This window comes from Cnephaeus nilssonii (genome assembly GCF_951640355.1).
Source record: "Cnephaeus nilssonii genome assembly, chromosome: X".
Taxonomy (NCBI): Eukaryota; Metazoa; Chordata; class Mammalia; order Chiroptera; family Vespertilionidae; genus Cnephaeus; species Cnephaeus nilssonii.
The window spans coordinates 69,051,193-69,122,497 of NC_137071.1; the positions used below are offsets into that span (position 1 = coordinate 69,051,193).

Here is a 71,305-nt window from a genome sequence, read left to right on the forward strand (position 1 = left end):
GCATTCCTAAAAGCCAATTGTGTATTCTAGTAAATAAAAAGAAGATGGGTGTGGAGATTCAGCGGATCTTAGTCACTTGAACTAAGTTCACATCTAGCTTCCCCGATAATTTCCAAATTTATATTTCTTGTCTTGTGTATTAATTTTCATGTCAGCTCTTTCTCCGGGCCTTTGAACCCAGGCCATGCGGGCTGTGGCTTCACACTAACCCAGCCTCCATACAGTTTGGGACTCTAACCCAGCTTCTAGAGCATAATCAGATTTTTCAAAAATATTTTTTTACTTATTTCAGAGAGGAAGGGAGAGGGAGAGAGAGATAGAAACATCAATGATGAGAGAGAATAATTGATTGGCTGCCTTCTGCATACCCAACACTGGGGATTGAGCATGTAACCTGGGCATGTGCCCTGACCAGGAATCAAACCATGACCTCCTGGTTCATAGGTCGACGCTCAACCACTGAGCCACTCCAGCTGGGCCATAATCAGATTCTTAAGAATCAAAATCTGTCTCTACTGTGCTTTAATGAATTATACACACCTAATGTGTTTTTTGGAGCACTGGATCAGGAGTAAGACTCACCAATGAATCCTCAGTCAGTCATTCAGGAGTAAAGACAAGGGCTTCAAAGTTGTGTATCTATGTTACTGGTGAGAGGTCTGGTGCCACTTTTAAAGAAGACTTGATTCAAGACAATTGCAACAGAGAGAGGCTACTGCAGTAGGGGAGAGAGAGACTGAACTCAACTCTGAGTTTAGCAAATACAGCTGGGGGTTTATAGCCAACATACAGAGTAAGAGAGGTCAGTAGATGAAAAATTACTAAGAGACATTGAAGGTAGTGATATTCTTGTTAAACTGTCTTAACAGGATTCTTTGCTGAAGGCAGGTCAAGGTGGAGGCCTAGTCAAGAATAGAGCTCAAAGAGGCCTAACTAAAGTTTAGTTAAGGAGGGAGTCTTTGTCAAATGCTATTTTAAGGTTTTTTTTAAAAAAATATGCCTTTATGATTTTATTTTATTATTTTTTATTTATTTATTTATTTATTTATTTAAATTTCTTTATTGATTAAGGTGTCACATATTTGTCCTCACCCCCCCATTCCCATCCCACACCCCTCCCCATGGATGCCCCAACCCCCTGTTGAACTTAACCATTGGTTAGGCTCATATGCATGCACACAAGACCTTTGGTTGATCTCTCCCCCCTACCCCCACCCTCCCCTATCCTCCCTCTGAGGCCCGATAGTCCGATCGATGCCTCCTTGTTTCTGGTTCTGTTCTTGTTCATCAGTCTATGTTGTTCATCATTTCCCCTAGATGAGCGAAATCATGTGTCACTAGAGATATACTTATAAGAATTGAATGTGCGATGAGCAATAATAGTTATGCTGACAGGCAAATGAATCAGTCTGTAGTGAGTTTCTTTCTGGACCAACAGTTCTTTTGAGACCCAATATCAATGTCCACCAGTTCCCTATGAGTACATGTCGGCACTGACCCCTCAGCTCTGGATGGTGGACAAATGGTGGTAATGCAGGTCTGACTCCCTCTGGTTTGGTCTCGGCCGGACCCAGGGGCACGGCTTCACCCGGATCCAGGGGCCCACGGCCTCACCCGGACCCGGAACCCAGCCTCACCCGGATCCAGGGGCACACGGCCTCGCCCAGACCCAGGATTCAGCTTCACCCGGACCCAGGGGCGCATGGCCTCACCCGGACCCAGGGGCGCGTGGCCTCTCCCGGGCCCGGGATACAGCCTCACCCGGATCCAGGGGCACACAGCCTCGCCCGGACCCCGGATCTAGCTTCCCCCGGACCCAGGGGCACGTGGCCTCACCCGGACCCAGGGGCGCATGGCCTCTCCCAGACCCAGGGTCGCGTGGCCTCACCCGGATCCAGGGGCCCACGGCCTCACCCGGACCCAGGACCCAGGCTCACCCGGATCCAGGGGCCCACGGCCTCACCCAGACCCGGGACCCAGGCTCACCCGGACCCGGGGCCAGGCTCACCCGGGTCCAGGGGCCCACGGCCTCACCCGGACCCGGAACCCAGCCTCACCCGGATCCAGGGGCACACGGCCTCGCCCAGACCCAGGATTCAGCTTCACCTGGACCCAGGGGCGCATGGCCTCACCCGGACCCAGGGGCGCGTGGCCTCTCCCGGGCCTGGGACCCAGCCTCAACCGGATCCAGGGGCACACGGCCTCGCCCGGACCCGGGATCTAGCTTCCCCCGGACCCAGGGACCTTTATGATTTTAGAGAGAGAGAAAGGGAGAGGGAGAGAGAAACCCTGATGAGAGAAACATCGATTGGCTGCCTGCTGCTGGGGATCAAACCTGAAACCTGGGCATGTGCCCTGACTGGGAATCGAACCAGTAACTTCTTGGTGCATGGGATGAAGTTCAAACCACTGAGCAACACTGGCCAGGCAAAAAGCTATTTGAATTTTAACCTACATGTGAGTTTAGCATTATTGAATTATAGTAGAAATGCGAACACCTCAATCTTTTTAATTCTTAGGGCATCTGGTCCTGGGAATGGGGAAAAGATATTTGAAGAGAATCAAAAGATATTAATTATAGAGAAATAATAAGATTTCATGGCAGATTGCAGGTAAAGGAGAAGGATAAATTAAGAATTACTCTAGTTTTCTAGTTACTGCAAATGATTGGATGATAGTGCCCGTGACATAGGTAACATTGGAAGGAGAGCACATTTGGAGAAAAGATGATGACTTTTAGCATCAAGCATGTTGACTATGAAGTACCCAAGGGACATCAAGTGGAGATGTCCAATAGGTAGTAAGATATATGGATTTGAAGCTCAGCAGAGAGGAGTTGGCTGGAGTCACCAGTATACAGACTGTAATTGTAATTATAAGAGTGTTTCTCAGGAAAAGAGTATAGTGGGAAATGAGAAGAGGGTATAGAAAAGAGTCACGAGGAACCGCAACATATGAAAGAATTCAGCAAAGGAGATTGAGAAGTTGTTAGTGGGATAAGAGGAAAATTAGACAGTAATATCCAAAGATTCAAGACAGTAATATCCCAGGATTCAAGAGAAGTAACTGTTTCAAAAAAGGATTTATCAACTGTTAGGGCATCAAGTAAGATAACAACAGAGACATGTTCACTAGATTAGACAGCATGGAGTTCTTCAGTGGCTGTGATAAAAGTAGTTTCAGTGGCATGATGGAGATGGAAGCCATTCTGAAGTGCCCTGAAAAGTGAATGGGAGATTAGGAAGAAGAGTCAATGAAAATTTTTCATTGCTCTCAGGAGCTTTTGAGAAATTGAGTGGTAGGTAGACAGGATTATGGATCAAGGAAGAGCTTTTTAAAGATGAGTGATTCTAGATCAGGCTTAGATTGCTACTATGATCTATTAGAATGATCTAGTAGAGAGGAAGAGATTAAAGTAGGCAAATTCTCTGAAGATACTGTGTAGGAATGGATGCAGAGTACAGGTAGAGAATTGACTTTAAACAGCAGGCACTCTTAATGTGTAAACTCACTCCTAGGCACAGTCCTTGGTGATAGAATGTCTTACAACTGTGGATAGGTGGAACATCAGGACAGGAAAACATTATAACATTTAGACTATTTTGATGTTTTCTGAAGTAGTATCCCCAGTCTCTTAATTAATAAAACAGTAGTGTCACCTTCAGAACAGAGAACTCCTCAAAAACAATAAGGGAATTGTGCTTACACTGTTCCATGTGATACACTAAATGCTGGAAATAAAATAGTGAACAAGTCATATCTGATTCTTCCTCTTATAGAGCCTAGAGTCCAAAGGAAGAAAAGTATACTCAACAAATAATTATAATAGTTATACTTCATATAATAGGATATAAAAACTTCCATTGTCTCTAGTCTAAGGAATGCTAACAGGACATACAGGCAGTCAAAGCTTCCTTTAATTCAATGTTCCACTAATTTCTGGCTTTACAGAAAAATAAACAGCTAGCACACAATTTAAACTCCTAAACAAAGCATTTATATTTATTTAAATACTAAAGGCCTGGTGCACGAAATTCGTGCATGGGGGAGGGGGGTGTCCCTCAGCCCAGCCTGCACCCTCTCCAACCTAGGCCCGATCCCACAGGACATCCCTCTCACAATCTGGGACTGCTGGCTCCCAAAAGCTCACCTGCCTGTCTGCCTGATTGCCCCTAACCGCTTCTGCCTGCCAGCCTGATCACCCCCTAACCACTCCCCTGCCAGTCTGATCAATGCCTAACTGCTCCCCTGCCGGCCTCACTGCCCCCAACTGCCCTCCCCGGCTGGCCTGATTGCCCCCAACTGCCCTCCCCTGCAGGCCCGGTCCCCCCCAACTGCCCTCCCCTGAAGGCCTGGTTGCCCCCAACAGCCCTCCCCTGCCAGCCATCTTGTAGCATCCATTTTGTGACCACATGGGGGCGGCCATATTGTGTGAGGGTGTGATGGTCAATTTGCATATTACCTCTTTATTATATAGGATACTTTTAAAATGGGATGAGGTGGAATTTGTTCCTTCTTAAAAATGTGTTTCTGAAACTACTAAAAAATTGCATTTTCTAAATAGCTAATACAACCATTCTTATTGTAGAAGAAGGGAAGTACTGGTAATGCTGATAACAATTGGTATGATTATGCCAGTCAGACTTGGCTTCTTTCCATTCTGCTACATCAGAGGTCATGCTCACTCCTTTTTTATTTCTCTTTTCATGCAGTCTTAGTGTTTTGGTTAGCCCCTCCAGTGGATTTATTTTTTGCCCCTTTTTTTTCTCATGTTTGCACATTTTTCCTGAAGGTTTATCATTTCTTGTTGCCTTTTGTTTTTGCTTGGTTTCAAGTTTTGCAGAAACAGGTTTGGCTACAACTTGTGGATCTCCTCTTGGGTGTTTTTTGTTTGTTTGTTTGTTTTGTGTGTTTTTTTTACTGCCTCTTTAGCTGAATTGACACTTAAAAATCTTGGTAGTGGCTTCAATGGGGAAAATGGGTGGCTGGGCTGCCTGTGAATCTTCACAAAGCTGGACTACCTGGCTGCTGCTGTTCTAACAGCCTGAACTTCTGGGGCCCAATGTGGGAGGAAGTGGATAGGGATTCTACCCATTATTTTAATTTAATATGAGTAATCTATCTATCTTTATCTCTTTTCTACCTTTATCATCTATGTACTAATCTCACTCTCTCCCCATTTTTATATAAATGGTAGTATATTATACATACTTTCCCACTTTGCTTTATTTTTAACCCCTCACCCAAGGACATGCTTTTATGGTTTTAGAGAGAGAGGTAAAGGAGAGGGAGAGAGAAAGAAAGCATCAATGTGAGAGTGAAACATCAATGTGAGAGTGAAACATCTGATTGGTTGTCTCTTGCATGCACCCTGAGCTGGGATAGAACCCATGACCTTTTGGTGTATGATATGACACTCCAACCAGCTGAGCCACACCAGGTAGGGCTTGTTTCCCTTGCTTTTTTCACCTTAACAATATACCAGAAGAACACTCCTAAGTAGTATATACATTATATATTCCTCATTCTTTTTATAGCTGCATAATATTCCATCATGTGAATGTATTGCAATTGATTCATCCAGTCCTTTATTGATGGACTAGTGGCCCAGTGCACAAAATTCGTGCATGGGGGGTTCCCTCAGCCCAGCCTTCCCCTTCTCCAATCAGACATCCCTCTCACAATCTGGGACTGCTGGCTCCTAATCACTCACCTGCCTGCCTGCCTGATTGCCCCTAACTGCCTCTGCCTGCCTGCCTGATCGCCCTAACTGCCCTTCCCTGCTGGCCTGATCTCGCTCCCAACTGCTCTCCCCTCCTGGCCTGATCTCTCCCCCAACTACCTCTGCCTGCCTGATCATCCCTTTCTGCCCTCCCCTACCGGCCGGATATTGCCCCCAACTGCTCTGCCCTGCTGGCCTGATCTTGCCACCAATGGCCCTCCCCTGTTGGCCTGATCTCGCCCCAAACTGCCCTCCCCTGCTGGCCCGATCTCACCCCCAACTGCTTTAAAACCCCGCCTCAGCCCCCCACCTTAGCTTCTGCCTTCGCAGTTCACCCAGATTAGATTCTGATTGGTTGGTTTCTATGCCAGTCAGTGTCAAAATCTCCACCTCCTAGGCAGCCATTGGCTCCTCGCAGTTCACCCAGATTAGGTTCTGATTGGTCGGTTTCTATGCCAGTCAGCGTCTCTGGGCCTATCTCCAGGCCTGATCAGAGAGGCTGGGCTGATCAACAGTCCCTGCAGAGGCACGGAGAGAAAGATAGGCACCCTGCTGGCCAGGCCCAGAGAGAAAGAGAGAGGCAAGGGCTGATCAACAGCTGCCATGGAGGCTACCGATCAGACCCTGCTTCTTTCTCCAGGCCTCTTTCTGGGCCTGATCCGCAGCCCCCTCAGCAGTCAGTGCTGGGTCGCCACACCCACAGCGACAGCAGTCATGGCAACCCAGCACTGACTGTAGGACTGACTTCCAGTGTTCGGTTGAGCCTTCGGTTGTTACAGTCACTGCCTTTTTATATATATAGATATTTGAGTTTGTTGTTAACCTTTTGCTATTACATATAGAACTGCAATGAATAATCTAGTGAATATTATTTATTGCTTTTTTTTTGCCAGTATATGCTTGGGATAGATTCCTAGAAGTGGGATTACTGGTTTAAATAGTAAATGTTTATGTAATTTTGCTAGATTTGACCATTTCCCTTCCCTTGGCATGGTACTATTTTACATTCCCACCATCAAAGTATGATAGTGCCTGTTCACAGCCTCACCAAAGACTACGTTGTCAAACTTTTGAATTTTTGCCAACTGATAAGTAAGAAATTGTATCTCATTTTAATCTTAATTTATATTCCTTTTATTATGAGGAAGGTTGAACATTTTTCATATAATTGAGTCATTTGCATATCTTTTTCTGATTATTGCCTTGACAGTTTTAAAAAATCATATTCAATGTGCTTTCACTATTATTGTTTGTTTTATGCTCAAGTTCTACCTTTGGCCAGTTGAAGCCATTTCAGGCTATCTCCTGTGTTCTTTTGGTATGACCTCCCCCATCCCCGCCCAGTAATCTTTGACAGCTTCTTTGCTAAATTATATGACAAGATATTCTAGACTTATCTTGTACATGAAACACTCCAGAATTGGCATCAGACATTTATCCAGCTACAGGTGAAATAATAATTCCATCTGCTAAGCCTCATACCCACACACATATGCATAGCACTCATTACTACCTGACATAACAGTGTATATGGTATTTCATTATTTATTGTCTGTTTCTTCCTCTATATTCTAAGAATCTAGAATATCAGCTTCATGGAGGGCAGAGAGTTTGATTTTTTTCACTAATGTATCTCAAACACCTAGAACAAAACCTAATAGACAGAAATGCTTAGAGGCAGGTTTACCAATGATCATGATTGCAGCCCTCTGTGTGAAGAGATGGGTGATCATCCAGAGATTGAGCCCAGGAGTTTCATTAATTAATTAATTCAAATGTACTGAATGGTGGTATGGTACACACAGTGTTCCAGGCAAGATGGCAATGTTTGCATTAACCCTGAGACTCAGGTTGTCTATTGCCACTTTCCCTGACCAATGTCCTGACTGAACATTGATAAACATCTGCCATACTGATCAGACAGGAATGATTCTTCTTCAATATCTAACTTGAGCTGAACTAATAGTACAGAATTGGCTCCTAGAATAACAGGAAATGGTGGGAGTATTTTTTTCCCTCAGGACTCATCATACAGTAAAAACATGGCACCAAAGCTTCATACATTATGCAAATATATGTATATTTTACTTCTTGCTTACATTTCTATGTGCTGTGTATGATAGCTATGTTTTATGTAGCTTATGTCAAAGTCATCTCTTTCATGACATTTGTCAAAGTCCTATTGTGTGCCTTACATTTTATTTATTTTAATTTTAATTTATTGATTTTAGAGAGGGAGAGAAGGGGGAAAGAAAGAAACATCAATTTATTGTTCCACTTACGCATTAATTTGTTGATTCTTGTATGTGCCCTGACCTAGGATTGAACCTGCAACCTTGGCGTATCTGAATGACACTCTAATCAACTGAGCTACCTGGCCAGAGCCATGTGCCAGACAATTAAAAATAGATTTTCTCACCATATTTTCTATTATAGTCCACCTAGAAGATAAAATAAGGACAAGAAAGTGCACTTTTAAAGGGCTTTTTTTTTAGGGATGTTTTAGCATATTAAAAAAGGAAATGGCATAAGGATTTTTCTATTCTTTTCCTAGCTCCAGGAAATAATTCACCTTGTAACACAAAACTATTAACAGATACCATTTGCAAAGAATTTCCCATTTATTACTCACACCATTGTGATGAAGTGGGCGAATTTGTCACATCCACTGAGGAAACTGAAGCTCAGAAAGGTGATAACATACAAAACTCCATCAGTTATTTCTGGGTTAGACTAGAGGATCTCAAACCTTACCCTGTATCATCTGTAGGACATGTAAACACTAATTGCTTGGCTGCATCTAGGTGAGGCCCAAGGATATGCACTTCTAACAAGTTCCCAGGTGATGCTGATGATGATGTTGCTGGTCCAGGGACCAGTTTGAGAACCACTGGCATCCTATATAATAAAACCCTAATATGCAAATAGACCGAGTGGTGGAACGACCAGTCACTATAACCCTCACTGACCACCAGGGGGCAGACGCTCAATGCAGGAGCTGGGCTCATGGTTGGTAAGCGCAGTGGCAGTGGTAGGAGCCTCTCCTGCCTCTGCTGCAGGCGGGCAGTAAGGAGCGAGGGGTCCCAGACTGTGAGAGCCCTGGACTGCGAGAGGAATGTCTGACTGCTGGCTTAGGCTCGATTCCCGTACATCCCCAAGGGGTTCCAGACTGTGAGAGGGTGCAGGCCAGGCTGAGGCTCCCCCTCAGTGCATGAATTTCATGTACTAGGCCTCTAGTCGATAATAAAAAACAAAGGTGGCATTTACATTTTACAGAATACCTAGTGAATCACAGTGAGCTGAGAGAGCTGGTAGCTGAACATGATCTGGGTTCAAAGCAAAGGGGACACAGTGTGCAGTGTACCCAGGATAGATTCAAGCAATCAATGGATGACATATGTCACTCCCCTAAAGTGGGAGGGGACCAGTCACTGGTCCATAGAACAACTCATATGGCATTGTAATTCATCATGTCTGCCACCCTGGAAAGCCCTGTGGGTGAAGAATTAAGCGCCAAGCTCCCAAGATCTCCCTTGATATATTTTTAAAATATGTTTTTATTGTGTGTTTCTTTAGAAAGAGAGGGAGATAGAAACATAAATGAGAGAAAGAGAAACATTGATTGGCTGCCTCCTGCACGATCTCTACTGGGGATCTATTTCAAAACCTAGGCATGTACCCTGACCTGGTATAAAAATGGTGACCTCTCAGTGCAGGGGACAATGCTCAATACGAGGCACACCCATCAGGCCAGATTTTTCTTGATCTTAACATCTGTTCAAATTATCTATTATTTTAATTTTTTGCACGTACCTATACAATTTCCCCAACACCATTTATTGAAGAGACTATATTTACTTCATTGTATGCTCTTGCCTCCATTGTCAAATATTAATTGAGCATAATGGCTTGGGTTGATTTCTGGGGTCTCTGTTCTGTTCCATTGGTCTATATGTCTGTTCTTGTGCCAGTACCAGGCTGTTTTGATTACACTGGCTTTGTAGTATAATGTGACATCTGGTATTGTGATCCCTCCAATTTTGTTCTTTTTTCTCAGGATTGCTCTGGCTATTCAGGGTCTTTTTAGGCTCCATATAAATTTTTGGAGTATTTTTTCTAGAACTGTGAAATATGTTCTTGGTATTTTAATAGGATTGTATTGAATCTATAGATGGCTTTGGATAGTATGACCATTTTAATGATGTTGATTCTACCAATCCACTAACATGGTATATTCTTCCACTTGTTTATGTATTTTTCTATCTCTTTTTTCAATGTCCTGTAGTTTTCTGAGTATAGGTCTTTTACCTCCTTGGTTATGTTTATTCCAAAGTATCTTAATTGTTTTGATAAATACATTTTTCTTTGTTTTTCTTTATGAGAGATCATTATCTGTATATATATAAAAGTCTAAGTGACCATCATAACCAAAACAACCGAATGGACGACCGAACAGGCTGCATGGGGCAACCAGGTCGGCAGGGGGGTTAGTGTGGGATGATAAAACGACTGAACAAGCAGGCTGCTTGGGGCGACCAGGCTGGCAGGGAGGGCAGTGAGGGGTGACCAAATGACTGAACAGCAGGCTGTGTGGGGCGACCAGGCTGGCAGGGGGGGGCAGTTAAGGGTGACCAAGCTGGCAGGGGGGGCAGTGAGGGGCGACCAGGCTGGCAGGGGGGTAGTTGAGGATGACAAGGCTGGCAGGGGGTGCAGTAAGGGGCGACCAGGCTGGTGGTGGTGGGGGAGTGACCAGGCCGGTGGGGGTGGCAGTTGGGGGTGATCAGGCCATCAGGGGGGCAGTTAGGTGTGATCAGGCAGGCAGGCAGGTGAGCAGTTAGGAGCCAGTGGTCTGGCAGTCGGGCATCCCCTGAGGGGGTCCTGGATTGGAGAGGATGCAGGCTGGGATGAGAGGACCCCCCCCATGCACAAATTTCATGTACCAGGCCTCTAGTCTATATATATAAAAAGCCAACAACCAGAATGCTGTAATGACTGGAACAACCAGTCGCTATGACTCCCACTGTGGGCAGCGAACCAGCCCGATCCAGGGTGGGGCCAGCTGACCGACCCCCCTGCAGCCCCTCTCCCCAGCCAGCCCTGCCCCTGATTTCCCCCCTTACCCCAGTAGGGGGTGGGGCCAGCCAACCAACATCCTGCAGCCCCTCCCTTTGCCCAGCCCCACCCCAGATTGGCCCCCCCCACTGATTAGGGGTGGGGCCAGACGGCCAACCACCTGTGGCCTCTCTTCCTGGCCAGCCCCACCCCTATCGGCCCCCCAACCCATTGTCTCATGGCCCCTCCCCACAGCTGGCCCTGCCCCCGATTGCCCCCCACCAATCAGGGGCAGGGCCAGCCAGCCAACCACCCACGGCCCCTCCCCCTGGCCACTGGCCCCCAATCAGTCCCCCACACCCCATTCTGCGGTGGGGCTGGCTGGCCCACTGCCCACAGCCCCTCCCCCTTGCCAGCCCCACTCCTGATCAGCACCCACCACCCCAATCATCCTGTGGCCGCTCCCCCCCAACCAGCTCGGCTCCAGATCAGCCCCCCCTACTCCAATCAGGGGCAAGACCGAGAACTACCGCTTACGGCCCCTCCCTCTAGCTAGCCCTGCCCCTGATCGGCCCCCTACCCCAATCGGGGGTGGGGCCCACTGGCCAATCACCCATGGCACCCTCCTCTGGCCGGCCTGGCCCTGATTGGGCCCTGATTGGGGTGGGCTGGCTGGCCAACCTCATGCCACCTGCTCCTCCTGACAGGCCTGGCCCCGATCCACCCTGATCAGGTCCAGGCCAGCCGGACCCCACCTGTGCACAAATTTATGCACTAGGCCTCTAGTTGGTATATAAAAATGCCACCGATTTCTAGATGTTGATTTTGTATTCTAATTCCTCTGGGTGTTTCTTGTTGTTTTCTTTCTAATTCATTTAGTTTTAGAGTTAGATAGTTTATTAGTCCTTTTTCTTATTTCTTGGGATAGGCCTATAGTGCTATGTACTTCCCTGTCAGGACTGCTGTTGCCATGTCCCATAAGTTTTGGGTTGGTTGTGTGTTCATATTAGTTTCCAGGAAGTTTTTAATTTCTTGCTTAATATCATAATAACATGCTATTTAGCCTCCATGTATTTGAGTGTTCTGAGTTTTTTTAAATTGTAGTTGATTTTTAACTTCATGCCATTGTGATCTGAGAAGATGCTTAGTATTATATCAATCTTCTTGAATTTCTATAGACTTGTTTTGTACCCTAACATGTGGTCTATCTTTGAGAACGTTCCAGGTGCACTTGAGAAGAATGTATATTCTGTTGTTTTGGGGTAAAATGTTCTGTAAATATTGGTTAGATCTATCTGATCTAGTGTGTCATTTAGGATCTCTGTTTCCTTGTTAATTTTTTGTCTGGAAGATCTGTCCAGCGATGTCAGTGGGGTGTTAAAATTCCCTACTATGATTGTATTGCTATCAATCTCTCCCTTAAAGTCCATCAACAGTTTTTTTAATATACTTGGGTGCTCCTATTGGGTGCATATATGTTTACAAGGGTTATATTTTCTTGTTGAATCATTCCCTTTAGTATTATGAAATAGCCTTCTTTGTCTTTTGTTATGGCCTTTGTTTTAAAGTCTATTTTGTCTAATATGAGTATTGCTACCCCAGCTTTTGTTTCTTTCCATTTGCATGGAATATATTTTTTCATCCCTTCACTCTCAGTCTGTATCTTTTGTTCTGAGGTGGTTTTCTTGTAGACAGTATATATATGGATCGTGTTTTCTTCCCTGTTCAGTCACCTTATGTCTTTTGACTGGAGTATTTAGTCCATTTACATTTAAGGTTATTATTGACAGGTATTTATTTATTGCCATTTTTATTTTCTTTATGCCTGTGATCCTCTCTCTCTCCTTTTCCTCTTCTTAAAGCAGTCCCTTTAACATTTCTTGCATTGCTGGGTTGCTGGTAATGTACTTCTTTAACCTCTTTTTGTCTGGAAAGCTTTGTATTTCACCCTCAATTTTAAATGGTAGACTTACTCAATACAGTAGTCTTGGATTTAGGCCCTTGCTTTTCATTACTTCGAGAATTTCATGCCAATGCCTTCTGGACTGAAGTGTTTTTCTTGAGAAGTCAGTTGACATTTAATGGGAACTCATTTGTATGTAATTTTCTCTCTATATCTTGCTGCCTTTTAGATTCTTTCACTGTCTTTAACCTTTGCCATTTTAATTATGATGTATCTAGATGCAGGTATCTTTGGGTTCATCTTGATTGGGAGTCTCTGTGCCTCCTGAACTTGTGTGGCATTTTCCTTCACCAGGTTGGGGAAGTTTTCTGTCATTATTTCTTTCTTTATTTTTTTGTTACTCTTTTTAATTTTTTTATTGTTTAAAGTATTACATATAGTAGTACATATATCTCTTTATTCCCCCATTGACCTTCCCCCAGCCTCCCCAAACCAGTGTCGCATGCCTTCATCCCACCCCCAACCCCCCCCACCCCAGTATCTTGTGTCCATTGGTTGTGCTTATATGCATGCATACAAGTCCTTTGGTTGATTTCTTTACCCCCCTCCCCAACACTCTCCAGCTTGACACTGTAATTTGACAGTCTTTTCGGTGCTTTACTACCTCTGTATCTATTTTTTTGTTCATCAGGTTATTATATTCTTTATTATCCATAAATAAGTGAGATCATGTGGTATTTTTCTTTCATTGCCTGGCTTATTTCACTTAACATAATGTTCTACAGGTCCATCCATGCTGCTGCAAATGGTAAGAATTCCTTCTTTTTTATAGCAGCATAGTATTCCATTGTGTAGATGTACAATAGTTTTCTAATCCACTCATCTGCTGATGGGCATTTAGGCTGTTTCCAAATCTTAGCTATGGTGAATTGTGCTGCTATGAACATAGGGGTGCATATATCCTTTCTGATTGGTGTTTCTAGTTTCTTGGGATATATTCCTAGAAGTGGGATTACTGGGTCAAATGGGAGTTGCATTTTTAGTTTTTTAAGGAAACTCCATACTGTTCCCCACAGTGGCTGCACCAGTCTGCATTCCCACCAGCAGTGCACGAGGGTTCCTTCTTCTCCGCATCCTTGCCAGCACTTGTCATTTGTTGATTTGTTGATGATTACCATTCTGACAGGTGTGAGATGGTACCGCATTGTCATTTTGATTTGCATCTCTGGGATAATTAGTGACTTTGAGCATGTTTTCATATGTCTCTTGGCTTTCCTTCTGTCTTCTTTCGAAAAGTATCTAGTTAGGTCCATTGCCCATTTTTTAATTGGATCATTTATCTTGCTTTTATTAAGTTGTATAAGTTGCCTAAAGATGTTGGAGATTAAACCTTTATCAGTGATAACATTTGCAAATATGTTCTCTCATAGAGTGGGCTTTCTTATTGTTTTGTTGATGGTTTCTTTTGCTCCGTACCTCAGCCCTTTGCAGCTCCTCTGATTCTCCGTGAGCTTTTCTCTTTCCTTCTAATTGTAGAATTTCCACTCAGCCAGCTTTCCTGTGGTTCTGGATGATGTCCATTCTGTCTTTTAGTTGTAGTTTAGAAATCGTTGTGCGAGGCAGCAGTTTAGGTGCTTACCTATGCTGCCATCTTGGTTTCTCAAAAATTTAGTTTCTTAGGTAAAAGATGATAAAGATAAAAATAAAAATGTGCAGTAGGGAAGGTCATTCACTTCCTCTACTGTTCTGTTTAGCATGCCTGTTTCCTAGTCGGGACAGTATTGAAGTTCCCTGCATTCCATTGCTCCTCAGTGTTGTAAGCCACAGTCCTGATTTTTAATCAGGCAGTATGTCTTTATTTCTTATATTCCTTTATTTGTGTTTATACAAGAGTCAATTTGTGATTCAGCTCCTGGGTGGCAGTGTTTCTGGATTGACCTCTGGGTCTATAGGTCCTCTCTAGCTAGTGTTTAGGTTTTGTTTTCCTGTGGCACTTAACACCGGTTTGGGGGAGTGGGTTGCCCCAGAGCTGGTTCTCTGATGGTTATTCCCCGCTCTGATCCTCAGGTTCCAGAAAAACAACATTTCCCTGCAGTCTCTTAGAGTGTCCCCAATTGGGTGATCCTATATATTGGGCTTAGTAATCAGAAGCAAGGATTTAAAGAGGGGAAAAAAAAAAGAGCCAGAGTAAGTGTGCAAAGTTTGGGGCTGCGCACAAGTTGGTGCAGTCTTTTTTCCCCTTGGGTCTAAGAAGCTGGCACACTTTTTAAACTTTTAGGCTGTCCTTTTGCGCCCAGATCAAAATGGGCTGCTTTTTAGAGTTCCCTTCATTAGCAGCTCTGCGGACCCCCTTCCACATTCACGGATCACGCCAGCCCCAACAGGCACGGATTTACCTAGGCGCAGACTTCTCCTGGTCCTCCAGCTCCCGAGTGCATGTTTCTCTCTCCTGCCGGGACCACAGACCTCAGCTTATCCCAGGCGAAATCTGAGTATAGAGCTCCTCTGAATCCACATGCTTGCATCAGTTGGGGACTGGTGTTCTCAGGTTTGCAGCTGTTCGGTGCGTGCCATAGTTGTAGATTCCCCCGGCTTTTCAGGCTTCCAATAATATCCACTTTCCCCTTCAAGATGGCGCGGTGTCCGTGTCTGAGCCAGTTGCTCTGGGAGAGAACTCAGCAGCAGTGGGGGCTGCCTGGTCAGGGGAGCCCCGTCCAGCAGTCCCCCACAGTCTCCTGGAGTATAGCTGCTCCTCAACTCACCAACAAACACTCCCCGTGCGACCACACACTCTCCCTTTGTTTTCTCACTCACACACTATCTTGCAGTCTGCCTTCCCATCGGCAGCCATCTTCCTGTAAACCTGTCATTATTTCTTTAAACAGGCTCTCTGTTCCTTGCTCATCCTCTGTCCATTCTGGTATTTCTGTAATGTGGATGTTTTTATGTTTCATGTTGTCCCCAGAGCTCCCTTAAGCTACCTTTCTGCTTTTTAATTCTTTTTTTCTATTTGCTGCTGTAATTGGGTATTTCTATGTTGTCTTCCAAATCGCTGCTTTGGTCCTTTGCTTCATCCAACCTATTTTTATTTATTTTATTTTTTAATTTTATTATTATTTTTTTTCACCGTAAATGTCATTTTATCTTTATTGTCCTGTAGCATCCAGAACTAAATTAAGAATGTATTCATTTCCTAGAAAATTCTCTTTGGAAATGTACATTGAAGAGCACAAACATAATTTTTTAAATAAATGTTTATTGTTCAGATTATTACAATTGTTCCTCTTCCGCCCCCCCCCCCCATAGCTCCCCTCCACCCGGTTCCCACCCCACCATCTGCCCTTACCCTCGCCCACTGTCCTCATCCATAGGTGTACGATTTTTGTCCAGTCTCTTCCCACACCCGCCATCCCAAGAATTGTCAGACCACTCCCTTTCTATGCCCCTGATTATATTATATTCACCAGTTTATTCTGTTCATCAGATTTTTTATTCACTTGATTTTTAGATTCACTTGTTGATAGATATGTATTTGTTGTTCATAATTTTTATCTTTACCTTTCTCTTCTTCTTCCTCTTCTTAAAGAATACCTTTCAGCATTTCATATAATACTGGTTTGGCTGTGATGAACTCATTTAGCTTTTTCTTATCTGTGAAGCTCTTTATCTGCCCTTCAATTCTGAATGATAGCTTTGCTGGGTAGAGTAATCTTGGTTGTAGGTTCTTGCTATTCCTCACTTTGAATATTTCTTGCCACTCCCATCTGGCCTGCATAGTTTCTGTTGAGAAATCAGCTGACAATCATATGGGTGCTCCCTTGTAGGTAACTAACTGTTTTTCTCTTGCTGCTTTTAAGATTCTCTCTTGCCGAAACCGGTTTGGCTCAATGGATAGAGCGTCGGCCTGTGGACTGAAAGGTCCCAGGTTCGATTCCGGTCAAGGGCATGTACATTGGTTGCGGGCACATCCCCGATAGGGGGTGTGCAGGAGGCAGCTGGTCGATGTTTCTCTCTCATCGATGTTTCTAGCTCTCTATCCCTCTACCTTCCTTTCTGTAAAAAATCAATAAAAATATTTTTTAAAAAAGATTCTCTCTTTGTCTTTTGCTCTTGGCATTTTAATTATGATGTGTCTTGGTGTGTCCTCTTTGGATTCCTTTTGTTTGGGGTTCTGTGTGCTTCCTGGACTTGTAAGTCTATTTCTTTCTCCAGGTGGTGGAAGTTTTCAGTCATTATTTCTTCAGTTAGGTTTTCAGTATCTTGCTCTCTCTCTTCTTCTGGCACCCCCATAATTCGGATGTTGGTATGCTTGAAGTTGTCCCAGAGCCTCCTTACACTATCTTCATATTTTTGGATTCTTTTTTCTTTTTGCTTTTCTGGTTGGGTGTTTTTTGCTTCTTTTTATTTCAAATCTTTGACTTGATTCTTGCGTTCCTCTAGTCTGCTGTTGGATCTCTCTATATTATTTTTTATTTCAGTCAGTGTATGCTTAATTTCTAGTTGGTCCTTTTCCATATCCTCGAGGGTCTCACTAAATTTATCAGCCTTTTCTAGAAAATTCTTGAAAAACCTTATAACCATGGTTTTGAACTCTATATCCAATAGTTTGCTTTCCTCCATTTCTTTCATTTGTGACCTGTTTCTTTGTCTCCACATTTCAGCTGCTTCTCTGAGTTGATAGAGTGGCTTTGTGTGCTAGGTGTCCTATAGGGCCCAGTGGGTCGGTCTCCCCAGTTACCTGAGGTGGACACTCTTGGTGCACCCCTTTGTGGGCTGTGTGCACAGTGTTGTTGTAGTTAAGCCTTGATTGTTGTTAGTATCACTGGGAGGAATTGACCTACAGGCCAATTCGCTGTGAGGATCAGCTGTGTCTACGTTGGGAGAACTTCTGTGCTGGAGACACCCTTATGAGGCAAGACTTGCTTCAGTGGGGCTTTGGTGCTCAGTGAGTCTGCCCCCTGAGTGTGTCCCTTATGGATCTGAGGAGTTGTAATCTGGATGGTCCCACTCTGACCCCTGTTTATACTGACTCTTGGATCTCCAAGGAGGTGCTAATTTAGCCTCTGCCTGAGGCCACCCAGCAGGAGCTATGGAGAGATCTGCTGATTCCTCCTCTTTGTTTGGGTTTTGGAGGTGCCCAGATGAGGCCCAGCTGTGAAGCAATGCAAGCTGCTGCGGGTCCTTGGTCCTTATTTTGGATGTTCTGGGTCTCACAGACTCAGCTGCAGTTTGTTAGGTAAGTTTAGAATTCAAAGGACTAGGCCATTCATATGCAAAAGCCTCTGTGCTCAGCTCGGATGGGGTGGAGTCTCAGGGTATATCAAACAGCAATGGCTTCATGAGGTGGGATCTCAGGGCGGAGCAAACAGCAATGGCTTCCCATCAGCCCTGCCCTAAGAGGCCCCTGGGTCTCAGTGTCCCGCAGTAATCGATGCAAGCATCTCTGAGAGAAAGCCACCCTTGAGTTTTTCCCGCTGCCAGACAGTCCAGTTTCTTCCCGTATGAGTCTGGGTCCCCAGAGTCTTGCCCGGAACTGGAGTTCAGAGCAGTAGGGAACTTTTGTCTCCCTCCCACTTGAAAAAGCCAGCCGCGTACTCAGTTGCCAGCCCTCTCTGCGTGCGCGCCTCCGTACCTCTGCCTTCTGCAGCTCCTGTGAGTCTCAGTGTGCTTTACTCTTTCCTTGTAGTTGTAGAATTTCCACTCAGCCAGCCTTCCTGTGGTTTTGGATGATTTGTCTTTTAGTTGTAGTTTTGAAATTGTTGTGTGAGGCAGCAGTTCAGGTGTTTACCTATGCCACCATCTTGGTTTCTCTCACCCATCCAATCTGTTTTTAATACATTCCAGTGTGTTCTTCATGGCAGATATATCATTCTTCCTTTCTTCTGGTTCTTGTTCATGGCCTTTGTTCCCCTTCTCATGCCTTTGTAATTTGCACTAAGTTACTTAAGCATCTTTATAAGCATTGCTTTGAACGCTATTTCTGATAGGTTGCTTGTCTTCATCTCATTTAGTTATTTTTCTGGAGATTCTTTCTTTTCTCTCATTTGGGGCTTGTTTCTTTGTCTTCCTATTTTATCTGTCTCTTTATATTTGTTTCTATGTATTAGATAGAACTGCTATGCCTCCCAGTCTTTGTGGGATGGCCTTATGCAGAAGGTGTCTTGAGGTGTCCATTGGTGTAGTCTCTTTGTTCACCTGAGCTGGATGCTCTAGGAATGCCCTTTGTGTGTGTTGTTTGGGCTCTCCTGGTGTAATTGTGACTTGATAGTTGATGCCCTGTTTGTGGTATGGATCTCCCCTCTGACTTGCTGCCAGTGAGTTTCAATCCCAATGTTCATGCCAGCTATCCAGTGGTTGGGGACTCCTTATCCCAGAGTCTGGGTCTGCCTTGAATCTCACACCTTGGTTGATCCTGTTCTGGGCTGTAGTTTCTTTCGGCATGGAGCTGGTCCCACAGGTGTCAGCTGCAGGTGCTTGGGGTCCTGCTGGCTTTTGCCTTGCTGAGCAGTCTGGGATGGTGTCTGCAGTGGGGATCCAAGTCTCTTAATGGGCCTCAGAAACTCCACAGGAGGGGCAGGGGATTTTCCAATAGGGTTCATCAAATGTCTTCCCCCCAGGCAAAAACAGCAGGATAGCACAGGTTTGCCTGAGAAAGATGACCTCCACAGCATGAGGGAATGACTCCAAAACAGGAATCTGGGATGTCTGCCTTCTGAGCTCTATCACTGGATCCCCCAAACATAGCTTGTGTTTATACAGCTCCAGTCCACTCTGCCCTCCCTCTGCCAGAGTACAAGGTGAGTGGCCAGAATTTTGTGTGTTGGCCCTTTAAGAGGGTGCCTGCATTTACAGCTATCTCTCCCTGGCAGACAGCAATCCTGCTGTTTTTCACAGCCAGATTTTATGTGGACACCTTTCTCAGTTCTAGTGCTCTCTGCTAGGGGTCCCAGCTTGGTAATTAGACCCCAGAGTTCGCAGTGGCAAACCACCCCCCACAGCTGAGATATCACTCCAATACTTCAGCTGCTGTCTGTTGGAGCCCGACATGCCTTTTTGTGCCTCCACTCTTCCTATGCAATCTTCACTTTCCATCCTTGGTTATCAGGGTTCTCTCCAGATAGTCTTCAGTTGATCATTCAGGAAGTTTGTATGTATTTTAGTTGTAATTCTAGTTTGGTCCTGGGAGCATGTCTGTGAGCTTCCACTTATTCCACCGCCATTTATAATCTTCCTAAATCTTTTTAAATTAACTATATTGTATAGATTTAACATAATGTATTTAATCTTTCCTTTATTGGTGGACATTTTATATTGATTCCGTTCTTTTAAACCTTTACAAGCACTAATATTGTAAAATTGTTTATGTGTGTAGGCTGGCTAATTTCCTAGGAATACAATTGCTGGGTCATAGAATTTGTGAGACATTGATACAGTGTTTAGCAGAAGTAGGTTTATAGTTGTGAGTATGAGAAACAGAGTTTATTATTTTTTAAAAATATATATTTATTGATTTCAGAGAGGAAGGGAGTGAGAGATAGAAACATCAATGATGAGAGAGACTCATTGATTGGCTGCCTCCTGCATGCCCCCTACTAGGGATTGAGCTCAAAACCCAGGCATGTGCCCTTGACAGGAATTGAACCTGGGACCTTTCAGTCCACAGGCTGACGCTCTATCCACTGAGCCAAACCAGCTAGGGCCAGAGTTTATTCTTGTATTGTTTCTTTTTTTTTAAATTCTTTATTGTTTAAAGTATTACATAAGTATCCTTTTCCCCCCATTGACCTCTTCCTGGCTGCTCCCACCCTCTAGTACATGTCCTCACTCCCCTTATGCTCATATGCATGCATACAAGTCCTTTGGTTGATCTCTTACTCCCCCCCCCCGTACTATTTCTTAATTATTGTATCATTTTCTATATGAACACCTGTAAATCTACTTTTTCCCCACCCTATATTTACTATTTAATTGATTTTGCCAAATTGCTCTCCAGTAAAAGATTGTATCAGAGTATCTCCCCGCAACAGAGTGTGGGAGTACCCATTTCTCCACAAACCAGTCAACAATATCATCACATTTCTAAATTTTTACAAACTCCTAGCTGAAACATGGTAATACATACTTCTGAAAAGTCATTAATAAGTTTCTATGTCACTCTGGGCTCCTGGCTCAACTCCTAGAGAGGGGCCCTCCTACACACAGGGGCCTTTCACGTGAGGAGCTTCCTGATGGAGTGTCATATTTCAAAGTTCAAAGAAAGAGGCTTCCTGAATGGTCTATATTTAGGGTATGACTCCCCAGTAGGGACAGCTGGATGTCTAGAGACTAACCTCTGCATACTTTGTCCCTAAATTCTGGGATTATTCTGAAGGGCTTGAATGGGTGGTACAGTAAAATTGTAACAAAAGGCCTCTTTTCCCTGGAAACTGCTTGGGCTCTCATAAACTGTGCTTTTTGTGAGGAAAAAATGACATGGGTCTCTGAGGTGTTGCAGTAATTTACAGACACCACAAACTCTCACCGCTATCTCTACTGGAACATGCTAAACACTAACTACTGCTGGGGTGATATAGCACGTGAATGACAGATACTGGAGATAACACACCAGCATCATGATTAAATGAAAACACCACATACTAAGCCTCATTTCCATCAGTGGGGTAAGCAGTTGGTCCAGGGTGTGAAAAATCCAAATAAAACCTTTTGAATGGAAAACTGGTTAATCTAGGAAATCACTAGTTTTTAGGCACTGGGCTAATCTGGAGCTGGGTCTTGATTCAATCATCCAGGAGTCATATATGAAGAAATTCTCAGACACCTGACACAAGAGAATAAGTTCAGCCAGAACTTCAAAAGACTGTAAATCACTTGTGGAAAACTGCCAAGATTAGAAATCTGAGTGTCTTTCCAAAGATTAATTTATAGATCGCATTAAAAACGTGTTAGTTTTGTTTAGGAAAATTTTGTATTTAAATTGTCAATAATTACTAGTCTGTTTTGAAAGCTGTGAAATCGTTTATAGCAACTACAAAACATTTTTAATGTGGTGCAAAAATAATGTAAAAATGAGTCTTTTGTTATTTTTACGACCTAATTTCTAAATGTCAAATGAAAATGGCTTGACTGAATTTCTGAATTACAAAAACAATGAATGCAATGTTAAAAGAAAAAAAAAGAGCACAAAAAGCAGGTTAAGCCTCTCCTACTCTCTGCTTCCTTTCCTAACAGCCCTTTCTTAGCCTTGTTTAGTGCAGCAAGGTACTGGATGGGGAGCATCATTACTATAGTCTAAGGGAGAGAGGATTCCTCAAAGAAGCACCCGGTCAAGGCCTGGGAGTGGGTGAGGGGATGCAGACCCTCGCAGGTAACCAAAGAAGAACAAATCCCAACCGCAGGGAGGTGAGGCCACTTGTGGGCTCTCAGGTTTGAGAGGACCCAACTGAGTTACAGGGAGCTACAGCAGAGACTTGGAGGGGGAGTTCTGCGTGCGGAGTGGGGGACAGGCCCCATCAAATTCCTCTGTGACCAGTGGGAGCTGGGAGGAAGGTACGCGAGAGCTCCTTGGTGACGTAAGCCCTCACGTGACCGGGAGCTGCAGAGCGACGCAGCCTCCGGTGCAGTCATCACTCCCTTCTGGGTACCAGCTCCCCGCTGCCCTGCGCCGGCGGGCTGGCATCGGGCCCAGGAACAGCGGAGCAGGTAAGGACTCGGGACGCGCGGGGCCCAGGGCGGCGGCCGCCCCGCAACCCCAGTAGCTGAACCAGGGGTGAAGGACAATGCGGATTCAAGTTCCAGGAGCCTTCCCTCTGAATCTCCTGAGCCCACTCCCCCTGTCTAGTGTGTGGAGGGGAACCTTGGGCTTAGCTGGTGGGGTGTCTCAAGAGGGAAATAACGAGATTGAGATGCACCTTCCTCCCTGACTCTAATCACTGACTGCTCATGTCTGTTCAGCTTCCTGCTCATTTCAGTGGAAGGGACACGCACGGTGGTGTTGGCAGAGAAAATGGTGGGCTTTAGTGACTGGATGACAGGGTTGGTGGGGGTGGCTTTAACCGAATGTTGGGAGGGAAGTTTGATAACTAGGGTCTGAATCCAGACAGGTGAGTATTGGGATCTGTGTCTTTACTCCTGTCTTGAGTAGCTCGGTGTTGCAGTTTGTGGGGAGGCAAAGGAAGGAGTAGAGAAAGCTGCATAGGATCTGTGAAGGTTAGTGTGAGCATGGGCACTGTCTGTGAACCACCCAAGTGCGATGTGAATTCTATATGACAGGAATTTAGGCAGCCACTATCTAGTTGTAATATGGGGTGAGGCTAGCTAGGGAACTTTCCCTAAACTGTGTCTACTTACCAAGCTTAGGATTTTAAACTTAAATTTTATACTGAAGACCAGTAAAGATAGCAAACTTTTCTATGGATGATTTAATTGGTATTTCAGATAATATTGAGAATATACAAATTGTTGTATTAAGGAACATTACTTGAGAGAGAGAGAGAGAGAGAGAGTTAGTTTTCAGTGGAGGAATAGTGATTTTGCAAAAGCAAAAGCCTCCTCCCACACCTTGTCTCTTCTATTGTTGGAGACTCCTAGAGATGGGTTTAGGGGAAAGTAGATAGCAGTAGGCTATCTACTATTCTAGAGTATGGGTTCCGGGGGCTTCCATCTCTCTCACCATCCTTCAGTTTTCAGATACCCTGCCAGTCTGAACATCTTGGTGAAGGAAATGATGGACTTTTGGGAGAAGTCCTAGAATGCTACAGGTGGTTTTAAAAGATTTTGCCCATGCCACTCCCCTTTTATTTTTTCCTGCCTCCCTTTTTCACCCTTCCTACTTCAGTACCTGGGAGGCCCAAGGTTCTGCCTGCCAGGGAATGGGTCTCTAAATCCAATAAGGGGGAGGGATACTGAGACCTGTGTCTTAAATACTGGGATGTCACAAGCACTCAACATTCACCTTCCCCTTTTTTTCTGTTTGTTCCTAGATCTTCCCATACATCTACAGTAGGGCTGTTTACCACTGGAAACAAGGGAAAGGGGGAGCCTTGCCTAGAACCATGGAGGTTGGTGTGAAGGTGGGCAGTGTCTGAGAGGGTGGGAACAGAATGTGACTGGGACTTGAGGGGGGTCTCAGTAGATGGTACTTCTGCCTCTCCTACAATCTGCCAGATTTCCACAGTGTTGCCACACCCCATATTGATTTCAGTGCAGGAAACATTTTGGGATATTGGGGTAAAGGTGGGCTGGAGTATGACTGAAAGAAGAGGAGATGGGGGACTATAAGATGGGACACATTAGCCAACTTGACCCAGGCTCTCTGGCAAGGCAGGTACTGGGATCAGGGATCAGGGTGCTTGTGTGTTCTATGAAGGATTCAGTCTCTATTACTGCCAGTTGGTTTATTTATCCATAAATCTGCCTGCAGGCTTGCTGCAGGGCTTGAGATGACTGGAAGGAAAGAAACAAGGAGGAAATTGCCCCTGATCAGTAGAGACTGGTAAGTGAAAGGTCTGCCTGGGTAGACCTCTAGGGTGGGTTGGTAGAGGCCATTGTGTATCCAGTAGGTCCAATGTCAAGTCTGGAGGATCCTCAGTCTCTCCCCTTTCCAGGCACCTTTCCCACCATTCCTGTCACTTACCCCACACCCTCACTTTTATTGTGATACAGGGAGTGGGGTGAACTGAGGGAGATAGATAGTTTGCTAATAATATGCCATTCACATGAAGAGCAAAATCTCAACTCCCATCTGTCCTTCCATCTATCTTTCTGTCTGTTTGTCTCTAGGTCCATAGATCTCATGAGTATATAGACCTACTTTAGGGTATATCACCAATCAAGAGAAGGAAAGAGGAGGGAACTGCTTCGGATCAATACAGGTTGGTATGGGGGTAGGACCTGTGGGAGTGGTGACGGAGTATGTCCAGTAAAAATCAAGGTCTGAGAGCTTCTCAGTCTCTCCCACTCATAGTCAGCCCTCCCACCATCCTTTTCACTATTTATTTGGTGTAAGGAAATGTCTATGAAAGTACCTTGGGGGGAAATTGTTGGGTACTAGGGAATATGGGGAGGTGATAAAATAAAAGGGATGGACAGAGAGTTTGCTAATGCTTCTCTTCTCCAACCAAGCACATTATTTCTACACTTTCATGTCCTTCTGTGTATCTGTTTGTATGATGCACAGAATTAGAAGAGACATTTTAGTCCATTTCCTTCCTCCACTTCTAGGTCCACTTCCAGTGACAGCTGTAGTGGCCTTTGAGCTGAAGATCAGCACCCTTACGGACCTACCACACTCTTTCCCCAGCCCATCTGATCCCCCCTACCTTATTCGTGGCATCAGCAGGGGTGATTACATGGGTCGCATTCATGAAGTGGGCTGGGCGACTGCAGGACTGATGATCTGGGCTGGTACCTGCTACTACATTTACAGATTAACCACAGGAAGAGCCCAGAGTGTGAGGAGACTTGCCAGCAATGGGTCTAGAGTCAAGATGGAAACTGTGGCTGGTGTACAGACCCAGACCTTAGCTATGAGTGAAGCCATGGATGGGACAGAGATTGAGACTAGATCCAAGGTCAAGACTGGAGCGGAAACTGGAACAGGAGGTGGGGCTGGGGCTGACGTAGAGACTAAGGCCCCTGCTAGCGGAAGACCCAAAGCCAACTTTCAGGCCAAGGCAATGGTTGGGGCAGAGAAAGAGGTCCAATCTGGGGTCAAAACAATGGCCATGACAGAGGCAGTGACTCTGGCTGAGGCCAAAATCAAAACCAAGGAAATGGCCATGAAAGAGGCAGTGACCCAAACTGACTCTGAGGCTGAGAGTGTAGTCAAGAAAGAAGCAGTGACCCAGACCAAGGCTAAAGCTTGTGGACTATTTGCTAGGGCAGAGGCCAAGAAAGAAGCAATGACCCAGACCAAAGTGGAAGCTCAGATATTTGCTGAAAAAGAGACAGAGATGAACAGAGTACTGGTGACACAGAATGAGACTTTGGCAATAACCAGGGAAGTAGCCAAGATGAATGCCATAAACAAGACTGGAATTGTGGCTGAGACCAAAGCAAGAGCCCTGGAAGAGACTATGAATGTGGCCAAGACTCAGTCTGAGGCCAGGTGTGGTACCACAGTTGATGCTAAGGGAAATCTTAATACCATGTCCAGGGCAGGAGCTGGAATGGATATAAGGTCTTATGCACCATCTCAGGCTGTGGCTAAGATCCAGGTTGATGACATGCCTTGTGCTGGGGTTGAAGACAAGGGAAAGAGCAAAATTATGTATCAAGCAGTGTCTGGGGCAGACATGAGGGCTTCTGCCCAGTCTCAGATTGTAACCAAGGTTCAGGCTGAGACCATGACTGGAGTAAAGGTTGATGCTGGGGGTCATACCAATGCCATGTACAAGGCAGGAACAGGGACAGATGTAAGAACTTCTACACAACATCAGACTATGGCCAAGAAACAGGCTGAGGCAATGTCTGGTGCCAGGGTTGATGAAAGGGGAAATACCAATGTCACAACTAGGGCAGTGACTGGAGTTCACATGATGACTGTTGCTCAGCCTAAGACTATGCCTGATGCCAGGGTTAAGGATAGAGGCAATTCCGATTCCATGTCTGAAATGGGGGCCAAGGCAAACTTGAAGGCCAATTCCCAGGTTGAGGCTTTGCCTGATTCCAGAATTAAGACTGGAGGTAATCCCAATGCCATTTCTAAGTTAGGGGCTGGAACAGATATGTTGTCCTGTACACAACCTCAATCTATGGCCAGTGTCCCGGGAGATACCTTGCCTGATGGCAAGATTAAGGCTAAGGGCAATGCCAACACCATTTCTAAGGAAGGGGCTGGGACAGACACAAAGGCACAGTCTCAGCCTTTTGCCATGAGCCAAGTTGAAGCCTTACCTAGTACTAGAACTAAGGCTAAGGGCAAAGCCAAAGCCAAAGGCAAAAGTAAGGCCGGGGTCAGGACAGACATGAAAACCTATGCACAGCCTCAGGGTGGGGCCAAGACCCAAGCTGATGACAGGGGAGACCCTAATGCCATTTCTAAGCCAGGGACTAAGACAGAAATGAGGCCCTGTGGTCAGCCTCAGACTATGGCCACTACCCAGGATGAAGCCTTGTCTGGTATCCAGAATAAGTTCCGGGGCAATCCCAAAGCTGTGTCTAACGTAGGGGCTGGGCCAGACACAAATGACTCTGCCCAGCCTCAAACAGATGCAACACGATCTGCTTCGCCACAGGCTGTGGCCAATTCTCAGGGTGAGGCCTTACCTGGTGCCAGTAATAAGGTCAGGGGAAATCCCAATGCTGTGTCTAAGACAGAGACTGGAGCAGATACAACAGGTTCTGCACAGCCCCAGGCTCTTTCAAATTCCCAAGGCAAAGCCTTGCTTGGTGCCAGGAATAAGATCAAGCGCAAACCTAATGCTGTGTCTAAGTCAGGTGCTGGGTCAGATGCAGTGGGCTCTGCCCAGCCCCAGGCTGTGACCAATTCCCAAGAGGAGGCCTTGCCTGGTGCCAGGAATAAGCCCCAGGGCAATCCCAATGCTGTGTCTAAGGCAGAGACTGGAGCAGATACAGTGGACTCTGTCCAGTCACAGGCTGTGTCAAATTCCCAAGGCGAAGCCTTGCCTGGTGCCAGGAATAAGGTCAGGGACAAACCCAATGTTGTGTCTAAGGCAGGGGCAGAGCCAGATAAAACAAGGTCTGTTCAGCCCCAGGCTGTAGCGAGTTCCCTGGATGGGGCCTTATCTAGTACTAAGAATAAGATCGAGGGCAATTCCAATGTGGTGTCTATAACAGGGGCTGTGCCAGATGCAAGGGGCTCTGCCCTACTCCCGGTTATGGCCATTTCTCAAGGTGAGGCCTTGCCTGGTGCCAGGAATAAGGTCAAGGGCAATCCCAATGCTGCATCTAAGGCAGGAGCTGGGCCAGATACTAATTCTCAGGGTGAGGTCTTACCTGGTACTAAGAATAAGGTCAGGGATAATCCCAATACTGTGTCTAAGGCAGAGGACCAAATAGATGCAACAGGCTCTGCCCAGCCCCAGGCTGTGTTTAATTCCCAAGGTGAAGCCTTACCTATTACTAGGAATAAGGTCAAGGGCAATGCCAATGCTGCGTCTAAGGCAGGGGCTGGGCCAGATGTAATGGACTCTGTCAAGCACCAAGCTGTGACCAATTCACAGGGTGAGGCCCTGTGTGTTACTAAGATTAAGGTCAGGGATAATCCTAATACTGTGTCTAAGGCAGAGGCCAGAGCAGATGCAACCAGCTCTGCCCAGACCCAGGTTGTATCTAATTCCCAAGGTGAGTTATTGCCTGGTACCAAGAATGAAGTCAAGGGCAAAGCCAATGCCATGTCTAAGGCACGGCCTGGGCCAGATGCAGTGGGCTCTGCCCAGCCCCAAGCTGTGGTCAATTCACAGGGTGTGGCCTCCTTTGGTGCTAAGATTGAGGTCAAGGGCAATCCCAGTGCTGTGTCTAAGGCAGAGGCTACGGCAGATGCAATAGGCTCTGTCCAGCCTCAAGCTGTGGCTAATTCTTGGGGTGAGGCTTTACCTGGTGCTAAGAATAAAGTCAGGGGCAATTCCAATACTGTGTCCAAGTTAGAGGCTAGAGTAGATACAACAAGCTCTTCTCTGCCCCAGGCTTCAGACAGTTCCCATGATGGGGCCTTGCTTGGTGCTAGGAGTAAGGTCAAGGGCAATACCAATGCTGAATCTAAGGTAGAAGCCAGAAAAGATACAATGGTCTCTGGCCAGCCTCAGTCCATTGCCCTTTCCCAGAGTAAGATGTTTCTTGGTGCAAAGGACAAAGCTATACCCAAATCTAAGGCAGAAGCCACAGAAGGTGCTGTCTGTAAAAATCCCAAGCCTAAGGCCATGCTCACTTCTGACAGTGAAGGTGGGACAGGTACTCTGGCCTGTGGAAAGACACAGCCTAAGGTCTATGACTATTATTGGAGTGAAATTGGTATTGAAGATTGGATTGCTTCTGAGCGATGGGTCAAATTTAGGTTTCAGGCCAAGGATGGATACTGGGAGAATAGCATGTCCTGGGTTGATGATGAGAATGAAGCCAGTATTAAGTCCTGGAGTGGGGCTAGTGATGATAAGTCTGATATTAGGTCCTCGGCTGGGGCTTGTGATGAGGCTGGCATTAAGTCCTGGCCTTGGGATAGGTCTGAGAATGAGGTTGGTATTGGATCCTGGGATAGATCTGGGGACCAGGCCAGTGGGGATCTCTGGACTAGGAACAAAGCCATTAGAGGGTCCTGGACTGGGGCTGAGAACAAGGTCAGTGAAGGGTCTTGGGTTGGCACTAAGAACAAGGTTATTGGGGAACTCTGGACTGGAGATCAGGTCAGTGAGGGTTCCCAGGCTAGGGGCAAGGCCAGTGAGGTGTCCTGGGTTGGAGAAGAGGAAATTGGAGGGTCCTGGACAGTGGCTGAGAACAAGGCCAATGGAGCGTCCTGGCCTGGAGTTCAAGAGCAGGCCAGTGGAAGGTCCCTGGATGGGGATAGTATTCAGGCAAATGGAGGTTCCTGGACTGAGACTAGGACTAGAAATGTGGCTAGTATTGGGTACTGGGCTAACACTGTGGACAAGGCTAGTGGAAAGTCCTTGGTTGGGACTGGCGATCCAATTGGTGGTGGATCCAAGCTTAGATTTGATAATCAGGCCAGTGAAAATGTATCCTGGGCTGAGACTGGTGGCCAGGGCAGTGGAAGGTCTAGGTTGGGGTCTGAGGACCAGTCCAGTGGAAGACCCTTGGCTGACACTGCAGATCAAGCCAGTGGAGTGTCCAGGCTGGAGCCTGTGGACCAGTCCAGCAGTGGGTCCTGGGCTAGGGCTGGGGAACAGGCTGATGGAGGGTCTAGACCAGGGTTTGTGGACCAGTCCAATGTTCGGTCCTGTGCTGGCACTGGGAAGGAGGCTAGTGGAAGGTCCTGGGTTGGGGCTGGAGAACAGGCAGGTAGCTGTTCCAAACCTGGATTTGAGGATCAGGCCAGTGGAGGAGGCTTCCGTGCTGGCACTAGGAATCAAGCTGGTAGAAAATCCTGGTCTGGGTCTAGGCTGGGACCTGAGAGTCAGACAAGTGTAGGGTCCTGGGATAGGACTAGGGACCAGGCCAGTGGAAGGTCCCAGGTCAGTGCTGGGGTGGAGGACAATGAAGGATACTGGTTTGGAGCTGGGAATGAAGATAGTACAGGATCCTGGTTCTGGAGAGGGGAAGAGGCTGGTATTGTGTCCAGGTCTGGGAATAAAAATGAACCCAGTATTGAATCTAGATCAATGGCTGAGGAAGAGATTATCATTGGTTCCATATTTGAGGATGAGGACAAGGCCAGTATTGGGTCCTGGATTATATCTGAAGAGGAGGCCTTTATGGATTCCTTTGTGGGGGCTGATGCTGGAGCTGAGGCCAGGAAAAAGTCTTGGCTCTGGGATGAAGATGCAACCACTACAGGGTCTAGGCTTGGGGCTGGGGAAGAGCCTGGCATGAGGTCCTGGACTTTCGCTGAGGATATAGATGAGGATGAGCTAAGTAGATCATCTAGCCCTGATATTGAGGAGATCAGTTTAAGATCCTTGTTTTGGGCTGAGAGTGAGAACAATAGTGAGTGCGGATCCAAGAGTGAGAAAAATGTCACTTTTGAGTGTGAGGCTGGAGACAAGGATAAGCTTGAGGCTGCTTGTGGAGTTGATGTAAAGTCTTGGTTCAGAGATGGTAATGAAAACAGAAGTGGAAACAAATCTGCACCTAAGACTAAAAAATCATCTGAGTCTAGAGGCACATATCCGTCCATGGTTCCTGGGGCAGGAATGGGATCATGGGCGGGAACCATGATCTGGACAGAAATGAAATTTCCATACCAAAATGAACCCTGCTTACCACCTGAAGATGGCCTCGGAAAGCAGATCAGGGCTGTGGAGAAAGCTCAGCCCTGGGCTTGCCGCTGTAAGCACAAAACTAACATGGATCCACGAGAGCTTGAAAAACTCATTTGCATGATTGAGATGACTGAAGAACCTTCTATTCATGAAATAGCCAATAATGCTCTATTTAACAGTCATGATTATCCATTTTCCCATGAAGTCATTCATAATGCAGGTAGAATCTCAATTATTGAAAGCTTGCTCAATAATCCCTACCCCAGTGTTAGGCAGAAGGCTTTAAATGCACTAAATAACATCTCAGTGGCTGCTGAAAATCATAGGAAGGTTAAAACATACTTAAATCAAGTATGTGAAGATACCGTCACCTATCCCTTGAATTCAAATGTGCAGCTGGCTGGACTAAGATTGATAAAGCACTTGACTATTATTAGTGAATATCAGCATATGGTTACAAATTATATTTCAGAATTTCTTCGTTTGTTAACTGTGGGAAGTAGAGAAACGAAAGACCATATTTTGGGAATGCTTTTGAATTTCTCTAAAAATCCATCTATGACAAAAGATTTGCTCATAGCCAGTGCACCAACATCACTAATTAATATTTTTAGCAAGAAAGAGACAAAAGAGAATATTATTAATGCTCTTTCACTATTTGAAAATATAAATTACCATTTTAAAAGAAGAGCAAGAGTATTTACCCAGAACAATTTCAGTAAAAATTCCCTTTATTTCGTATTCCAACGACCTAAAGCCTGTGCCAAGAAACTTCGAGTCTTAGCAGCAGAATACAAAGACCCTGAGGTGAAAGAAAGAGTTGAGCTATTATTAAGTAAACTCTAATTAGTTGTATGTTTCCAAACACATCTGAGTGATATTTTGGTTTTGCAGTTTGGGGGTAATACACTTTGTATATTCCATTATAACTTCGATACTGATGTTATTTATGATTGTCTGTTGCTGGACCATTTTATGAACACCAGATTAATTCAAACTTATACTGAAAATACATGTGTTGCTTTTTACCTTGTGTAGATTGAGATGTTTTTAGTATGTTTCATAAGCAAAAACTAAGCCAATTCTTCATAAGTAAGGTAGTCTTTGATCCTTTGTGTGGACTTAGGTTTATACATTTGAGATTTTATTTTTGTCATCAATAAAGTTGTGTGTTTTAAGAAATAAAAAGACATGTCTTTTCTCTTGAGTTTATGATCTATTTGGAAAGGCAAGAATTATCAAAACAAAATGATAGTAACAAAACTAGGAGTCTCTGATCATGGTCAGACCCTTCGGTCAGACCCTCCCCATCAAGGAGGAAATTTCCACAGGTAACAGCGCAGGGAAAGTTTTAAGAGGAGAGGATGCTTAAGTAAGCTGGGCTTGAGGGATAGGATAAAAACAGGGCAGAAGGGTGTTGGAGGAGGAAGGAATGGTGGGAAGAAAGGCATGGAGGTGGGAATCCTGCTCCAGAGAGGAGGCTGGCCTGCCTGAGTACAAAGTGTGGAAAAGGGAGGGGTGAGAAATATAGTTGAGCAGTTGGAGTGAGTCGCATTCGTGGAAGGTCCCTGATTGCTTCACTGAGGTGTTTGCATATTACTCCATCCAATCCTGGATGACACGAAAGCCTTTCATGACCCTGGGAATGACAGGATGAAAGGAAAATAATGTGGCTGTTTTGGTGCAGGATGGATCTGAGTTGGGGAGGGGATAGGAGTGGCCACTGAAGATTGGAACACCAGTTAGGAAGTTACCACCATAGTCCAAGTACAAGATGATAAAAGTCTGAAATGTCACTGCTGGTCACGGGAATGATGAGAGGAAGCAAGTGAGAGACTCTTTGAACGAGGAAGTGCTGGGACCTATTCTAGGGACTACAGGAAGGGACAATTTCATTTTAGAGTCCTGGGGAATTTGATAGGAAAATGTCCTTTTTTTTTGACCAACTGTTATCTTTATAAGTGAACTAGTGGCCCAGTGCATGAAATTCATTCACATTAAAAGGGGATTAATTAGAGGAAATATTTTAATAATGCTATTTGCCCTTTCTCTATAATAGAAGTGTCAAAGATGAAAGAAAATTAGTAAAACGTATATGAAAATCTTCCTCCTGTCAGAGTCTGGTGCGAGCCATGGGACCCAGGGTCAAGTCCCCACCCACCCACATGCCCCTCAAAATCACGTGAGACCCAGACCCGGCTGCCCCCCTCCCCCCCCATTGGGCTAGATCCAGACCCGGCTGGTTCCACCTTTGTCAAGCCCTGCCAGGCGGGGGTGGGGGGGCACAGCCTCAGGTCCCTCAGCCCGGGCTAGGGTGGGGGGCATGCCTTGAGGTCCCCCATCAAGCCCTGCAGGTGAGGGGCATGGCCTGAGGTCCCCTGGCCCAGCACCAGGGTGGAGGGGTGCGGCCTCAGGTCCCCTGGCCTGGTGCCAGGGCAGGAGGCAAGGCCTAAGGTTCCCTGTCAAGCCCCGTTGGGCAGAGGGCGCAGCCTGAAGTTCTCCGACCTGGCGCTGGGGCAGGAGGCGCGACCTAAGGTCCCCCATCAAGCCCTGCTGGGAGGGGGGCACGGCCTGAGGTCCCCCAGCCTGGCACCAGGGCAGGGGGCATGGCCTGAGGTCCCCTGTCAAGCACCACAGGGGCATGGGGCAGGGGCGCAGCCTCAGGTCCCTGCTGATTGCTCCTTAATGCTTGTTATGGGAACTCCACAGTGGGTGCAGCCATCTTGTGTTACAGAAACCCCTGCCTCCACTTTGGGTGCTGTCATCTTTGTGGCAGAGTGACGGTCAATTTGCAAATTCCCTCTTAATTATATAGGATACATTAGTTACTATATTTTTTAATATAAATTTTTAATATAAGACTTTTATCTTTTTGGGAGAGAGAGTGGAACATCAATGTGAGAGAAACACATCGACCAGGTGCCTCCCTGACTGGGGCCAGGGATGGAACCTGCAACCCAGATACATGCCCTTGACCAGGAATCGAACCGGAGACACTTTGGTGCGAGGGCTGACACTCTAACCACTGAGCCAGGGCTAGTTGCTATCCTATCTAATAAAGAGGGAATATGCTAATTGACCCTCATGTGTTGCAAAGATGGCAGCGCCCATAGCCACAAGATGGCAGCACTCAGTCCCCTCAGCCCCGCTGGGTCCGCTCCCCTGCCTCCGGAATCCCCCAGTCCCCTTAGCCCCCCAGCTGCCCAGGGCTGGCCCAAGGCGCAGGCAAGCCTTGGATGGTGGCTGCCCAGCCGATGCCCAAGGTGCAGGCAAGCCTCGGATGGTGGCTGCCCAGCCACCTAGGCCACCTGAGGCTCAGGTAACCAGGGCTAGCTGAGGCTTGTGCTGCTGGCAGTGGCAGCAGCAGAGGTGTTATGGGGGCATTGTCTTCCCCTGATTGCCAGGTCGCCTCCCACCCCTGAGAGCTCCCGGACTGTGAGAGGGGTCAGGCTGGGCTGAGGGACCCCCCCTCCAGTGCATGAATTTTCATGCACCGGGCCTCTAGTTTTGAAATAAGAAAATATACTTTTAAAAATATACATCCTATTTAATAAAGAGGTAATATGCAAATTGACCATCACTCCAACACAAGATGGTTGCCCCCATGTGGTCAAATATGGCTGCCTCCATGTGGACACAAGATAGCTGCCACAAGATGGCCAGCAGGGGAGGGCAGTTGTGGGCGATCAGGCCAGCAGGGGAGGGCAGTTGGGAGTGACCAAACCTTCAGAAGAGGGCAGTTGCGGGAGACCAGGCCTACAGGGGAGGGCAGTTGGGGGTGACCAGGCTGGCAGGGGAAGGCAGTTAGGGGTGACCAGGCCTGCAGGGGAGGACAGTTAGTGGTGACCAGGCCAGCAGGGGAGGGCAGTTGTGGGCGATCAGGCCAGCAGGGGAGGGCAGTTGGGAGTGACCAAACCTGCAGGGGATGGCAGTTGGGGAGACCAGGCCTGCAGGGGAGGGCAGTTAGGGGTGACCAGGCCTGCAGGGGAGGACAGTTAGGGGTGACCAGGCCTGCAGGGGAGGACAGTTAGGGGTGACCAGGTCGGCAGGGGAGGGCAGTTGTGGGCGATCAGGCCAGCAGGGGAGGGCAGTTGGGAGTGACCAAACCTGCAGGGGAGGGCAGTTGGGGAGACCAGGCTGGCAGGGGAGGGCAGTTAGGGGTGACCAGGCCTGCAGGGGAGGACAGTTAGGGGTGACCAGGTTGGCAGGGGAGGGCAGTTAGGGGAAATCAGGCTGGCAGTGGAGGACAGTTAGGGGAAATCGGGCTGGCAAGAGAGCAGTTAGGCATTGATCAGGATGGCAGGGGAGTGGTTAGGGGGTGATCAGGCTGGCAGGCAGAAGCGGTTAGGGGCAATCAGGCAGACAGGCAGGCGAGCAGTTGGGAGCCAGCAGTCTTGGATTGTGAGAGGGGCCCACCGGGATCGAGCCTACACAGGCAGTCGGACATCCCTCGAGGGGTCCCAGATTGGATAAGGTGCAGGCTGGGCTGAGGGACACCCCCCCCATGCACAAATTTCATGCACCGGGCCTCTAGTATATAATAAGAAAGAATAATTTTTAGTGCTTCTATCAGATTTTTTTATAAGGTTGGTTGAGGCAGGGCCTTTATGGAACCATCCAGAGAGCTGTTGGCCATTCATATTGAAGATTTTCCACCTCTCTCCCAACCTAGAGAGTGGTAAGGGTGTGGGGGGAGGGGCACTCTCAAAGTGTGCTGGTGGTAGCATACACTGGTGCAAGGTCCACTTGGACACATGTTTCAGAAGCTCTCAAGATGTACATGCTTACCCAGCTGGCATAGCTCAGTGTTTGAGTGTCGACCTATGAACCAGGAGGTCACAGTTTGACTCCTGGTCAGGGCACATACCCGGGTTTCGGGCTCGGATCTGTAGTAGGGAGTGTGCAGGAGGCAGCCAATTGATGATTCCCTTTCATCATTGATGTTTATATCTCTCCCTCTCCCTTCCTCTGTCTCTGAAATCAATAAAACATATTTTTAAAAAGACAAAAACGATGTACATGCTCTTTGACCCAGTAATTCCAATGGTAGAAATTTAGCCTTAGGAAATAATCAAATAATTGGCTTGCATAAGACTTTGCCCAGCCTACAGCAGTTGGTATGAGAAGCAGTTCAGGAAAGCATACATTGTGATGAAAATTTGCAGATAGATCACCTGCTACACAATTGGCAATGAAGACTCCAGACCCCTGGAAAAGTTAATCCCAGAATTTATATGTACTGGATCTTGGAAGCACAAGGGATAGACTGTAATGGATACTGCAATTTCCTGCCCAGAGCTCCCATTAGCAATAAAGGCCTTATAACTTCAGTTGTTAGAAATTGTGCCATCAGAAAGCCTTTGGCTGTTAGCCTCCTTTAGGATTGCATCAACTGACAGTTGTCTTATTCAAGAACACATCCCATTCTCAGGATGGCTCACATCCAATGACTCATTGATGCTGTGTATAAAGGCCTGGACCTCTTGCTCCTTGAGATAGCTTCTGAAGTTTCATCCTATCTTCAGAATTCCCTACAGGGTATGCTGAGGCATTCCATTAATAATGCCCTGACATTTTATTTCTTCCTTTTTTCATTCCTGCTTCTTTTCTCCTTTTCCTTCCATAAGTGTTGATTCCAGGAACACTACTTAATAAGCCTCCTATACCCTAACCTTTGTTCCAGAATCTGCTTCCTGGGAAATCCAGTATGTGACAATGCTTTAAACGTGTTACATCTATCTTAAAATCAAGAATAATATGAGTTGTTTAATATTGTGAACTTTTCTTTAGCTTCCATATGCAACTGTTATAGTTTTACTAGAGGCCCGGTGCACGAAATTCGTGCACGGCGGGGGGTTGTCCTTCAGCCCAGCCTGTACTGTCTCCAATCTGGGACTCCTGGAGGGATGTCCGACTGCCCGTTTAGGCCCGATCCTGGTGGGATCGGTCCTAAACAGGCAGTCGGACATCCCTCTCACAATCCAGAACTGCTGGCTCCCAACTGCTTGCCTGCCTGCCTTCCGGATTGTCCCTAACCGCTTCTGCCTGCCAGCCTGATGACCCCCTAACCACTCCGCTGCCAGCCTGATTGATGCCTAACTGCTCCCCTGCCAGCCTGTTTGCCCCCAACTTCCCTCCTCTGCCAGCCTGGTCACCCCTAACTGCCCTCTCCTGCAGGGTTGATCACCTCCAACTGCCCTCCCTTGCAAGCCTGGTCCCTCTCAACTGCCCTCTCTTGAAGGCCTGGTCCCTCACAACTGCCCTCCCTTGCAGGCCGGGTGCTTCCCAACTGCCCTCTCCTGCTGGCCATCTTGTGGTGGCCATCTTGTGTCCACATGGGGGCAGGATCTTTGACCACATGGGGGCAGCTATATTGTGTGTTGCAGTGATGATCAATCTGTATATTACTCTTTTATTAGATAAGATAGAGGCCTGGTACAGGGGTGGGGGCCAGCTGGTTTGCCCTGAAGGGCGTCCCGGATCAGGGTGGGGGTTCCCTTGAGGTGTGGGGCGGCCTGAGCGAGGGGCCTGTGGTGGTTTGCAGGCCAGCCACACCCCCTGGCAACCCAAGCAGAGGCCCTGGTATCTGGGATTTATTTTCCTTCTACAATTGAAACTTTGTAGCCTGGCGCAGAGCCAAGCCTGCTGTTCCCTCCGGGGAGGCAGACATTTCTGTGGCAGTTAATTCACCTTCTACAATTGAAACTTTGTTGCCTTAAGCGGGTGGGCCCGGCCAGGGTGTGCGGAAAGCTTTGCTTCCCCTGTTGCCGCCGGCAACCCTGGCCTGCTCTCTCAAGCTCCATTCTGCTGCCATTTGTTTGAATTTGTTTACCTTCTAAAATTGAAACTTTGTAGCTTGAGTGGAGGCTTAGGACTGCAACGGCTATGGAAAGCTTGGCTTGCTCTGTTACCTGGGTAACCTTGCTCTCTGTGGCTGTAGCCATCTTGGTTTGGGTTAATTTGCATAACTCGCCCTGATTGGCTGGTGGGCGTGGCTTGGCTGGTGGGTGTGGCTTATGTAGCGGAGTGATGGTTAATTTGCATATTACCATTTTATTAGAGAGGATTTATTACCTCTGGAACCACAAACTGGGAACTAAATGTAAGCAAGAAAATGGACATTACTGGGGAATGATAGTTGTTAAGCAAAAAAACCTATTCTAGTCATATATGTGGGAAGAAGGCCTTGACAAGTTAGCATGTTTTTTTTGTTCCCTATATGCTTCTACTGCTCAAATCTTCCATGCAGTTTGAAATAATATGTCTCTATGCCTATAGTGGCACAATATATAAATCTTCATGGAATTTGGACATAGTTACCTTTAATTTAGAGGATGCAGGGAAACAGACATGAAGAAGCATTTTCAAGAAGCTTAAATAGTGCTAGTCAAAGTGCAGATGTTTAGGGTTAAGAGTTGCATTTTTCCCAACAATGAGCACCAGATCCCATGTGACACAGGCACCCATATGTTCTTTAGTGTGTGTGTGTGTGTGTGTGTGTGTGTGTGTGTGTTAGAGATATGCAGGACACTTTAAGCATGGGGTTTAGGAGAGCCCTTGTGCCCAGTTCTAAGGGAAGCGCTGAGGCTAGAATAGCAGTGGATAACAACAGTCTTTGACGTTTTGGAGAGTTAAGTGTTCTTATAGCTAGTTCTGGGTCTGATTGTGGCCCCAGAGCCCCGGATTCTTTATTCTATTGTTGTTATAACAGACTCACAGTTCAGAGGTTGATTTGAGGTTTGTGGTACAGTGACCTTGCAGGTTCATGTACATTTGAGGAATAATTTGATATAATTTTTTGAAGATGAAAATGCATTCCCTCTTTTTGGGCAAAAAAACAACAACCCATTTTTGGGAAACACATGAAATAATTGGTCTGAAGGTAGTGTAGTATAAGGGAAAGTATGCAATCTGGAGTAGTGGATGAAGGAGGAAGGATAAACATTTATCTTCGCCTTCTATTTTTCAAACATGAAAGAGCAGATTTGGGAGGGGAAGGAAATTAATCTAATTTGAACTCTGAATTTGAGGTATCTGTGTGAGTTCCAAGTGGAGATGATCAGTGTCCATTTGAAAAGTATGGATCTAGAGCTCAAAGAAAGGTCTGACTAAAGGTATGTATTATAGTTGATAACTGAAACTAGGAAGTGAGTCACATAGCCTGAGCAAGGGAAACAGATTGAAAAACTGAGGACAGAATATTGAAGAAGCTCAATATGTGTGGAACTTTGACAGAATTGAAACAGAGGGTATAGCCACCCATCAATATTACAATACACATCTCTGTACATTATTTTATTCCCCTTTTTATTTTTATTTCCACACTTTAACAATTATTATATAGTACACAAAACATTTACCAACTTCACCATTTTTAAATGTGCAGTTCATTGACATTAAGTGCATTCAACTTGATGTGTAACCATCACTACCATTCATCTCCAGAACTATTTTTATCTTCTTAAACTTTCAAACCTTTTAACTCTTTCTTATGGTACCACCTCCATATTTCTAAATAAGCTGTTTGTATTTTAATGTTTAATTTTTATACATCAGTTATGACTTCCTACAATGGCAGGATTCAGTTACTTCCTGTACCATATACAACCACACTTCTCCCACTTTATCCCAATATATTGTTGTTATTATCACTATATTTATTAAATCAATATTTGGTTTTGTTACCTGATAGCTGGGTGATCTTGGACAAATCTCTTCATTTCTCTGCACCTCACTTTCCCCATATTTAGAATGGAGGTAACAATAATGATTGTTTTATATGATTGTTGTGATCATTAAAAGATGAAACTCTCATAGTAGTACTTGGCACATATTATATATTATTGTTATTCCTTGTATACATTTTTGTTTTCCCTTTAATTATGTCTGTTTCTTTTTTTATTATGTCTGTTTCTGTTTCATGTATTTTGGGGCTTTATTATTAGGTGCATACATATTTATAATTGTTATATCTTCTTGATGGATTGACCTTTCATTATTATAAAACAATGAAGGCCAGAAGACAGTAGAACATCTTTAAAGTGTTTAAAGAATTGCCAACCCATAACTTGTTTGTCTCTAATAACAATGCTTATCTTAAGGGCCTACTTTTTCTGGCATTAGTATTACCATTAGAGGCCTGGTGCATGAAATTCGTGCAGGGCAGCGGGGGGGGGGGGTAGTTCACTCAGCCTGGCCTGTACCCTCTCCAATCTGGGATCAGGCCTAAACCAGCAGTCAGACATCCCTCTCGCAATCTGGGACCACTAGTTCCTAACCGCTCACCTGTCTGCTGGCCTGATCCCCGTAACTGCTCTCCCCTGCAGGCCTGATTGCCCCTAACCACCTCTGCCTCGGCCCTACCACCATGGTTTTGTTCAGAAGGACATCCGGAAAGTCATCCGGAAGACGTCCAGTCTAATTAACATATTACCCTTTTATTAGTATATATTCCAGGTTCCTTTTGGCTACTGCTTGCATGGAATATTTTTTCCTATCCTTTTATTTTAAAGCTACTTGAGTCTTTGAATCTGAATGTCTTTTGTAGAAAGCATGTGGTTGGATCATATTTTCTAAATCCATCCTGCCAATCTCTGCCTTTAAATTGGAGTGTTTAATTCATTTATACTTAATGCAACCACTGATAAGGTAGGATTTATATCTGCTATTTTCTTATTTGTTTTGTATGTCTTTTTGTTCCTGTATTCCTCCATTATTGCCTTCTTTTATAGTAAATAGTATTTCCTAATATACCATTTTCATTCCCTTGCCATTTCTTTTACTAATTTAAAAATGTATTTTCCTAGTGTCATCCTGGGGATTACAATTAACAACATAACTTACAAAAATAAAATTCAAATTAATACCAACTTAATTTCAAATCTTGTTCCTAATAACTTTATTTCCTTCTCACTCCTTTCCATTATTATCACACAAATCACATCTTTATACATAGTATGTACATCAACATAGATTTATTTTTTTATTTTTTTATTGTTGAAGTATTACAGATGTCCCCCATTTCCCCCCTTTTACCCCTCAACATAGATGCATTCATATTGCTTTATAAAGTTTTAAAAATCTGATAGAAAAAATAGCATTATAACAAAATGCATTTATTATGTTTTTTATGTTTACATACCTAATTGTATGTATTTTAATTTTTTGTTAGAGCTAGACATTTTAGATAATATATTATAACAACCTTAGATAGTGATCCTCCTTCTAGTGGTCATTGTTATTTTTTTGATCATTTTTTTGTTGACTGAGTGGAACTAATTCTCTGAAGCCTATTCCCCCCACCCCCACCCCCCCATACAGTACACCCCTGGTGTCCCAGCTCAGATCTTTTCCCCTTGTTTTTACCTTTTAGCCTGGTTACCTAGGTTTTGCCCCTGGGTTAGCATGAAACACTTAGTATCCAGAAGTTATGCTTAAGCCCATTTAGCCAATTACATATTTACCTTTTACCATTGGATATGTATGTAGCTTGGAGGCTGCTCTCACATTTCAGTGAGTTTACATATTTTTCTCCTCCCTCGATCATCCAGACACTAGTAGCTTGGAGGTTCCTTCTTTGGTTGCTCCTGAAAGGGCATAGCCTTGGGTATTTACACATACTTACAGACTGCCAAGAGTGACTGTGATTTTATTTTTAATATTAGCTTTCTAGGATTCACCCCTGGGGCAGAGTAGCTTATGATTCAGTCAGTGCTTGGTCAGAGGTTGTGTTTATGTTCCTTGTGCCAGTGAGGCTTTTACCCTGTGCTCCTTGTGGTCTATGGAATCCCTTCAAGCCTGTTACATGCCTCTTTCTCATACTCCTAAGTGGATGTATCATAGCATATGTACACAGCTTTCTTTTTTTCTCTTGACCCCCACAATTGCAAATGATTCCAGGAGGGCTCTTATTGGTTATCTACTTTTCTGGTTATCTCTAATAAACTTGTGATTGTTCTGACATTTTTCTTGTATTAGTACCATCCTCCTTTTAATTAGTCTCCATAAAAATCACCATTGTTTTCAATAATGCCTGTAGGCATGGGATTTTCTTCAACCTTTTCCAAAATAAGTCAGTTCTCTCAGGCAGAGCTGTAGAGAACTGCCTCTTTCCTCATCAAAAGAACCCATGAACCACTGCACCAGAGCTGAAGGCAAGGGCCTGCTTTTACCTGAGAAACACTCTGTGAGATGAGATGGTGCTTGGAAGGTGTGGCAGTTACTGAAAGTGTTAGCTTGCCTCCTCTGGGATAGAAAAAAAATATCTGAGACAATAATTGTCAAAAATTTCCCAGATTTTTTGAAAGTCATAAATTTATAGATTCAAGAAGCTCAAGGAATCTCAAGTAGCATAAACTCAAAGAAAACCATGTTTAGGCACATCTTATCAAACTGCTGAAACCAAAAGAAAAGAAAAAACAACTTTGAAAGTAGCTTGAGGAAAACAACATGTTACCTATAAGGTGAATGATAAATTGAAAGACCATGATTTTTAAAAAATCAGAAACAATGAAGGCCAGAAGACAGTGGAACAAAATCTTTAAAGTGTTGAAAGAAAAGAATTGTAACCCATTACTCCATTTCCAGCAAAATATCATCCTTCAGGAATGAAGGTGAAATAAAAATGTTCTCAGATGAAGGAAAATCAAGAGTATTTGTTGATAGCAGATATACTTTGTAAGAAATGATAAGGAAGTTCTTCAGGTTAAAAGGAAATGATACCAGAAGGAAATCTGGAATTCAGGAATGAAGAAGCAATATAAATGGTAAATATCCAGGTATATATAAAAGACTTTCTCTTCTGTTCTTTAAAAAACACACATAAGCATAACATTGTATTAGTTTCCTATTGTCACTGCAACAAATTATCACAAACTTAATGGCTTAAATTAAGACAAATTTATTATCTTACAGTTTTGGAAGTCAGAAGTCTAAAATGGGTTGATGGAGCTGTGTTCCCTCTGGATGCTGTAGTGGAGAATGCATTAATTTACCTTTTCTAACTTCTAGAGGCTGCCTGCATTCCTTGGCCTATCACACCACATCACTCTGACCTCTGATTCTATTGTCACATCTTCTTTAACTCTTCTGCCTCTCGATTTCCCTTATAAAGACCTGTGATTACATTGAGCAGATCTAGTCAATCCAGGATAATCTCCCTATCTCAATATCCTTAACATAATCACATTTGCAAAGTCCTTTTTGCCATATAAGATAACATACCGGTAATCACGGTTTCCAATATGTAGACATCTTTGAGGGGGTCATTATTCTTATTACCACAACAGTCACTAAGGAGTCAATAATTTTTGTATAATTTAAAGTTTTCTAGAGCATAGGAAAATGTGAAATTATACCCAATTAATTCTATAAGGCATCATAAAGCTTATACCAAAACAAAAATCAACAGAACAAAATAAAGTAAATCAGAGGTATCTAACTTATAAATATAGATGCAAAAGTCTAAAACAAACTATTAGTAAATTCAATCTAACAATGCAGTAAAATAATACAATAGTGATAATTATCTCTATTTTTTCTTTGTTATCTTTGTTAGATTAGCATAAGTGTTATGGAGGCCATGTATGGGCTCAAAATCATGGACTTCCACTCACCAAGGCTAATATTGTACTAACACTGCTGAATGCCCAACTTGACAACAAAATAAGATGATGATAAACCATTTAATACAACAAAGCGTTATTCCATGGGACACCAATCATTTCACCATGGTGGTAGGATTATTATATAAGACACCTTTCATCATCATGAGAACAGATTTTTTTCTCATAAAAATCCTATCTAATAATAGACAAATATGCAAATTGACCACACCTCCGACACGCTCACAAGCCATGCCCACAAGCCACGCCCACCATCCAATCAGAGCGAGTATGCAAATTAACCCAAACCAAGATGGCTACAGCCACAGAGAGCAAGGTTTCCTAGGTAACAGAGGAAGCCAAGCTTTCTGCCAGCCGTTGCAGGCCTAAGCCTCCACTCAAGCTACAAAGTTTCAATTATAGAAGGTAAACAAATTCAAACAAATGGCGACAGAATGGAGCTTGAGAGAGCAGGCCAGGGTTGCCCCCGGCAACAGGGGAAGCAAAGCTTTCCACACACCCTGGCCGGGCCCACCCGCTTAAGGCAACAAAGTTTCAATTATAACCCCAACACAAATGTCTGCGGGCCTCGGAGGGAGCCCCAGGCTTGGCTCTGCTCCAGGCTACAAAGTTTCAATTGTAGAAGGAAAATAAATTCCAGATACCAGGGCCTCCGCTTGGGTTGCCAGGGGGCGTGGCCCACCTGCAAACCACCACAGGCCCCTTGCTCAGGCTGCCCCACGCCCCAAGGGAACCCCACCCTGATCAGGGACACCCTTCAGGGCAAACCAGCTGGCTCCCACCCCTGTACCAGGCCTCTATCCTATCTAATAAAAGAGTACTATGCAGATTGATCATCACTGCAACACACAATATAGCTGCTCCCATGTGGTCAAAGATCCTGCCCCTATGTGGACACAAGATGGCCACCACAAGATGGCCAGCAGGAGAGGGCAGTTGGGAGGCACCCGGCCTGCAAGGGAGGGCAGTTGGAGGTGATCAACCCTGCAGGAGAGGGCAGTTAGGGGTAACCAGGCTGGCAGAAGAGGGAAGTTGGGGGCAAACAGGCTGGCAGCAGAGTGGTTAGGGGGTGATCAGGCTGGCAGGCAGAAGCGGTTAGGGGCAATCAGGAAGGCAGGCAGGCAAGCAGTTGGGAGCCTGGATTGTGAGAGGGATTTCCAGATTGGGCCTAAACGGGCAGTCGGACATCCCTTGAGGGGTCCCAGATTGGAGAGGGTACAGGCTGGGCTGAGGGACAACCCCCCTCCGTGCACGAATTTCATGCACCGGGCCTCTAGTAAGGGTATATTTTATACACACATTTACCTTTTTGCTCACAAAAATTCTGACAGTGTCACCATCCATGGACTTACAGAATGCTTTGATCATCATCAGGGTATACTATACAACATTGTCTCTGACAAAGGAACTCTTCTAGTGGTAGGTAAGTAAAATTATGGAGTTGTAGACAAAGATTCACTAGTTTTCATTAGTTACTACAACATGTAGAAGCAGATTACCTGATAGAAAAGTAAATAGCTTACTGAAGATTTAGTTATTGGGATCAGCTGTTCCAGGTTGAAAATGCTATACTGTGAGAATATAATAGCTACTTTAAAACCAGTGACCAATATATGGTGCTATGTCCCTCATAGTGAGGATACACAGGTTTGGAAATAAAGAGGTGGAAGAGGGAGTAGCCCCTTTCATTATTATACCAAGCAACCCAATAAAGAATTTTATTTTTTATCTCCACAACTTTGGGCTCAGCAGTTTTGGAGGTTCTACTTTTCCAAGGAATGAATGCTTCCACCAGGGAGTAAAACCATGGTTCCTCTAAATTGAAAGCTAAATCCATATTAGCCATTTTGGTCTGATGCTATTGAACTGACAGGCAGAGAAAGAGGTTACTGTATTAGCTGGAGTGATTGAATCCCATTACCAAGGGAAACAGGGTTGCTGTTATACAATGAGAACAAGAAGAATTATGCTTAGAGCCCAGAGATAACCACTGGGGAACATTTTAGTACTCACTTGTCTAATAATCCTGGTCATGGGAAAGAACAGAAATCTAATAAATTCAGCATGGAAGATTAGGGTCACTACATTGGGGAAAGAAATTTGTCTAGCTAAGGAGAATATGAAATGGGTGGTGAAAAAATGAAGTAATGATTATTGACTTTGGCTTCCTGACCAACTACAGAGGGAACTGTGGCAACTAGGTGTATCTACACTAATAAAAGAGAAACATGCAAATTAACCATCACTCTGCTACACCAAGCCACACCCACCAGCCAATAAGAGTGAGTATGCAAATTAACCCATCAAAGATGGCGGATAAATTTGCATACACAGGTGGGTCGGGCAGTGCCATAGCCTGCCCCTGGGGGTCCAGGTCCATCAGAGGTGGGGGAGGCCTGGCGGGCAGCACCAGACACCACTGGCAAGGTACCAGTCCATTGGGCCTTGGAAGGCAGGGTGGGCAGCATCAGATGCCACCCGTGAGGTCCGGGTCCATCACAGGTCCCGGGAGGGGCAGCGGCCTGCCTAGCCACACCTGCGGGGCCCTGGGAACATCGCCACCCTGGGGAAGAGTGGCTGGGCCTGCTTAGCCACTCCTGTGGGGCCCAGGGAACATCACCGCCCCAGGGAGGCATGGCCGGCCAGCCTAGCCACGCCCTCAGGCCCTGGGTACATCGCTGCCCCAGGGAGGCACGGCTGGGCCTGCTTAGCCACTCTCGTGGGGCGGAGTCCATAAACATCGCAGGCATGGGGTTGCTGAGACCCAGACAGGGCCTCTGGCCACAGATTCACAGCTTCTCGGAGACCGACTCTACCATGCCGCCTGGTGGCCATGTGGCTGGGCCACAGGGTGCCCGTTCAAGATGTGATACAGAGAGGAGTTGTGGGAGGAAATCCAGAGAATGGGATGTGGGGGTTCAAGACTCACTTCCTTTGGGCTTTGTCCTTCTTGGTCTTGGTTCTTTTCTTTCGGGCCTGGAGCCCAAGCACTGCAGGAGAGAGGGATGGATGAAGGCCGAATGTGGAAGAAGAGGCGCGAGGCCCGACTGCGGGGCTGCCTGAGGGACGGCTCCAGGGCGAGTGCCACAGCTTTGGCAAAGCAACTGGCCAGGAGGCGGGTGTTCCAAGGGGCACCGAGCAGCGCCTCACCATCCCTCAGTGCTGCCTTCACCCCCAGGCTCTGGGCGACATCTGCAAATGCTACTGCAACCTCTAATATTCTGGGCAAAGAACTGACCTTGTGCCCCTCTGGGTATCAGGCTTGTTAGGAGTGTGCTGTCACCAATGCCATAGATCAAAGGCAAAAACCTGGTGAGGCGGGGTGCACCAGAGGGGGCTCGGGCTGGGGCAAGGGACTGGTGGGCAGGGATCTGCCTGGCCTTCAGAGAGAGAGGTTCTGCAGTGGCCCCAAGACATGGGTGGGCCTGGCCAGGAATCAAGGGGCATGGAAGGATACCGGGGTGGAGGGGCAAGGATCCGCAGCCCTGAGGCAGGGGTTGAGGGGCGGTGCCACCTCAGTGGAGGGGTGCCGCACAGCCGGGTACAGGATGGACTGATGTGATTCAGAGAAGCTCCCAGTGCTAACCGGCATGTCCCAGTGCCTTCAGTGAGCTTTAATGGCCAATTGAGATACTATATAAGGAAAATGAGGGAAGAAGTGCGAAAGAAAAGGAAAGGCTAACAACACAAAAGAAAGACTGGAGCCCTAGCCGGTTTGGCTCAGTGGATAGAGCGTCGGCCTGCGGACTGAAGGGTCCCAGGTTCGATTCCGGTCAAGGGCATGTACCTTGGTTGCGGGCACATCCCCAGTAGGGGCGTGCAGGAGGCAGCTGATCGATGTTTCTAACTCTCTAACCCTCTCCCTTCCTCTCTGTAAAAAATCAATAAAATATATTTAAAAAAAAAAGAAAGACTGGAAGGAACCTGTAAATCCATTGTCACTTAAATAGGGAATATAGTCAATAGTGTTGTAATGACGGTTGATGCCAGGTGGGTACTGGAAACATCGGGGAACACTTTGTAAAGTATATGATTGTCTAACCACTATTCTGTAACTAATATAAAATCTGAAACCAATACAAAATAATATTTAATGTAAAGAAATGAAAATTGGAGTGAAATTTTTATAAATTTCAAAGTTTAAATAAAGGCTGTAAAGGAAGGAAGGGGGAGAATAAAAATAGTGTTTTTCATTTTATCACTTTATTGTTTTTTCAGTACATGAAAACAACAGTTGTCTTTATATGGTGCTTTTATACTTTTCTAAGTCATTATCTCATTTGAATTTCAGGGCAACTTAAAGACAAGATAATTATTCCCTCCACTATTCAAAGAAAGGAAATCTTGGTGTCTGGTCCCAATGATTCAATCGTCAAGCCCTTATTATAAAGCAGGGTTAGTAAAATTTTCTGTGAAGGGTCATATCTATACTAATAAAAGCCTTCGGGGTGATCAGGTCAGCAGGGGAGAGTAGTTGGGGGCAATCAGGCCGGCAGAGGAGCAGTTAGGGGGCAATCAGGACGACAAGGGAGCAGTTAGGGGGCAATCAGGCAGGCAGGGGAGCAGTTAGGAGCCAGCGGTCCCGGATTGTGAGAGGGATGTCCCCTGAGGGGTCCCAGATTAGAGAGGGTGCAGGCTGGGCTGAGGGACACCCTACCCAGTGCATGAGTTTCATGCATCGGGTTGTTGATAATTTATTGTGTTTTTGATAATTTATTGTTTTTCTTCCTTTCTCTGATATATGAAAAATACTGGAGATGATTGTTATAAATTAGAATTTGTTGAAGAGTATGAATTAGTATCACTCCATGACAGTACAGTGGCTGATGGGGCTTTTTGTCCCTGCCTCCCTGTTGGAGATGAGAATTTCTTCATTGAAATAAGTGGCAAGAATGGTTGCTGAGTGACAAAAGGAGTGGATTGTGTTGGTTATTCTCTATGTTGTTCCACTTATTGATCAATTTCCTCCCCTCTCTGTCCTGTTCTATGCCCTGGGATGCTGACCCTTACGGATTATATTTCCTAGACTCCATTCCTAGAGTTTTTTTGGGTTTAGCCAGTGGAATGCACTGACAGAAATTTGGAGGGCAGAAGAGAGAAGACAAGGTATTTCTTCCCTGCCCCCTTCATAATTCGGGCAGTGACTGCCAATAAATATGAATATGAATAAATATATTGGCAGTAGTGGGCCAAGAATTTAGCTCCTACCAGAAGGTCCCTCCTCCATGGTTCTAGCTCCCACTAGGCTCCAGTAATACTATTTCTTCCTTTTGCTCTTTTAGTCCTAGACTCTAGGCCCTAGAGTAACAGCTTCCTGCTATTTGAATGCCACAGAATCCCCTAGTTGATCTCTTAACCTTTCATATACCTCTTTGAATAGTCCCTACATTGAAGTCTCTTGAACCAACTGAGTTGGATTATTTTTCCTACTGTAACTCTGACTGCTAAAGATGTGCTGATGTAAGGCCCAAAATAACTATTGTAGTTATTTTGGTTCCATCAGAGTGGCCAACCTGAGGATGAAGCTGATATGTAAGGAAGGGTTATAGTAGAGAGAATTATAGAAAAAAAATGAAGCCAGAATCTTAATCAAATTGTACTTGAAGCCAGATACCTTCTGGATTCAACTTATTGGAGTAAGAATAGGTCAATATTGCTTTAATATGACTAAAAATATAAAATTTTAGCCGAAACCGGTTTGGCTCAGTGGATGGAGCGTCAGCCTGCGGACTGAAAGGTCCCAGGTTCAATTCCGGTCAAGGGCATGTACCTTGGTTGCAGTGGGTATGCAGGAGGCAGCTGATCGATGTTTCTCTCTCATCGATGTTTCTAACTCTCTATCCCTCTCCCTTCCTCTTTGTAAAAAATCAATAAAATATATTTAAAAAATATATATATATATATACAATTTTAACAAGAAGTCCTTATACTTGAGGCACAAACACTAGAAAAATTCCAATAAAAATCAGGAAAAAAACAAGAATGCCAGTTTTTTCATAATTATTTAACATCCTATATAATAAAAGCTTAATATGCAAATTGTCCCCTCCACTGGGAGTTTGACCAGGGGTTTGACTGCTTGCTATGACGTGCTGACCACTAGGGAGTGGTGAGGAACATAGTGGGCATCAACAATGCTGCGCTGGTAGCAGGAGGCAGTGGAGATGCTGCTGGCCCTGATGGGCCCGACGAGAGCGGGACCACGGCAGAATGGTGAAGCAGGTGAGTGGGAGGCACCAGGCCAAGGCGGGAGTGAGCAGGGCCTGATGACCCCACCGATCACCCTAGAGATAGCAACCAGTGGCAGCGGCGGGGGGCAGGGCCACTGCCTGACTCCCAGGCACTGAGGGAGCTGGGTGGGAGGTGGAAGGGGGCACGCAGGGGCCCGGGGGCCCAGGTGCTGCCCAGGGCTCAGAGGTCAGCTGGAACCTACCCTTCCATGCCAGACACTCATACTTCTATCGCTGGCCAGGCCTAGGGACCACAGCCAGGCCTAGGGACCGCACCGATGCACAAATTTCATGCACCCAGCCTCTAGTTGTTCTATAAGTACTAGTTAATGCAATTGTCTAATTGAAAGAGATGTGATATTAATATTAGAAAGGAGGAGGCAAAATTATCTAAAAGAACCAACTAAAATCTATTTGAAAGTTAAGGAACTTCATAACAAAGCTGGTTATACAATCAATATGAAAAAACCAATCACTTCCATGTGTGTGTGTGTATATATATATATATATATATATATATATATATATATATATATTCATATATATATGAATAAATATATTGGCAGTAAATATATATACTTAGATTATTTTGATCTCTGAACGCATAATAATCTGGCCACTCAGTGTATATCCTATATAATAAAAGGCTAATATGCAAATTGTCCCTTTGACCAGCAGGCAGGCCGGCCAACTGCCCATGTCCCCTCCCCCTGGCCAGGCTGGCTGGACCCCACCCATGCACGAATTCATGCACTGGGCCTTTTAGATATATATATATATATGTGTGTGTGTGTGTGTGTGTGTGTGTGTGTGTGTATAAAATAAAAGCATAATATGCTAATTAGACCAGAAATCCTTCCGGGTGAAGCCGCAGTGGCAGGGGCTGAGGCAGAGGCAGCTGCTGCGGTGGTGGGGGCCAAGCCCCTTACACGAATTTCGTGCATAGGGCCTCTAGTATACACACACACACACACACACACACACACACACACACACACACACTGAGTGGCCAGATTATTATGATTACCTGATGTTTGTAGGCAAATTAGCCGTACACTGCATCATATGGGATATGGAAGCCGAAGGCCTGTTCGAACACCTTTGCTGTCTGCAGTTACCAAGATAAAACGTCTCCAATTCACAAAGGAACACAAGGATTGGACAGTCGAGCATTGGAAAAAAGTCATGTGGTCCGATGAATCACGTTTCCAGTTGCATCATGCAGATGGCAGAGTGAGAATTTCGTGGAAACAGCATGAAAGCATGCACCCCACATACATGAGTACAACCCTTCAAGCTGGTGGGGGTAGTGTTATGATTAGGGGCATGTTTTCCTGGCATGATTTGGGCCCTTTAATTTCTGTGGAACAAAGTCTTCATAGCACAACATACCTAAGTATCGTTGCTGATCAAGTTCATCCTATCATGTTGACGGCGTATCCCAATGGAGATGGCTTCTTCCAACAAGACAATATGCCATGCCACAGTGCTTGTATTGTGCAGGAGTGGTTTCAAGAACATGAGGGAGAATTTACCTTGCTTAAGTGGCCCCCACAATCACCAGATCTCAATCCAATTGAGCATTTGTGGGACGAAGTTAAATGAGCCATCAGGCAGCTGGTTCTACAACCATCAAATCTCACAGAACTGGACAGTGCTATTCATCAGGCATGGTGTCAGATTCCTCGCATTACCTTTCAATATCTCGAGGAGTCAATGCCAAGAAGAATCGCCGAAGTATTGAAGGGAAAAGGTGGCCCAACAAAGTACTGATGGGGTGGTCATAATAATCTGGCCACTCAGTGTATATATAATATTCAACTTATAGTAATCATAAGAAAAGATAAACTAGTTAGTTATTACTTTAACAAAAAAAATCTGAAAGACATATTCATTCATTTAACAAATACTTATTGAAAACCTACAGTGTAATAGGCAGTGTCCTAGGAGTTATTTTTTTAACTTAGAAATTCTGCTGAGAAAAATCAATGGACACAAATAACTAGAAAAAAACTGGGTTATTGGATAGAAATATATTTTATTTTTCTCAGTTTTATTGATATATAATTGACATATAACATTGTGTATGTTTAAGGTGTACAATGTAATGATTTGATACACACATATTATGAAATGAATATTACAATAAGGTTAGTTAACACATCCATCATATCACATAATTAACATTTTTTGTACTTGTTGTAATGAGAACATTTGATATCTACTCTCAGCAACTTTCAGTATATAATAAAGTACTATTAACTATAGCCACCATGCTGTACGTTAGATCCCCAAAACTACTTATTCATCTTATAATTGGAAGTTTTTATCCTTATCCTTTGACTAGTCTCTCTCTCTCTCTCTCTCTCTCTCTCTCTCTCTCTCTCTCTCTCCATGTACATATAACATTTTAAAAATCCATTCATCTCTCGAGGACACTTGGGTAATGCTGCAATGAATATGGAGGTACAGATACCTCTTTGAAATAGTGATATCATTTCCTTCAGAAATATACCCAGAAGTGGGATTGCTGTATCATATGGTAGTTCTAGTTTTAATTTTTTTAAAGGAAACTCCATTCTGTTTTTCACAGTGGCTGTACCAGTTTACAATCCCACCAGCAACGAACAAGGGTTTCCTTTTCTCCACATCCTCACCAACACTTGTTATTTTTAGTCTTTTTTACAATAGCCATTCTAATGGGTGTGAGGTAATAAGATATTACTAACTATCCCTCAATTAAGTTATAACAAATTGAAATAAAAAGCAGGAATTTTAGGGGAATTTAACAAAATAATGCCTTTTATCTCTAAATAAACACATGTGAATAGGACAATGGTGAAATTATAAAAAAGGGGAGTAATTAAAGAGGCCTTTCACTCCCAGACATTAAAACCTATTGTGAGATATTATAATTAAAATAGTTTGGTACATAAAAAGAAATAAGAAATAATATATTGATGGATCATACTAGAGAATCAAAAACTAGATCCAGACCCTGGCCAGTGTGGCTCAATTCCATGCAATGAAAGGTCGATGGTTTAATTCCCTGTGGGGGCATATACCCAGTTTGTGGGCTTAATTCCTGGTAGTGGTGCATGCGGGAGGCAACCAATTGATTATTCTCTCCCCCCCACCACCTCTCTCTAAAAATCAATAAAAACATTTTTTTTAAAAAAGAACTAGATCCAAATATGTGTAGATATAATGAAGGTTGGCATTTTAAATCAGTGAGCTAAATATGCCTTATTTGATAATTGACATTAGGGCAATTTGCTAACTATTTAAAAAAATAATTCCATATGATCAATAAAGCTGGAAAAATACATTTAAAATAACACTGAGATGTTATTTGTTTTTTCCCTCTATGTGGACATTTATATAAATTGTACAAAAGCAATGGTGGGTAAAACTGCTGGTGCCTTACTGATAATAAAGACAATGACACACACATACACACATTCCATATGGATCAAATGTTTATTTTAAAGCACACATAAATATTGTAAGTAAAAACAGGCTTTCCTAAGCACGACACAAAACCCAAAAATATAAAGAAAGAATTGATAAATTTTATATCATAAAGATTAAAATTTCTATATAGCAGAAGTCCAAAGAAAATTATAAACTGAGAAAATGTTATAAGACTTATCACAGTCAAAGAGCTCATTTTCTTAATTTACAGAAAATATTAAATTTTAATATTAATTTGTTGTTGTTGTTTTAAGTAAATGGTAAAAATGACTTTCCCCCCCTCTAACCATAGGTTGTTATGTTGCCCATTCTAGAAAATTTAGAAAGTATCAAAAATTTAAAAAGAAAATTAAAAGTATATGTAACCCTACTAAGTAAATCTAAGCACTATTTATAAAGGGACATTATAAAATATATTGGGAACATACTATTATATAATTTTATTTTCTATTTTTAATTTACTTATATAAATACATAATGTTATCAAATGTTATTTAATAGTTTTTGAAGACCAGAAAGCATAATTTTTTTTTGAAATAAAAGGAAAGTTGTATTTTACCATTCCCATTACATTAAGTTTACTTATGCTTTTTTTTACTATCATATTGCTTTGGTACATGTCTTTGTATGTTTATATTTTACACTAGAGGCCCAGTGCACGAATTTTGTGCACAGGGGGGGGGGTGTACCTCAGCCCAGCCTGCACCCTCTCCAATTTGGGACACCTCAAGGGATGTCCAACTGCCCATGCAGGCCTGATCTGGGCAGTCGGACATCCCTCTCACAATCCAGGACTGCTGGCTCCCAACCACTCGCCTGCCTGCCTGCCTGATTACCCCTAACTGCTTCTGTCTGTCAGCCTGATCACCCCCTAACCACTCCCCTGCCAGCCTGATTGACGCCTAACTGCTCCCATGCTGACCCAATTGCCCCTAACTGCCCTCCTCTGCTGTCTTGGTCACCCCTAACTGTCCCCCCTGCCAGCCTGGTCACCCCCAACTGCCCTCCCCTGCTGGCCCAGTCACCCCTAACTGCCCTCCCTTGCCAGCCTGGTCACCCCTAACTGCCCTCTTCTGCAGGCCTGGTTGCCCCTAACTGTCCTACCCTGCAGGCCTGGTCACCCCCAAGTGCCCTCCCATGCAGGCCTGGTAATCCCTAACTTCCCTCCCTTGCCAGCCTGATCACCCCTAACTGCCCTCCCTTGCTAGCCTTGTCGCCCCTAACTACCCTCCCCTGTAGACCTGGTCGCCCCCAACTGCCCTCCCCTGGAGGCCTGGTCCCCCCAACTGCCCTCCCCTGCAGGCCATCTTGTGGTGGCCATCTTGTGTTCACATGGGGGCGGCCATCTTTGACCATATGGGGATGGCCATCTGGTGTGTTGGAGTGATGGTCAATTTGCATATTATCTCTTTATTATTTAGGATATCTCTTATGATTTTCTTTTTTTCTATTTTTATTATATTTTAATAGGTCTTTATTATTGAAAGTATTACATATGTCCCTTTTTCCTCCATTGCCCTCTCCTCCCTGTCCCCCCAAGCCTTCAACACCCACTGTCTGTGTCCTTGGATTATGCATATATGCATATGAATTTATTGGTTGATCTCTTCCCCCTCTCAAGCCTCCCCTGCCTTCCCTCAGAAGTTTGACAGTCTGTCTCTGGGTCTATTTTTGTTCATCAGTTTGTGTTGATCATTAGATTCTACATATAAGTAAGATCATGTGATACTTATCTTTCTCTGACTGGCTTATTTCGCTTAGCATAATGCTCTCTAGTTCCATCCATGCTGTTGCAAATGGTTAGAGTTCTATCTTTTTTACTAGAGGCTTGCATGAAAATTCATGCACTGGAGTGGGGGTCCCTCAGTCTGGCCTGCCCCCTCTCACAGCCTGGGAGCCCTCAGGGGCAGGAGGCGACCTGGTGGTCAGAGGAAGGTGTCACCCCATTACACCTCTGCTGCTGCCACTGTCGGCAGTGCAAGACTTGGCTGGCCCTGGTTACCTGAGCCTTGGGTGGCCCTGGGAAGCTGGGCAGCCACCATCTGAGGCTTGCCTGTGCCTCTGGCCAGTCCTAGGAGGCTGGGGGCTGAGGGGACTGGGGGACTCCGGAGGCAGGCGCACAGAGAGGCCTGGTTTTGCCATGTGCCTGCTGCCCTGGTGGGGCTGAGGGGACCGGGCGCAGCCATCTTGTGGCTGTGGGTGCTGCCATCTTTGAGGGTGTGGCATCAAATTAGCATATTCCCTCCTTATTGGCTGCGGGCGCCATCTTTGTGACAGCATGAGGGTAAATTAGCATATTCCCTCTTTATTAGATAGGATAGCTGCATAGTATTCCATTGTATAGATATACCATAGTTTTTTAATCCACTCATCTGCTGATGGGCACTTAGGCTGTTTCCAAATCATAGCTATTGTAAATTGTGCTGCTATGAACATAGGGCTGCATATATTCTTTCTGATTGGTGTTTCTAGTTTCTTGGGATATATTCTTAGAAGTGGGATCACTGGGTCAAATGGTAGTTCAATTTTTAATTTTTTGAAGAAACTCCAAACTGTTTTCCACAGAGGTTGCATCAGTCTGCATTCCCACCAGCAATGCACGAGAGTTCCCTTTTCTCCACATCCTCGCCAACACTTGTTGTTTGTTGATTTGTTGATGATAGCCATTCTTCCAGGTGTGAAGTGTTACCTCATTGTTGTTTTGATTTGCATCTCTAGGATGATCAGTGACTTTGAGCACTTTTTCATATGCCTTTTGGCCTTCTATATATCCATTTTGGAGAAGTGTCTATTGAAGTCCTTTGCCCATTTTTAATTTGATTGTTTATCTTCCTTTTGTTATGTTGTATGCATTCCCTGTAGATTTTGGAGGTTAACCCCTTATTGGATGTATCATTGGCAAATATGTTCTCCCATGGTGTGGGCACTCTTGTTATTTTATTGATGGTTTCTTTTGCTGGGCAGAAGCTCTTTAATTTGAGGTAGTCCCATTTGTTTATTTTCTCCTTAATTTCCATTGTCCTAGGAGATGTATCCATAAACATGTTGCTATGAGAGATGTCTGAGATTTTGCTGAAAATGGTTTCTTCTAAGATTTTTATGGTTTCACGTCTTACACTTAAGTCTTGTATTCATTTTGAGTGTATTGTTGTATATGGTGTAAATTGATGGTCTAGTTTCATTTTTTTGCATGTATCTGTCCAATTTTCCCAACACCATTTATTGAAGAGACTCTCTTGACTCCACTGTATGCTCTTGCCTCCTTTGTCAAATATTAAATGAGCATAATAACTTGGGTTGAGTTCTGTTCCATTGGTCTATATGCATGTTCTTGTGCCAGTACCAGGCTGTTTTGAGTACAGTGGCTTTGTAGTATAACTTGAAATTTGGTATTGTGATTCCTCCAACTTTGTTTTTCTTTCTCAAGATTGCTGCAGCTCTTTGGGGTCTTTTTTGATTCCATACAAATTTTTGGAGAATTTGTTCTAGCTCTTTGAAATATGCTGTTGGTATTTTAATAGGGATTGCATTGAATCTGTAGATTGCCTTGATAGTATGGAAGTTTTAATGATGGTGATTCCACCAATCCATGAACACGGTATATTCTTCCACTTGTATATATATCTTCCTCTATCTTTTTTCCCAACGTCTTGTAGTTTTCCAAATACAGGTCTTTTACCTCCTTGGTTAAGTTTATTCCTAAGTATCTAATTTTTGTTGTTGTTGCAATGGTAAATGGGGTTGTTTGTTTGGTTTCACTTTCTGAGAGTTCATTATTGGTGTATAAAAATGCCATAGATTTCTGGGTGTTAATTTTATATCTTGCTATGCTGCCAAATTCATTTATTAAATCTAGTAGTTTTCTGATGGTCTTTAGGGTTTTCCATGGACAATATGTCATCTGTGAATATTGACAGTTTTACTTCCTCCTTTCAAATTTGGATGCCTTCTATTTCTTCTTCTTGTCTTATCACAATGGCTAGCACTTCTAGTACTATGTTGAACAGGAGTGGTGAAAGTAGGCATCCCTGTCTTGTTCCTGTTCTTATGGGAGTATTAAATTTTAATATTAAAATTCTTACATATTAGTAAGGAAAAGATTAAAAACCTAGTGGAAAATGGAAAAAGGCAGTTCATAGAAAGAGAAATACAAATGATTAACAAACCTATGAGATGATGCTTAATGTAGTTTATAATTAAAGAAACCTAATTTTTGGAGCACAATACTGTATAAATAAGTAAATTTAAGAGGTAAAAGTTGGCAGCATGGATAAAATGAACATCCGCTTTGACCCAGTGATCTCACTTCCAGGAATTTGTTCTAAGGAAATAATGCCATAGTTGTCAACGTTTATCCTTATAAAGGTTTCTACCTTGTAGTATTTTTTTGTAATAGACAAAAATTAGGAAGAGGCAAAATATTGATCAGTAATAGACTGATTAAATTTTTGGTAAATCCACACTACAGACTAGCATTTTATCTGATAAAGCAATGTACACAATATATTAGGTGAAAAATAGTGTACAGAATGGTATGCATATTATGATCCCAAATAATATATGTGCATGTATAATGTATGTACATATGCATTTTTGTTGATATACTGTATATAAAACAACAACAACACCTGGAAATAGTCCATTGAAAAGTTAGTAGTGGTTTTCACAGGATTATCCTAGAATTGAGGTAGATGAACTATCATGGTGGTTATCAGAAGGGTAAAGAATTTGAGATATTTTTATTTTATCTCCCTTCTTTTCCTGGTTAACACCTACTTTCCTTCATCTCAGCTCAAAATTTCACTTCCTTTCCCCCTCAAGGAAGCCTTCCCTAATTCCCAGACTCTACCACTTCTTTTACTGTATTAACAGTGTTCCTTTCCTTCACAGTATTTTTCGGTTTGTATGTATATGTGATTATTTCATGAAGGTCTTGTTTTCACTATGAGAGCAGAGTCAGTGTCTGCTTTTTTTCATCAACATATTCACAATAAGCATAGCACTTATGGCAACTCTCCTTCATCCCCTCCCTCTCCTAATATTATTATGTGGACATTTGAATTTTGCTCAGTATTATGTAAAGGTTATAAAAGTGCAGCTTTTAGACATCCCCCATCAATCAGACAAACACAGATGGATAACTCAGAATCCAATAGCAAATGTCACACTAACTGGTGAAATATTAAGGGTGTTCCCATTTACTTCAAGAATAAAATCAATTGCCACTATTATTCAACATAGTTCTAGAGGTTCTGGTCAATGTGCTACATCCAGAAAATGAAAAATATATAAATACTGAAAAAATTAAAAGTCATCATTTGTAGATGATTCTCTATGCATACCTACATAAAACAAAGCCATCAACTGAAAAACTATTAGAAAAATTAAGAAAGGTCACTAAAAATAAACATATAAATATTTTTCCCAAGACAAGCAATAACCTGGTAGAAAATATAATCATAAAAGAAATGTCATACCCAAAAGCAACAAAACAATAACATAGCTAGGAATAAGCTTAACTATAAGTATGACTTCCCTGAATAAACATAAAATTTATTGAAGATCATAATGTCAACATGGATAGAAAGACTCAATTTTTAAAGATGTCAGTTCTCAAGTTAAAGTGCATATTCATTGCACTTTAGTCACTAGATGTCAACCATTTTGTTCTGCAGTGTTGTTCAACTTGGAACTTGACACACTTGCACATTCTACTTTATATATTTCTGCATTGTTCATACACTTTAAAAATTATGGAGTGTGGGGAGATGAGAGGGACACACACACACACACACACACACACACACACACACACAAATAGAGAGAGAGATTTGAGAGATTTTTATTGAGGGAACTTACCTTTTTTCCCCTAGTAAAGTTGTTCTGAATTATTTTTTTTAAGTCACACATGTCTGTGAGAATCTGATGAGACCTACAAACCTTCTCCCCACTAAAATGAACACATGTACTTGCATAATTTTGATAAAATTTTCACAGAGTTAGCCAGTTGAGAATGCCTACTCTAGGTTTATCAGTATGGTAAGGAGGAGAGTCCATTTGGTCCAGGCACACATTTAGTTGAGGGGGCACCAAGTTGGGGGTGGACTGCAGGACACGACCCTATATCAAGGCTAGGTTCTTTCTGAGGACCCTGCAGTGAGGTGGCTATATGTCAAGAGGCCCAGCAGGCTGAACCTCTCAGGCCAGGTGGCATGAGCAGACTCGGGTGCTGTGAATGAGGCCAGAGCAGGCAGACTTGGGTGCTTCCCCCAGCAATCACTTCTCTAGGCTTTATGGAGACCCACAGCGGCAGGGGTGTGTGACGAACAATCCCTCCTATGCATCCCTGAGTTACCTCTGTGGGAATTTAAGTGAGGGAAGAAGGCAAATACATTTACTCAGGTCAGGTTGGTCATCTGAGTAAAGGTGGCATTTACCACCTTGGTCACCTGTCCATGTATACCTTTAGACTGAGCAACAGAGTCATTTGCCTGACTGCGGGGGATGAGAAGCTATGGAATATTGGAGGGGATCAGAGGACAACACCTTTATTCCTCACCTCTTGACAAGGCAGGGAGGACGGGACCAGTTCTGCATCCCTTACACCCTCACCTGCATCCACCTTAGTAGACTTGAATCTAATCCAGGGGCAGGTGTTCAGAACAGCCATCAAATCATAAGTGGTTCACACAGCCGTCAACCAAGACTCTGGGACATTAAATGCATGTCTTTTTAAAATCAAACAAGACAGGATTGTGCTGCTTTTGTTTTATCAATTTGCAAGTTGATCCAAAAACAGAAAAAGTAATAAATCATTTGCATAAAATGGGCAGGATCAGAGGACTAGTCCTCTCCTTGTGGACTAGTTAATAAATCATGTGAAAATTCCCGTTATAAATTTTAAAACAGGTTAATATGTTTTGAAAGTTTCTATTTGGCTATAACAGATAGAAACAGTTTCCTTGTGTTATAAATAAATGTAATGAAATTAATGAGACCTTTTGGTCTCCCACTTAAATTATTTTCCACTCAAATGAAAATAGCATCATTTTATCTTTTCCGATATAAAAGTAACACAGTATTGATTTTTAAAAAATGAACCGAAAAGTTTAAGGAAGCAAAACACTCCCATTACCTATATCCTTTTCTGAGATCTTTCTTCCACTTTGTATAGGGGTGCAGGAGAAAAGCTGGATCCTCATGGCTGGGGGTGGGTAGTGAATGGAGAGATGGTTGGACAGGGATAAGGGGGAAAATTATTCCTCAAAGAGGAAGAGAAGATCCATGAACTTGGAAACAGATGCAGTCTCTCCCTGTAAATTAAAGAAAGGCAAATTCCAACCACAAGGAGAAGCTATTCCCGGTTTCTAGGATTGGCAGAGGAAAATGAGTGGCAGGACCTGATACGGTCAGGGAAGCAAAGGGGTGGGCCAGCTCCAGCCCAGCCGCACTGCCTGCCGGGGGGAGTGGTAATAGGGGTCTTGAGCTCACAGGTGACGTGGCCCTCACGTGAGCAGAAGCTTACGCGTTTAGACGTCCTTCTAATCTTCGTCTTTGTTTGGTCGCTTGCCATCTGCCTATTCCCCATCGGGCGGGCGGGCCTGTGGCTAGGGAAGGAGGAGGAGGTAACTGACCAGATCCCTGCAGGTCTATGTGGATGGTCGCTGCCTGGGGGATCCCTGCGGTGTGGGTTGAGGAGGGTGGATTCCACCGGAAAGGAACCAGCGTGCTTTCTAAAACCCTGCCCTTCCAAGAACGAAAATGGTCGATGTTGCGGGCTGTATTACAAGGGAGACCCCAGCGCAGGAGGGGAGAAACCTTTAACATCCAGGGCCTTGAATCGGGAAGGGCAGTGTATTAGAATTCCGGGCCTTCTACCAATCCAGGATCTTGGGGCCGTGGGTCTGTCTGACCATTTGTCTTTTCGCGTGTCTTTCAGTAGGGCGCTGTATCACTCGGAGCACAGGAACAAAGAATCTGCCCGGGATTCCTGCATGTCAGTGTAAAGGGGATTGCCCCGGCGCCCACGAGAAGAGCGGGGATGGCTGAGGTCCTCCCTTATCTTGGGCCCATTAATGACTCTCCAGCTACCTCCCTGCTATTATATATATAGAAAAAAGGATGTGACAGCCTATCGTAAAAATTGGTGCCTTTAGGGGGGAGGGGTGGGAATGCGTCAGGGAGGGGAATGGTCTTTCCGCCCGTTTTCTATACTTCCTCCTCCCCTTCTTTCCAGTAGTTTCAAAGGGGTGTGGTTTTTGCTGGGAAAATGGCCATCCGCTGGGGGTAGAGCGGTGGGCTGGGGCAGGGCATGGGTGGACGTCATGCAGGAAGAGGGCTGATGTCCGAGGGGTCCTGAGAAGTGGGGGTAGGATGAGAAAAAAAAAAGTTAAAATCCGTTTGACTACCAGGACTTTGAATTCGTATTGGGACTTTCTGAAGTGCCGTTCTGTCCGCTAGCCATCCGTCTGCCAAGTCGCCAGTCTGTGTGTGTGGATCTTGTTGTACCGGAAGGCCAATCCGACCCAAGAGCAGGAAGAAGAGGAACATTGTCCAGAAACAAGTAGGTCAGAGTGAGGATGCTGGAGCTGTTTGAGGGCCCTTGGGGTGGAGAATGGTGGAGACTGCAAACTCCAGTGGGCCTCCTCTGCATCCCCCTCCTTTCCTCCATTTCGGAGCTTACAAAAGAAAGTTCTCTGCTGTTATAAAACTGGGAAAGAAGTGGCTGGAAGGGGGGAGAGTGTCACAAGAATTCTGGGGTGGGGGTAGGGAAGATCTTTTTCCAAATTACTTTTTGGAGTACAAAAAGTAATTGTTATTGGTCTGCCCATCACGCACTCAGTCCCAGAGTTGTCAGTCCTTAGGTTTGGTGGAGGCAGAAACTGAGTTGAGGGCTGAAGTAAATTCCTCTGGAACAGTGGAAGTTGGTATAATGGGTTGAGTAGGAGTGTCTTGGAACCTTGAAGATGATGGGGGTGGTGGAGGCAAGGGTGAAATTCCAGACTTTTGTTCATTTTACCCCTGTCTGGCTTCTAGACATTCTCAGTCCACCCCCATTGACTTTGTTAGGGAAGGGAATGTGTGGTATCACCTTTGGAGGAAGTGATTTTCAGGGGTGTGGGTGGGGTAGAGGATTGAAGGAGATCAGAGATCAGAGGAGGTGAGGGGGTGAGCTAATGAATTTCAAAGCACTGTGAGGAGACGAGCATAACTAGGTGGGAAATACTGGTCTACTCCGAATAGGGCCAAGGGTTCCAGAGAGGTACCTATGACCTGGGTGAGGTCATCTGTACCATAAGCTCTCAGCAATCCCCTCCCCACCCCTTATGTATGCATGTTTGCAGAATACAGTGCACTTCCAGGCAAGAAGGAAAAGGAAGAAACTGTCTGAACCTGTGTGGGTATATGTGGAAGTGCCACTACCCCCCAGGACATCTGGAAGGGCAGAGGAGGTAGGGAACTGGTTAGATACCTTAAACTGGGGTGAGGTAAATTGACCATGAGGTTGGAGAATCGGGAGGTGGGGAAATTTTTCAAAATTAACTTCCCTGTGTAGGAAAGGGATCAGTGATCTAGCCCTAAGTCCCTGTTATGTCCCCGTTCCTTTGTCTGTCCCCAGTTTAGTCTGTCTGCATGCAAAGGTGCAAAAGGAGGAGACTGAAGCCTCAAGTCTTTCCTTCTTTCCTAGGTGCTGCTGTATCTGCAGTTGCTGAAGAGCCTGACAACTATAGCTAAAGATTCCATCCAGGCTTCAGATAATTTTGAGCCACAGCAAGCCTGCTGTGCCTGGGTTAAAAATTCAGCCCAGACATTCGGCTCAGACATTAGCCCCAGTATGGGTCGAACTCGGGAGGCTGGCTGTGTGGCTGCTGGTGTGGTGATAGGGGCTGGCGCCTGCTACTGCGTATACAGACTGACCTGGGGAAGAGATGACAGCGAGAAAATCTGGGACTACAACGATGATGACGAAGATGAGGAATCTAGTGATATTACAGAAATCGGGGTGGAGACTGGGAAAGGAGCTAATACTGCAGTGGGGGGCAGAGCTAGATTTCAGGGTGACTCAAAGGCCAAAGTTGAAGTGGGCATGGAACTCAAGAGTGGTCCAGATATAAAAGTGGAAGCCCACTCAGGAACCCAGAGAGGAGGTGGCCTAGAGGCCAAGGCCAAGGCCCTTTTCAGCACGCTGAAGGAACAGGCAAGTGCAAAGGCAGGCAAAGGGGCCAGGTTTGGTACCATCTCTGGGACCAGGACTCTTGCATCGAGTTTACCCTGCCCAGGAGGCAGGGGTGGAGGCTGCCACCCCACCAGGAGTGGGGCTAGGGCTAGGAGCAGGGCAAGTGGAAAGTCCAAGGGAAGGGTCCAAGCTAAGAGCACCAGAACTCCAGCTACAACATGGCCTGTTCGCAGGGGCAAGTTCAACTTTCCCTATAAAATTGATGATATTTTAGGTGCTACAGACCTTCAAAAGGTCCTTAACATCCTGGAAAGAACAAATGATCCTTTTATTCAAGAAGTAGCCTTGGTCACTCTCGGTAACAATGCAGCATATTCATTTAACCAAAATGCCATTCGTGAATTGGGTGGTCTCCCAATTATTGCAAAACTGATAAAAACGAAAGATCCCATTATTAGGGAAAAGGCTTACAATGCTCTTAATAACTTGAGTGTGAATGCTGAAAATCAGGGCAAGATTAAGACATATATCAGTCAAGTGTGTGATGACACCATGATTTGTTGCTTGGACTCAGCTGTGCAGATGGCTGGACTAAGACTGTTAACCAACATGACTGTGACTAATCATTACCAACATTTGCTTTCCTATTCTTTTCCAGACTTTTTTGCTTTGTTATTCCTGGGAAATTACTTCACCAAGATTCAGATTATGAAACTACTTATAAACTTTACTGAAAATCCAGCCATGACAAGAGAGCTGGTCAGTTGTAAAGTACCATCAGAATTGATTTCCCTCTTTAATAAAGAATGGGACAGAGAGATTCTTCTTAATATCCTAACCCTATTTGAGAATATAAATGATAACATAAAAAATGAAGGGCTTGCATTGTCCAGGAAAGAGTTCAGCAGAAGTTCACTTTTTTTCTTATTTAAAGAATCTGGCGTGTGTGTTAAAAAAATTAAAGCATTAGCAAATCACAGTGATCTGGTGGTGAAAGTAAAAGTTCTCAAAGTATTGACCAAACTCTAATCAGGGGTCTGTCTCAAATAATATTGAGATATGTTTTTTAAGTTTGCACTTGGGAACAATACATTTTGCAAATTCTTTGTTTTTCACTGTGCTTATATGGCATAGAGATACTTTCAGCTGCTATTTTGGAATAATGAATATCACAGATCAACAGTAATGCTGGCTGTGATGGTTGGTTTTAGGCTGGACCATTTTAAGGATGCCAAATGAATACTAAAGCTTGTAAGAACAAAGCACTTAGCTGATTCCATCTTGCTACCTAGATTGAGATATTTTTACTCTTTATCTAAACTGACAGCAAACTAATCATAAATAACCTACACTTTTGTATTGGTTTATATTTGTTAATCTTAGACTTGTGTTTTATCAATAAAGTTATGTGTTTTAACCAGCAAAAAAAAAAAAAAAGAAAAATTTATCATGTTTTTAAGTTTATTGTGTATTTGAGAAGGCAAGATGTATGGAAACAAAAAGTTATTAACAAAACCAGGAGCCATTCATCATGGCCAGCTGCTTCCTATTAGTGCTTAGATGTGGCAGAAAGTTTTGCAGGTAACAGAGCGCAGGGAAAGTTTTAAGAGGAGAGGATGCTTAAGTAAGCTGGGCTTGAAGGATAGGATAAAAACAGGGCAGAAGGGTGTTGGAGGAGTAAGGAATGGTGGGAAGAAAGGCATGGAGGTGGGAATCCTGCTCCAGAGAGGAGGCTGGCCTGCCTGAGTACAAAGTGTGAAAAAGGGAGGGGTGAGAAATATAGTTGAGCAGTGGGAGTGAGTTGCATTCGTGGGAGGTCCCTGATTGCTTCACTGAGGTGTTTGCATATTACTCCATCCAATCCTGGATGACACGAAAGCCTTTCATGACCCTGGGAATGACAGGATGAAAGGAAAATAATGTGGCTGTTTTGGTGCAGGATGGATCTGAGTTGGGGAGGGGACAGGAGTGGCCACTGAAGATTGGAACACCAGTTAGGAAGTTACCACCATAGTCCAAGTACAAGATAATAAAAGTCTGAAATGTCACTGCTGGTCACGGGAATGATGAGAGGAAGCAAGTGAGAGACTCTTTGAACGAAGAAGTGCTGGGACCTATTCTGGGGACTACAGAGAGGGATAATTTCATTTTAGAGTCCTGGGGCATTTGATAGGAAAATATACTCTTGACCAATTCTGTTTTTTGTATAAGTGAATACATTAGTTACTATTTGTGTAAGTGAATACATTAGTTACTATTTTCCCCCCTCTTTTTCTTTTTTGGAAGGAGAGAAAGGAATATCTATGTGAGAGAGACACATCAATCGGGTGCCTCCCTGACTGGGGCCAGGGATGGAACCTGCAACCCAGGTACATGCCCTTGACAGCGAATTGAACCAGAGACCTTTTGGTACGAGGGCAGGCACTCTAAACACTGAGCAAGGATTAGTTACTATTTTGAAATAAGAAAATGTAATAGCAGAAATAATAATTTTTAGTGCTTTTATCAAGATTTCTAATAAGGTTGGTTGAGGCAGGGCCTTTATGGAACCATCCAGAGAGCTGTTGGCATTCATATTGAAGATTTTCCACCTCTCTCCCAACCTAGAGAGTGGTAAGGGTGTGGGGGGAGGGGCACTCTCAAAGTGTGTTAGTGGGAGCATACACTGGTGCAAGGTCCACTTGGACACATGTTTCAGAAGCTCTCAAGATGTACATGCTCACCCAGCTGGCATAGCTCAGTGTTTGAGTGTCGACCTATGAACCAGGAGGTCACAGTTTGACTCCTGGTCAGGGCACATGCCCGGGTTTCGGGCTCGGATCTGTAGTAGGGAGTGTGCAGGAGGCAGCCAATTGATGATTCCCTTTCATCATTGATGTTTATATCTCTCACTCTCCCTTCCTCTGTCTCTGAAATCAATAAAAACGTATTTTTAAAAAGACAAAAACGATGTACATGCTCTTTGACCCAGTAATTCCACTGGTAGACATTTATTCTTAGAATCACATCTTTGCTTTCAAAGGGAAAAGATGCAGAAAAATACATTTGGGGAATCTCACCCACTTTACCTGATTGACCAAGCACACTAGCAGCCCTACCAAAATGAAGAATTGTTCCAGAATCTTCCCCATGATGGTACTGCAGCAGATGCTGTTGTAGACCTGGTCTGTGCCCTCTGCAGGCCTCCTAAGGCCTGGCTGCTCAGAGGCCTGTCAGTCACCTGGAGTCACCAGGTGTGTCCCACTGTGTTGGAGACCTTTAGATTAGAGTAATTTCTTTATGCAATCCTCTGAATCACAGGCTTGGAATAAAGTATTATTTCCAATATCATTATAAAAAAAGAAATTTATCCTTAGGAAATAACCAAATAATTGGCTTGTATAAAAGCGTGAAGTGTGAAAAATTTGAATGAGCCAACAAATTTGGATATGTCTACACATTGAAACATTGTGCGGCTCTTGAAAACATTGATGAACATTTAGTCTCATTTACTTGGAAAAAATTCAGTGTATGATCTTTTTTTCTTTTAATCCTCATCTGAGAAATGAGGATATTTTTTCCATTGATTTTTAGAGAGTGGAAGGGAAGGGGGGGGGAGAGGAAGGGAGAGAGTGAGGAAGGAAGGGAGAGAAAGAGAAATATCCATGTGACAGAGACACATTGAATGGTTGCCTCCCACTCAGGGAACGGATCTGCAATCCAGATATGTGCCCTAGACTGGAATCAATTAGAAACCCTCTGGTGCCCTGGCCGACACTCTAACCACTGAACAATGCTGGCCAGGACTTAGTCTAGAATCTTAAGTGGAAAAGCCAGTTAATGACTCTATACGTAGTATATTTTTAAAGGAATATAAAACATGTATATGCATTAAAACTTCTGAAAGGCTATATATTAAAGAATAGTTATAAGTAATGGGATAATGCATGAATTTAATATTGTAATCTTTTTCCTCATCTCTATTTTCTCATCTGCAACCAAGGTACTTGTCCTTGATAGGGAATCAGACCTCTGACCCTTAGGTCCATGGGCCAATGCTCTAATCACTGAATTAAACCAGCCAGCGCTATTTTTAAATTTTTTGAAGAAGTTCCATACTATTTTCCATAATAGCTATGGCAATTTACATTCCAACCAATGCTGCACAAGAATTCCCTTTCCCCATATCCAAGCCAATACTTGTTATTTCTTGCCTTATTTTTTAAAAATATATTTTTATTTATTTCAGAGAGGAAGGGAGAGGGAGAGAGTGATAGAAACATCAATGATGAGAGAGAATAATTGATTGGCTGCCTTCTGCACACCCCATACTGGGGATCAAGCCTGCAACTTGGGCATATGCCCTGACGGGGAATTGAATGGTGACCTCCTGGTTCATAGGTTGACATTCAACCACTGAGCCATTCCAGCCAGGCTCTTGCCTTCTTGATGATACCCATCATAAAAGGTGTGAGGTGATATTTCATTGTGGTTTTGATTTGCATTTTCCTGGTGATTAGTAATGTTGAGCACCTTTTTGTGTACCCATTGGCCTCATGGAATTGAATAAATAAACGATTGAAATAAATCCTCTGAGAAATAGGGTCTTTGTTTACCTCTAAGAACTGGAAATGCTTCTTCAATGCAATCTCATAAATTTTTACAACATTCCTGATGCCTGGGTGATGTTACTGTGGTTTAGACATGAAGCTATCAGAAATAACCAGTGGTAACATTTTGGCAAACATCATTCCAGAAAACGTCTCATACACAGAAAAGCATGTACAAATATATATTTTAAAGCCAGTATTTCAAAGAAAAATGAGCATAGGCAATACATAAATATTTAAAATTTCTCTTTCTCCATGTTTTATTTCATGAAACCTGCTTTCTTGTGGTTCTGAGAAAGATGATAGATATTAGTAGCTGAAATGTGGGGAAATGAAGAGATGGGCTGTCTCCCTGTTTTCTAGGAGAAGACAAAGAAGTATTAATAGAAATAGTTACTCCAAGAAATTAGAGGAAGGCAAATTTCAGCAAAATGAAAATGCTTTGTTTTGGACGTCTAGCACTGGCATAGGAAAAAAAAAAAAAAAAAAAAGAATGACCGGTCTGTTGCGCTAGGGAGAAGGGAGAGAGGCTGGTACACTCTTGCATCACTGCTAGAGGGAGGGGAATTTGGGGACCATGGCCTATTGATAACATGTATCTCAGGTGACCAAGAATTGTGAAGAGGTTTTATTTTATTTATTTGTTTGTTTTGTTTTAGGTCCCGCCATCAGCTCCTTATTGACCTTAGAAGGTTGTGTTTGTAGCCAAGTAAAAAAGGAAAACATTGTTCTGGTTGTGTGAAATTTGGTGTGAGAGTGAACATTGCTCTCAGTGTGGGGCAAGGGTGGGGTTGGGAGCAGAGGCTTGAAGGGGCAGAGTCAGCTTTCACTACACATGCAGGCTTCCCACCAGCTCATCTTAGTTTTCTAAATGGGTTAGGGGGAGAGCTGATGTTGGGATCTGGGCGTGACAGGTGAGAATCCTTTAACAGAGTCCTGAGTCAGTAAAAGGTAAGAACTTTGACTTACCACCCAGCACTAAATGTTCACCCACCCGGGATTTGTTTTTAGTAGAAACTGGTTTCTTCAAGGAAATGTAGGACCTGAATTGGTCACAAGGGGGTAGTAGAGGCAAGCACAAAATCAGAACCGGCTTAGCCACTCCTGTCCTGTCTTTAGAAAAGCCTTAGTTAATGCTAATTATTTGGAGGTGGGGGGTGGGGGGCTTCAATATCTTTGGGGTAAAAATGAGGGGTGGAACAGAAAAGTGAGGCTTTAAGGGAGGAGATACACGTCAAGAGAATGAGTAGGGGCAGGGGAATTGAAAAGATGGACATTTGTGGGGGCAAGGAGGAGTAGTGAAATTGGCTGGAAAGTGTGCCTGAGATAAATGGGAGATATTTGGAGAGAGTGGAAAGGAGGGAGGGAGAGAGGGAGAGGGAGAGGGAGAGGGAGAGGGAGAGGGAGAGGGAGAGGGAGAGGGAGAGGGAGAGGGAGAGGGAGGGAGGGAGAGAGAGAGAGAGATTAATTGGTTGCTTTGTACATGTGCCCCGACCCGGCCCAAGATCAAGCCTGCAACCGAAGTACGTGACCTTGACCGGAATCAAACATAAGACCCTTCAGTCCGAAGGCCAATGCTCTGTCCACTTAGCCAAACCAGCCAGGGCATAAATGGGCGATATTTGAAAACTAGAGTTCTCACTCTAATGAGAGGGGACATATGTACTTCTCCCAATGTCCATTCTCTCTTGTCTGTCTACCAGTAGACATAGTTCTAGACAAGGAAGAAAGGAAAGTGCTCCACACAGTGCGATATCCAGGAGGGATGTCTGAGTCAGAATACAGGGTCTAGAAGCAAATGAGCTTCTCCCTCTCCCAGGCTTTGTTCTCCTCCCCTCTCACTTTGGTGAAGGGAAAATTAAATGTTATACTCCTGAGAAAACAGTAGGAACAAGCTTTAAGGTAGGAAAAATACCAGACTAAAAAAACAAAAAACAAATAGGGATACTGATACCCTTGTAACCTGAGTTTTGACATGTGTATCTGTGGAGACTCAGATCAAAGCTTTATATGTTTGCATTGCCTCTAGTACCATGTTGGATGGCAGATAGTGCAGTTTTTGTCCAGGAAAAGATGCTTCAATATCTCCTTCCTAGAATATCACAGCTAAATTGTCTATTCAAGTGTAGGAACATGCTGTGACTTATCATAGATGTGGGATATGCTCTAATTAGTTATTTTGTGAAAGCACGTCTGGAGGTCAGGGCTAGAAGTTGCTGGTGTTCACCCGCTAATCATGAGAGGGTACAGCCAGGGTAAGAAAAAATAACACAAAACAACCACAGAGGAATAGGGAGGTTCAGACAGGGTTGAGTACAGGTAAGAGCTCTGTACCTTAGTCAAAGATACAGGAAAAGGCAAGCCCTGGGAATGAGGCTGAAATCAACTGCGGGCAGTAAGAACTCAAGGCTTCCCCAAAAGGACATGGCCTCAGTAAAGAAGAATCACCATTTGCCTAATGGAAATGATAACTTTTTTAAAAATATATATTTTATTGATTTTTTACAGAGAGGAAGGGAGAGGGATAGAGAGTTAGAAACATTGGTGAGAGAGAAACATCAATCAGCTGCCTCCTGCACACCACCTACAGAGGATGTGCCACAACCAAGGTACATGCCCCTGACCTGAATCGAACCCGGGACCCTTCAGTCCGCAGGCCGACGCTCTATCCACAGAACCAAACTGGTTTTGGCAGGAAATAACTTTTTTGTGAAACTTTAGCAATTTAAAATTTTCAGTTGTGCTCTTGGCCTCTCCCAGGGTCCTTTCATTCAGGGGAAAATGTTTGCTCAGCCCGAGGATGCTGGTTTTTCATTTGGCCACAATATCAATAGTCATTTGAGCAGCCTCTCCATTGTTGGAAACATGATCCCCACTCCCGAGCCCACTGTTAAGCAGGCTTTATGTGCCCTGGATAATGAGAGTGCCAGTGTGGAAAATCAGGGCCAGATTAAGATGTACATCAGTGAAGTGTGTCAGGAAACTGTGTCACATTGCTGCAACTCATTTCTGCAGCAGGCCAGATTAAATTTGTTAATAAGCATGACAGTTATTAATAACATGCTTGCCAAATCCGTTTCAGACCTGAGGTTTCCTTTGATATCAGAGGGAAGTGGATGTGCTGAGGTTCATGTTTTGAAACCGTTGATGGGTTTGTCTGAAAAAACAGTCTTGGCAGGGGAATTGCTGGGTCCCCAAATGCTGCTCTCATTCACGTCCCCCTTTATCAGGAATGGAAACAGACAGGTTCTCCTGGACACCCTGGCCTCTTAAAAGACCATCTCAAACAGAATGGGACCGAATCTACCCAAAACCCATTTGCTGAACACGCACTTGTGTTCTCATGCAAAGACTCCGCAGTGGGTGCTGTAGAAGATCCAGCCTTAGCCAATCACCACATCATGGGGTGAAAGTCACACTTGCTAAATCGAGGACCACATTCTTATTGGCGGGGCAGGTGTTCCCACTGAGCTTTGAGTAACTTCTGGTTTTGCAGTCTATAGGTAATGTGCATTGTAAATTACTTCCTTACTTCTTCCTGTGGTAAAGGGCTCATTTCAGCTGCCAGCTGTGGATAAAAGCATCATGAAGGATGCTTGCCTGTGGTGGTCTCCCTGCCTAAGCTGGACTGTTTTCTGGAGACC

At 44.3% G+C, this 71,305-nt stretch overlaps 3 protein-coding genes across 13 annotated transcripts; all 3 read left to right on the top strand.

Annotated features, from left to right (window-relative positions):
* Positions 1-22,312: 22,312 nt before the first annotated feature.
* Positions 22,313-31,584, top strand: ARMCX4 (armadillo repeat containing X-linked 4). 2 transcript variants are annotated; one of them, XM_079765451.1, is made up of 5 exons: positions 22,313-22,376; positions 23,657-23,734; positions 24,097-24,168; positions 24,456-24,547; positions 24,897-31,584. In XM_079765451.1, exon 5 carries the CDS (start codon positions 25,025-25,027, stop codon positions 31,412-31,414), a length of 6,390 nt encoding a protein of 2,129 aa, XP_079621577.1. In that variant the 5' UTR covers positions 22,313-22,376; positions 23,657-23,734; positions 24,097-24,168; positions 24,456-24,547; positions 24,897-25,024; the 3' UTR covers positions 31,415-31,584. The 2 variants fall into 2 exon arrangements, with proteins under 2 accessions (XP_079621577.1, XP_079621578.1); XM_079765452.1 differs by lacking the exon at positions 23,657-23,734 and having other exon boundaries at positions 22,342-22,376.
* Positions 31,585-60,415: 28,831 nt separating this feature from the next.
* ARMCX1 (armadillo repeat containing X-linked 1) lies at positions 60,416-64,488 on the top strand. 10 transcript variants are annotated; one of them, XM_079765766.1, is made up of 5 exons: positions 60,416-60,520; positions 60,835-60,945; positions 61,307-61,458; positions 62,240-62,347; positions 62,584-64,488. In XM_079765766.1, the coding sequence occupies exon 5, from the start codon at positions 62,731-62,733 to the stop codon at positions 64,099-64,101; it is 1,371 nt and encodes a 456-aa protein (XP_079621892.1). In that variant the 5' UTR covers positions 60,416-60,520; positions 60,835-60,945; positions 61,307-61,458; positions 62,240-62,347; positions 62,584-62,730; the 3' UTR covers positions 64,102-64,488. The 10 variants fall into 10 exon arrangements, with proteins under 10 accessions (XP_079621892.1, XP_079621895.1, XP_079621894.1 ...); XM_079765769.1 differs by having other exon boundaries at positions 60,420-60,520; positions 60,838-60,891; XM_079765768.1 differs by having other exon boundaries at positions 60,429-60,520; positions 60,835-60,891.
* Positions 64,489-69,897: 5,409 nt separating this feature from the next.
* On the top strand, positions 69,898-70,970 carry LOC307095327 (protein ARMCX6-like; the record flags this gene model as incomplete). The annotated part of the gene is made up of 2 exons (XM_079764559.1): positions 69,898-69,905; positions 70,400-70,970. 2 exons carry the CDS (start codon positions 69,898-69,900, stop codon positions 70,932-70,934), a joined length of 543 nt encoding a protein of 180 aa, XP_079620685.1. The 3' UTR covers positions 70,935-70,970.
* Between the last annotated feature and the right edge of the window lie 335 nt (positions 70,971-71,305).

What these genes read in the sequence shown, in the direction of transcription:
- ARMCX1 (XM_079765766.1), top strand. Translation starts at nt 62,731, where the DNA reads ATGGGTCGAACTCGGGAGGCTGGCTGTGTGGCTGCTGGTGTGGTGATA.
- ARMCX4 (XM_079765451.1), top strand. Translation starts at nt 25,025, where the DNA reads ATGGGTCGCATTCATGAAGTGGGCTGGGCGACTGCAGGACTGATGATC.